Source organism: Carettochelys insculpta, chromosome 6 (assembly GCF_033958435.1).
Source record: "Carettochelys insculpta isolate YL-2023 chromosome 6, ASM3395843v1, whole genome shotgun sequence".
Lineage (NCBI taxonomy): Eukaryota > Metazoa > Chordata > Testudines > Carettochelyidae > Carettochelys > Carettochelys insculpta.
The window spans coordinates 124,117,849-124,189,021 of record NC_134142.1 but is presented as its reverse complement, the minus strand read 5'-3'; the positions used below and the strand labels follow the sequence as shown (position 1 = coordinate 124,189,021).

The following is a 71,173-nucleotide window of genomic DNA, read 5'->3' as shown; positions in this document are numbered from 1 at the left end:
CACCAGCCACACTAGCACCTACAGGGATATTTTTTTCTACCATGCTGAAGAAGAGAAAATTCAGCACTGGGCCTGCTATCATTCCTACTGGAGGTAGAATGTGACCTCAATGTCCTTGTGCATAAGCAACTGTGGATCAGCGCATGGGTTTACTCCTGTGGCGGTCACAGCCTTTCATGGCAATCTATTTCTGCTTCCGTATGCTCCACACCTCTGGTGTTACTGGGGTATTTTCTATCTGGGTGGCTGTGAAGCTACCCTGATTAATAATTAATAATTTGGTGTGTCACCACTGTCTACAACCTTGCATGCATTTCAATGTCTTCCTAAAGTGGCTTGCATCTGGTGCAATCACAAACAATCCTCCAGCATACAAGTTATGCCCTGAGTGCCTCTCTGTAACTGCAGCTGTCCAGCAATCCTTAGGTTCACATTCAGGCGCTCTCTACCCTTCGTTATACTGTAGGGTGACTCCACCACACTCCACACTCTTTGATTTCCCTCCAGAAATCTCTGCCCTGTGTTTCTAATCTTCTCACGGACAACACAAGTTATGTTGTGCATAATTTCTTTTAGAGCAGTATTATGCATGCAGCTGAGTTTCTCACATACTTCAGTATGAATATGTGGATTAGATAAAATAGGAAAATAACTTTATTGACTAGAGATATAGATTTTAAGTGTTTAAAAATTAGTGAGATATAGATGTAAGGCAGGGGTTACCTGAAAAATATATTTAAATGCAAGGTGTGCCTAATTTAACACAAGGTGTGAAATTAAAAAAAAAAATGTTTTGCTTTCCACATTCTTTCAGCAATCTTACTGACCAAAGTTCTTCGGTTAGTACACCTCCCCAGTCCAGGCATCTGCATAATTGTGTCTTTGCCCATGAAAGCTTATGCCCAAATAAATGTGTAAGTCTGTAAGGTGCCACAGAATGCCTCACTGAATGTTGCAGACACAGAAGAACAAGGTTATCCCTTTGATACTTGTTGGAATGCCAGGGTGTTTGTCATGTGATAGGCAGCAAGAGAGAGAATCTGGAGTCCTCTTATATGTCCTAAACATTATATATTTGCCCCACTGGGTGAGGACAAAGAGTTAATTCTGAAACTAGAAATGACTGATAAGGTAAAGCGGAAGTAATTATTATGTTTCAGCTCTTTTCTTCCTTTATGTCCAAACTTTTTCCTAAGACTGGCCGACAGTTTCCCTTAAAAAATGCTATTGATGGGGAAGTTGGACCATTAGTTCAGCTAAAATTTTTCATGGAATTATCTGTTCTGTGGGAAACAGCAGTTTTACAATAAAATACCAGCTGCCCTGGCCCCCACGTGATGGCTGTGTGTCTCTGGTAATGTTTCCAGGCAGTTCAGTGGGCTGAGCAACCATCCTGAATCGTAGAAGGTGCCATATAGTCAGAAAACCATGGAAGAGAGGGGTGGGACAGGGTTTCTGAGGACCCCCCTGGTATTTCGAGATTTTGGTTTCCATAAACAGCAAAACAAATCAATACTTTCTTGATTAGCTCTGCTCAGTCCCAGCTGGAACTGAGAAGAGCAGGGCGAAACATACACATAACTTCATCTACTGTAACTCCGATAGAAATTACATCATTTAGTAACACAGAGGGAAAGAGTGTGACAATTAATCCCCAGGATGTGATTTACACCAAGGGTGGCTTTGCCTCACTGACTGCATTAATTAGGTATTGTGTCCCTCTGAGCTCAGCTATTCCCAGTGGCTTCAGGGATCATGTCCCATAGATGACAAATATCAGTATAAAACTTTCCAAACGGCACTTTGTGTCAATAAGAAAAGACCATCACATCTCTCTGCTCAGCAGGTATGTACTGTTTTTCTTTTCCACACTAACATAAACTTGCAGACACCATAAAAACAACAAGAAGTCCTGTGGCACCCGATATACTAACAGATTTATTGGGGCTCAAGTTTTTGTGGGCAAAGACCACTTTTTCGGATGCATCTGACAAAGCAGGTTTTTGCCCATGAAAGCTTATGCTCCAATAAATCTGTTCGTCTATAAGATACCACAGGACTTCTTGTAATTTTTGCAGATACAGACTAACACAGCTACCCCTCTGATACTTACAGACACAATTGAAATCAACAGGTATTGAATTCAAGATCTCCAGTACTAAAAGCCTCTGTTGATCTCCTGCCTCTTGACATAACAAAATAACCTCTGTGGTTTGAAAAATAGGCAGTTACATAGTCACTGAAGCCAGTGACTCTAATGATTCAGAATTTTTCATACTAATATAAATGCTGTTTTGTATGACAAAAAGCTTAGCTAGTACAGCAAGCAACCTTTGTCCCATCTTGATATGCACAGCCAAATAGCTCACTTCTCCCAAAGAGGGTAGAAAGATAGACCCCCACACCTTTTTTAGCTAAAGTAGATTATTTTCAACCTGGCTCTCCCACTGCAGAGACACTGGCCACTGTTTGCTCTTCAGATTAGTGAACGGGAAGGGTTTTTTTGGGGGGCGTGGGGAGGCATGACTGACCTGCATGTCCTTGTGTGCATTGTATGGGACAACTGAAATGACCTTCCATGAACCTATGGTTCTGCTGACTAAGTCTGACTAACCCTGATCCAGGACTGATGATGATGATGACTGATGATTATTAGGAAAGAAAAATTAAGATCAGTTTCTTTATTTCATGTTAGGGAAAAGACAGGCTGACTGAGCCACCCACCTCCCCTCATCCCTGTAGCTGCCTGATCTCAGATGAAAGGAAATGGAAGAGGGAAATCACTCGGTGGTGACTGAGTTCATTCTCTCAGGACTGACAGATTATACAGAGCTGCAAGTCCCACTGTTTGGGGTGTGCCTTCTGATTTATGTTATCAACCTGGTGGGAAATGCAGGGATGTTCTTGTTAATCATGGTGGACCCTAGACTCCACACCCCCATGTACTTTTTCCTTAGGAATTTGTCTTTCTGTGATCTCTGCTATTCCTCAATAATTGCCCCTAAAATGCTACTGAATTTTTTAGTCAAGAGGAAAAGCATTTCTTACTCCGCCTGCGCTATGCAAATGTATCTCTTTATCACTTTTGGAGATGCTGAGTGTCTCTTGCTGGCTGTGATGGCATATGATCGTTATGTGGCCATCTGTAACCCTCTGCTTTATACAGTCACCATGTCCAGGCAGCTTTGTAACCAGCTGGTGGTTGTGGTGTATGCTGTGGGGTTGGTGGATGCCTTGATACAAACATGTTTTACATTTCAGCTTTCATTCTGCCGGTCCAACATCATCAATCATTTCTTCTGTGATCTTCCCCCTTTGTTAGCACTCTCCTGTTCTGACACCCACATCAATGAGATTGTGATGTTTGCCTTCATTGGATGTATTTTAGTGGGCAGTGTTGGGATTGTCCTCCTTTCCTACATCTATATCATCTCCACCATTCTGCAGATCCGCTCTGCTGAGGGTCGGCGCAGAGCTTTCTCCACTTGCACTTGTCACTTGATCGCAGTGGTCATGTTTCATGGTACCCAACTTTTCATGTATTTACGTCCAACCTCCAGCTATTCCATGGAAACGGACAAAATAGTCTCAGTGTTTTACACAGTGGTGATCCCCATGTTGAACCCCATCATCTACAGCCTGAGGAACAAAGAAGTGAAGGAAGCCCTGAGGAAAGCAATGAATAAACCTCTAATCAATTTATGAACTTCTTTCATTCCGTATTGATTAGTGATATAGAATGGAGGCAGATGCTTCAATTCCAAGCCATTGCAATACAATGTCACTGAGCCAATGATGGTATCGTTCATCATAATATTGTTATTATTGTTTGTGTTCCAATTAGGTCTGCAGACTCCAATTGAGATAAAGTTGTCATTAGGCTACTGTCTCAGCAAAATTGAAGGAGGCATCTATTTCACGTGTATGAGCATAAACACACATGTGATGTGCATGGAAAGCCTGGAGCTGTTTCTATTGGGAAAGAAGATGGGGCATTGAATCTATCTCCCTCTTCTTTGTAGTGGGGTTGGTTTCATTCCGCTATTGAAACTATGAAGTGTGTGATTTCTGTGGCTGACCCAAATGGAGTTTTGCACACCCTGATTATATTGTGCACCTCTTTATTGTGGAGGTTGTTCTCCTGATTTGTGACCGTGTCTGAGGGTTCAAAAGGTGATTTCCATTCCAATGGCCTTAATTCTAACTCCAAGGAGCAACAAGACAAGTATCAGCCAGGGTAACATTTCCAAGAGTATAAATGGTGTATGTGCATCATATGTGACAGTCTGCACTGATTTGAATAATAAATAGTATGGAAAGTGTTAATTTTCTGTATTGTATAATTTAAGCAGAAGGAAAAATCAAAGTCAGAAAATATTTATAGCGTGTGAGCAGGTTAACAATAAGCTTGTCTTAGTTCTTTTGTAAAGTGTTTTATACACTCACAGTAGAGATTGTGGAATAGTATGGCTCAGGGGAGTGTGACTGAGAAATTCAAAAAGCTGAGTTAATTGGTGGTTACGAAATTTTTAAAAAATCTCTTTAGTCCGATCTGAATCTGAAAGTTCCCTAAACGCTTGGAAAATTGAAATATTGATGCAGATTTCTTTGGATTGACGGAAACATTTAACTCACTCAGAAACTGAACATTTCCTTTCCTTCCTGAATATGTTTTCTGCTGATGAGCTGAGGAGGACAGGAGGAAAGAGTGACTGTCTTTCAGCCATGACCAAGAGCCTCCTGCTGCACCCAGAATCATCTGTTCTCACTGTCATAGAACTTGTGGTTCAAGAACAGGTCTTATCACCCACACGAGGATCCACGACACCCATGGAAGGTGATCATATTCAGCGATGAGTGATCACCATCATCACTTTACAATCTAACAGCAGAGACAATGAAGACCTAGACTGATAAAATGGATGTGAGTGGACAAGGTGTTTTATGGTGCTCCTTTCCTCGCATCCTTCACCCAAATGCTTACAACATGCATATGGGAGATGCAGATCAATTCCTCCTCTGTTTGAGGGGGAGAAGCAATTTGAAAGTGGGTCTCCCACATTACTAGATAGTGCCCTGGTGACTGGGATATGTACTGCCGCAAATCTTTCCCAGGTCTGGCGTATGCTAATGGTGTAAGTTGATCAAAGGCATGTTAGTTTGAGTTGACATAAATTAGTCTGGCTTACAGCAGTGTCCACACAATGATATGTTGACAGGAGAATTATGAAACCATTGAATTCCAAGGCTCTTTCTAGAGTTTGGTACTAAGGAGCTAAGAAAGATGGCACTCACCACTTCCAAACATTTTGATTTTAGCTTCGATAGGCATCATTAAGTACTTGATAAGATGCTCCGGTATTTGCTGATGCTAACAGTAATGGTTGATAGATACTTCATTCCCTGGCTCCCAAGTGATTCCCTTCAGAATAAATACAATTTTTTTAAATGAGTATTTGTGTTAGCATCTCTATTTGTACTGTTGACAATGATGGAAAATTAAAGTCATGGGAATTGTTTGAAATAAAAATATATGCCCATCTGTTCAATATGTAGTTACATCTTCTCACTTCAATTATTGGGAGGCAGAATTTTCAAAAGCATGCCCAAATTCAGGGAGCCTACGTGCTGTTTTGGAGTCTGGAAGAGCATCTTCTGGACTCCAAATCACATGATCTTATGTTAATGAGATGCCAGGAATTTACATACACACCTCATTAGCATATTTTGGGCTGTTTATTAGCATGGCGCTTTTGGAGAAAGTGGCACGTGTGGAAACAGCCAGTATGCCTACACAGCAAAGTTATTTCAGAATAACAGCTGCTGTTCTGAAATAACTTTGAAAGCATCTACACGATACAATATTATTTCAAATTTGGTAAACCTCATTGTATGAGGAATAGTGCCTATTTCAAAATAGCCATTTTGAAACAGGGGCTGTGTAGACAGAGAATAGAGCCTCTTTTGAGATGAACCATAGTGTATCCAGTTGCTTTATTTCAAAATAAGCTCTCTTGTGTGGAGACACTCAATATCAAAATACTTGAGTACTATTTTGAAATGAATTTTAGCTTCATCCACACTTGCATTCCTCTTTCAAAAGAGGAATTCTTCCTTTCAAAAGAGGAATGCAAATGAGGGAAATAGAACATGCAAATAAGGCACTGATTTACATATCTCATGCTTCATGAAACAAAATAGGAAGAAGAGTTCTTTCAACGGTGGGCTTTATTTTTGAAAGACTCCCATCTATACTACTTTTTCGCTTTCAAAAGAATCTTCAGAAAAAAGCTTATGCAAAAGAAGCACAAGATATGTAAATCAACACCTCATATGCATTTTGATTTCCCACATTTGCATTTTTCTTTTGAAAGACGAATGCAAGTGTAAACATAGCCTTCAAGAATAGCTTATTTCCAAATAATGCTGCTGTGCAGACAAAACTTTAGATAGCTATCCAGTCTTCATTTGAAGAGATCACGTGACGTTGTCTTGGTAGGATGCCCCACTTATGGTTGCAAACAGATTCACAACAGTGAGGTGTGTCCATGTTATGGTTGCCTCATTAAACATGCATATCCATATCTGCTCGACCATGGTGTAATGGAGAGAAGCCCTGAGCTTCAACAGTGGACAGAAGCCGAGGAACACAGTAAGTCTAATGAGGATCTCTCAGTGTGACACCACCACAAGGCAGGGGAGAATGCACATTCCCTTGTCACTGGACTGACAAGACTGCTAGTCAGGGACAAGTGCCTGCCACTAGGAAAATTTCCAGGCAGGGGATGATGTAGGAAAGGATCGTCTGTATTTCAGTAACTATCAGGTCCTGGAATCTATAGGAAGATTATTGGTATTTAATATGTATGGGCCCTGCTGGTGTTTTAAATGGATCATTTCACAAAATGTATACCTTGAGTACCTTGGTCTTTCCTAGGTTGATGGTCACACCAAAGAGGCGAGTGGCATCAACAAACTTGTTGATGATGGGCTGGAGATCAGATTCCTTGTGTGCCACAAGTACCCAGTCGTCCGCAAAAAGGGCTTCAAGGATGAGCCTCTCAAGCATCTTGGTTTTAGCATTCAGACGATGAAGGTCGAAAAGTGACCCATCAAGTCTGTATTTTATGTAGACTCCATGGTCCAGGTCCCTAACTGCGCGGTCGAGGACGCACGGGAAGAAGATGACTATTTATTATTTAAAGATGACTTGACGACTATTTACTGTATAAACACCCAAAAAAGCATAACACCCCTTCCTTGGTTTAAGACACACCTTTTTGCCTGGCTCACTTTGGAATGTGTGTTAATAGCACCACACAGTGGAATCATGTATCTTCACAGAGAATGTTGCCTCTCATATTTTATTGGGGTGATCCTGATCAGTAAATTACGAGTTTTCAAATGATACATTCCAAGTTATACTTCAAAAAGCCAACAGAATCAGTGCGAAAACAATTCTACTTCCACCACAAGACACACACAGCCCAATATAAGGCAAAGATATCGTATCAGCTCGTCAATCATCATCGCTACCTCTGCCTCAATATTAGAATGTGTCTGTCTCTGTGTGCCTCCCTCCACTCGTGTGTCTGTGCCGTTTGTTCAGGAACCCCTCCTGAACGTCAAGAGCTAGGGACACCACATTTGATAGGCAACTTCCTCTTATCCTAGTTTAAAGAAAAATCGGTTTTTGGTTGTTCTAAGAAAGTTGGACAGGTCTGGAGTCTGCTTGTTAACCATTGCATGAAAAGGGAAGAAGCTGGGGAGGAGGCAGAGCCGTACAGGAGAGTGGCCACTGGGAGCAGCAGGCATGAGTGAGAGCTATACTGAAGGGTTACCGCTGGGGCCAGTTATACCACCAAGAGAGCAGCCATCTGGGGCTGGGGCTCGCCATGCTGCCAGCCAGTGGACTCTGTAAGTGGCCTCCCTGCCCCAAACTCCTCTCTCTTAGCCCTTGGACACAGCAGCAGAGCAGGAAGGGGAGGGAGGGACAAAGCCCCTCCCAGATAGAGGGGGAGAGGCCTCTGCTGGCTGCCAAGAAGAAAGGGCCCTTCCCAGAAGGGAGGGGGGGAGAGAATGCTCTGCTTGATGGGAGGGAGATGACCCTTGAATCCCAGAGAAGCCACAGCCCACACCCCCAGATCCACTGGACCTCCCAGCAAACCCATCCCCGGATGGTCTGTGTGTGTCCCCCTCCTTCTCCAGACTTGGCCTGGAAAGCTCTGCCTAGTCAGCCCATCACCTCTAGCCCTGGACTGGAAATGAATTTTGGGTGTAGCTGTGTTATTTTGAATAAGCTATTCCAGAAAATCTCTTCCAGAGCAGTTTATTTTAAAAAGTGCTACTGTGTAGACATAGCCGCACATAGCTATCCAGTCTTTACTTAAAGAGATCACATGATGTTGTCGTGGTATGATACCCCCCCAAAAGGTTGAAAATATACTCAAATTCACAACTGTTGAAGATCTGTCCCCTTTAATTCAATGGATCTATGGTGATTTTCACTGTCAGGGAATCCCTTAAACCTAGCAGAGGATCTGATCTAATGAGTTGTGTTTATGTTATGGTTGCCTCATTCAGCATGTATATCCACATCTGCCTGACCATGGCATAGCGGAGAGACTCCCTGAGCTTCGTGAGTGGACAGAAGCTGAGGAATACCGTTAGTCTAAAGAGGCCCTGTCAGTGTGACATTACCACAAGGCAGGGGAGAAAGAACATTCCCTTTTCCCTAGACTGACAAGAACATAGGTCAGGGACAAGTGCCTGCCACTAGGAAAATCTCCAGGCAGGAGATGGTGCAGAAAAGAATCATCTATACTTTAGAAACTATCACATCCTGGGATCTACAGGAAGATCATTGATATTTAGTATGTATGGATCCTGCTGGTCTTTTAAGTAGACCATTTCACAAAATGTATAGCTGGGACATGTAGAATTCTGTACTGATGAGATCCCAGAATGGGAGGGCACAGGGATTTAATTGGTCCCTTTTGCATAAGGACTTTATAATACACCCCAACCTCAGATACTGCAACTCTGATATAAATTACGTCATTTAGTCACACACGTGGGACGAGGGGGGAAATTAGTACCCAGGGTGTGATTTATACCACGTGTGTCTTTCCTTCAGTGAGTGCATTAATTAGGTGTTTTGTCTGAGTTCTGGTATTCCCAGTTGCTTCAGCAATCATGGCTCAGAGATCGCAAACCTCAGTATAAAGGTTCCCAAATGCTCTAAACTGGCAGTTTCTGTCACTGGAGAAATACCACCACACCTTTTTCTCTCTTTTCAGCAGGTAAGTGCTGTTCTCCAGCATCACAGCCACACACACAAACACACACCCTGGTGATTGTCAGGTCATGAATTCAGGAGTTCCAGAACTTAAAGTCACACTCCAGCTCCTACCTCTTGAGGTAACAGAACAACCAAGTTGTGGGGGGAAAAAAAATAGGCAACTGCATTGTCACTGAAGTCAGTGTCTCTCATTACATGTCTGGATTTTCCTATAGACCAATGTAAATTACAGTTTCAGATGCTAGGAAGCTCAATGAGCATATTGAGCAAGATTTACACCAACCTGACACACTGAGCTACAGAGATCATCTTGCCAAATGTAATTAGCTAAGGAATAATCTCTTCTGTGTGAGATTGTTTTCACCCCAATTCTCTCCCATTAGAGTCACAAGTCACTCTCTGCAGTTTAAATTGGTGAACTCAAATATGTGTATATGGGGCATGATTAACTTGCATGTCCTTGCATTTACAGAATCAGAATTGTATGGAACAACTGAAACAGCCACGTCTAAACATCTGGCTATGTGGACTATGCCCTTTGCTGATCTGGTACTGTTGTCCATTAAGAAACCGATTACGATTTTCCTTCATTACAGAGAAGGGAAAGATTTTGCCTGGTTTATGCACCTGCCAGCATCATCGTAGCTGCCTGATCTCTGCTCAGAGGTGATGGAAGAGGGAAATCACTCAGTGGTGAATGAGTTCGTTCTCTCAGGACTGACAGATCGTATGGAGCTCCACGTCCCTCTTTTTGGGCTGTTCCTACTGATTTATGTTATCACCATAGTGTGGAATGGGGGGATGGTCTTATTAATCATGACCGATCTCCGACTCCACACACCCATGTACTTTTTCCTCAGCAAATTGTCGTTCTGTGATCTCTGCTATTCTACAATAATTGCCCCTAAAATGCTGCAGGATTTCTTAGCTGAGAAGAAAACAATTTCTTACATTGCCTGCTATGTTCAAATGTATTTTGTTATCTTTTTTCAAGATTTTGAGTGTCTCTTGCTGGCTGTGATGGCGTATGACCGTTATGTGGCCATTTGTAACCCTCTGGGTTATATGGTCACCATGTCCAGGCAGCGCTGTAACCAGTTGGTGGCAGGGGTGTACGCTGTGGGTTTGGTGGATTCAACAATAAACATATGTTTTTCACTTCAGCTGTCCTTCTGCAGCTCCAATGTCATCAATCATTTCTTCTGTGACACACCTCCACTGCTGGCGCTCTCCTGCTCTGACACCCACATCAATGAAATTGTGACATTTGCCTCCATATGCTACACTGTTGTGATTAGTGTTATGACCATCCTCATCTCCTATGTCTTTATCGTCTTTGCCATCCTGCAGATCCGTTCTTCTAAGGGTCGGCGCAAAGCCTTCTCCACCTGCACTTGTCATTTGACTGCGGTGGTCATGTTTCATGGCACTCTCCTTTTTATGTATTTACGACCCACCTCCAGCTATTCCATGGACACGGACAAAATAACCTCTGTGTTTTACACACTGGTGATCCCCGTGTTGAACCCCCTTATCTACAGTCTGAGAAACAGGGAGGTGAAGGATGCCCTGAGGAAGACAATCAATAAACTCCTCAGCAACTGTTGAATCTTTTAAACTGAGTACTAATTTAGCAATGAGGAGCAGAAACAGGTGAACTGAATTCTCAGGCAGATGCAATGTTATTTTGCAGAGCGTGTGGTAGAATACTTCGTTATTATTTTATTATTAAAACAGTTAACAATTTATTATTAAAATAGTGTTCATATTTCAGCAAAGCTTCCAGGCCCCAGCTGAAATCAGGGCTTCATTAGGGTATTGCCCCAAGACAACTTAAGGAGGCACCTCTTTCAAATGTGTGAGTATAAAAATATCTGTGATGTGCTTTGAATGCATGGAATGGTTTGTACTAGGAACCAAAGAAGGGGCCATGAAATCTATCTCCCTCCTATATATAGCAGGGTAGACTTTGTTATGAAGTTGTAAATACAAAATGTGTGATTTCCGTGGAGGAACCAAAGAGGATTTTGCACACCATCCTGCTACTCTCCAGCCCTTTATGTGTTCTCTGGGATTGTTGTTGAGGTGCCACCTGGTTTGGGTCATTGCAGTGGGAGAGACAGGAGATTTTATTCATAACAGATGTTATGTCAAATTAAGGGAACAACAAAACAAAGAAGAGAAAAACAAACATTTCTGAGAGAGCATGGCTATGTTCATCTGTGATGGTCTACACTGAACTGTATATTAAATCATGGGGAAAAAGTGGGTTTTCTCTACCACAGAAATGAAACAGAAGGACAAACTCATGTCACACACTCACCATTTATACCACATGTGTATGCTAGCTATGAAATCTTCTTCTTAGAGAAGTTGGAACATATTATAGACTCTGAAGAACAGGGATTGTGGAAATTGTATGGCTCAGGAGATTGAGAGTGAGCAATAGAAAGAGGTGGCCTAATGAGTGGTTGTTGACTGAATGAGTGCTTACAAATGAGTAAAAGAAATTTATTGCAATGTGATCCAAATCTAAAAGGTCCTTAAAAGTTTGGCAAATTGAAAATATCAACCACAATTTGCTTTGTATATTTCCTTTGTAAATTTCCTTGCTTTGTGGTTGAAGGAAATATTTAACAAAACTGGAAATGGAACATTTTATTTCCTTCCTGGGTTCTTTTCAGTGCAATGCAAAGACAACGAATGATATGACTGACAAAATGGGAAGGAACAGAAGATGCATTGGGGATGCTGTTTCCCTTGTGCTCTAGTGATTGAGTTACGTTTTGTGCTTGATCATTCTCAGGGTAATAATTTAAATAAATCTAATTTATGCTACATCAATTCAAAGTAGCTGTCTTACACAGGTGTTCATACTGTGCTATATCACTGGGAAAGTTATGTCTCTGAAGGGTGGAATTGTTATATTTCAAGGCCCTTTCTATATGTAAATACTACAGGCTAAAGGAGTCGAACCTTAAAACTTTAAGATTCGGTGATCTTGGATTCTGCAGGCAACACTAAAACATTTGATGACGCAAAGAGTAATGGTAGATAGATACATAATACCAGGTTCCCATAAAATTCCACTCATTGTAAATACATTTTTTTTTAAAAAACCTACCAATTGTACTGCAATGTTATTTTTCCTTTCCATGTTCAATGATGAAAAAAATCAAGATATTCCATTAAGTGTGTAGGAATTGTTTGAAATAAGAAAGTCTGCCTATTTGTACATTATTTAGGTCTCTCTCCAGAGGCAACATTTTCAAAAGCATTCATAATTTAGGGTTTCTATGGACATTAATAAAAACGTAGGATTTAAATTTTTTCTGTCTTCCTTTGCCTATCTATGAAGTGAAGTATCCATAGTTGCCTGCCTTTGTCCAGGGTTCATAAATGTTTGTAGGTCTTTCTATGGTCCTCATCAACACAGTACCTCTGAGCAGCTCAAAATTGTGATTGAATTTATCATCACAACTTTCATGTCAGGTAACATGGTGTTATCTCCATTTTACAAATGACCAGCTAAAGTGCAGAGGAATTAAAGTAGCACAGTAGGTCTTCAGTTCATCCAGTCACTAACCCATAAATTACAGAATGCTAGATTAAAGCTCTGCCTTCTAGATAATTGTTTCTTCTGAAGGCAATAGAGGAAAAGTGGTGGAAAACCTACGAGCAAGAGAGTGGCAACCCAGCTTCTTATTGTATATTGGAATGTAACCTTCAGATTCACCATCTATGTCTCACAAATGATCTGAGGGTTTCTCTTGTAGTCTCCAATACTGATTCTTTAAGTTAGCAGAGGAACTTGATGGATTCTGTTTTTGAAGATACACTGCAAATTACATGTGTGGCCATCTTATTGCCCCATCTACTGATCATTGTTTTCCTGGTGAATGTAAGTAACAGAACCTCATGGAAAGTTTTAGTACCCTATTGTATAAAATTATTGTGACATTCTAAGTTTAGAAAAGCAGGCAACAATCAGTTCCTGGAGGGGTGACAGAAGGAAAATTGAGGCCTCAGGCAGAGGCATTCATATGATATCTTGATTAGTTAAGAAGCAATTCTTGGGCAGGAAGAAGGGTGTGAGTGAGAAATATAGATTTTGAGAAACAAGTATCTGGGGTTTCCTGTCCACTCAGTCTTTGACTCTTGAACCTCAGCTGGAGATTAATGTTGTGAAAGGGAGAAGTCTATAAGTGGAGAAGGCAAATTGTCCAAAAGTAACCTTCCTCCCTTTCTCTCCACTCATGGCATTAATATCCTCGGAAGGAAAAGAAAAGCGACACTGGAGTGAGAGAGGGTTCTGGTTGAAAGGTGTTCAGCTGGTAGGACTACAAAACCAGCTCGTGAGAAGAATCTTTGCCTTGAATAAATTTAGCAAATTAAGTTAGATATTAGTTGCAATTTACCTTTTATTTCTTTGTAACTAAATCTGAGTTTTGTGCCTCATGTAATCACTTAACATTTTTCTTTGTCTAGTCAATAAATGTGTTTTTATGTTTATCAGAGTCAGTGTGGGTTTTTTTCAAAATATTTGGTTAACTCTAATTCAGAAATGGATGTGTGAGTGTCATTACTGAATATAAAATGACTGTATATGAACCGGCATTGTACAAGAGAGTACTAGACAACACAAGACACAAATTCCATTTAGCATGATAAGGCCCTGTGACCAAAAGGTCAGTGTTTTGAGCTGCCATATGAAAAGCAGTATGGATTATCTTAGAATCAAAAAAAAAAATCACAGGGTTAGAAGAGACCTCAGAAGGTGATTGAGTTCAAACTTCCACTGAAGGGAGGGTGAATCCCAAATAAATCATCCCAGACAGTGCTTATTTTCTTTTTTCATGAAGCTTCTAGAGGTAGAACCCAGAGTTTGACACCTGAGGTTTTTATATAGAACTGATGCCTTGACGAAAGCCTAAATCTTGTGTTAACCAAGATGAAAATAAAAGAAGATGTGGAGAAAAGTTTATACGATGACTGCAGAAGTGAATGTATGAAATAGTGCCAGTAGCAAAGAGCATTTATAATGTATAGATCTCCAAGCACATTACAGAGGAGTCACAAAATAAGCAGTCCTGTAGCACCTTAAAGTCTAACCATTTTATTTATTGGGTAACGAACTTTTGTGGGTAAGACCACTTCTTCAGATTTTGTGAAGGTACCAACTAACATGGCTACCCTGCTGAGATTATTACAGAGGAGTGTTGATTTCATACAGTTCCTTTGCAAAATAAAGTTCCTAAAATGCCCATGTTTAAGGGATTTGCTCAAAACTGCCCAGCCACAGAGTAGCAGTGTTGGCAGGACAACTGAAATCATATATACAATCATATATATACAAGTGTTCATTTCATGTTACACCAGATTTGTTGTGCAATGATGTGATTCTGAGCTAGGCTAAAGCAGTGGGACTCCAGATTAAGTGTTTTGAAATGTTTGGTATTCCTCTGGAGGCATACAGTGTAACTGAGAGAAGTGGTGCTCATGGCATCTAGGCCAATGTTGGGAAATTATGGAGAGATACTTTTTTAGAAGTGAGCAACAAACAAAGTGGAATACATTCCTATCATTATAGTATCACATTAAAAAGACCTTGTGGAAGATATAGCACTCCACAAATGCTGATGCACTGGTCCTCTGTGTTCCATTTCCACAGGAAAAGACATGGCAAACAGAATAATTGCATGTGCCATGCACAGCTGTTATCCTGGGACCAAAGATGCTCCAGGGAGCAAATCTGAAGGGCACTAAAGCTAAATTTAACCTCTGCTACCCCAAGAAGCAGCATCAATGGTATTCAGGCAAATGATGGCATTATTAGCAAATATAGAAAAGTTTGACTTTTAGTTTGATTTTAGGACTCTGTCCAGTTACTTCTCCCATCTTTCTGAACTCATTATAAGTGAAAAACCAACCAACCAATCAACCAATCAAACAAACAAAACAAAAGTACTACCAAGTTATGGGCAAAGTGATCAGTTTCAGAACACTTTGGCCTTTAATTTAAATGACACCAAGCCATTCCTGGTAAGGGAAGGAAGGAATTAACTTGAGAGGAGAAATTGTAACTTTTATGAACACATTTACCAATTAAAAACAAAAGGAAAGTGTTTTAACAAGAGAGGGAGAAGAGTGACAGGAAAGGGATAGAACAATAGCCTTACAAGGCAGGGGGAAAACTCCCCCATTGATTCAGGGAATGGGTATTCTAATGGGTATACTTCTAGATAATTGTTTCTTCTGAAGGCAATAGAGGAAAAGTGGTGGAAAACCTATGAGCAAGAGAGTGGCAACCCAGCTTCTTATTGTATGTTGGAATGTAACCTTCAGATTCACCATCTATGTCTCACAAATGATCTGAGGGTTTCTCTTGTAGTCTCCAAGTCTCCATACAACTTGGGTATGGAGCTGAACCAGTGCTGTAGTCTAGATATGATCTACACTGGTGTAGGGTTTTCTCAATCAATATTATTAATCCGCATTTCCAAGTGGCAGTAGCTAAGTGAATGGAAAGCTGTGTCTACACGTGCACGCTACTTCGAAGTAGCGGCACTAACTTCGAAATAGCGCCCGTCGCGGCTACACGCGTTGGGCGCTATTTCGAAGTTAACTTCGACGTTAGGCGGCGAGACGTCGAAGTCGCTAACCTCATGAGGGGATTGGAGTAGCGCCCTACTTCGACGTTCAACATCGAAGTAGGGACCGTGTAGACGATCCGCGTCCCGCAACGTCGAAATTGCCGGGTCCTCCATGGCGGCCATCAGCTGGGGGGTTGAGAGATACTCTCTCTCCAGCCCCTGCGGGGCTCTATGGTCACCGTGGGCAACAGCCCTTAGCCCAGGGCTTCTGGCTGCTTCTGCGGCAGCTGGGGATCTATGCTGCAGGCACAGCGTCTGCAACCAGTTGTCAGCTCTGTGTATCTTGTGTTGTTTAGTGCAACTGTGTCTGGGAGGGGCCCTTTAAGGGAGCGGCTTGCTGTTGAGTCCGCCCTGTGACCCTGTCTGCAGCTGTGCCTGGCATCCCTATTTCGATGTGTGCTACTTTGACGTGTAGACGTTCCCTCGCTGCGCCTATTTCGATGTTGGGCTGAGCAACGTCGAAGTTGAACATCGACGTTGCTGGCCCTGGAGGACGTGTAGACGTTATTCATCAAAATAGACTATTTCGATGTCGCAACATCGAAATAAACTGTTTCGATGTTGGCTGCACGTGTAGACGTAGCCGAAGAATTACACTGAAGGTTAGCCGAATCTAACTGCCCCACGCAAGAGTGTGAAAAGTTTCTCAGACTTGTGTGATGGAGCTTGTTTGATCTAATTTTTAACCATGAGATGAGATGCTACTGATGGAAAAGATTGCTTGAGCCAAATTTCTTCATAATGCCCTGATAGGGCAGTAGAATCTTCAGTTTCTTGAGAAATATTTCAGTTTCTTTGGTTCAGGCAAGTTGGAAATATTTCAGCAGTCCCACCTTCTCAAGAGAGATTGTTCTGATTGAGCTCACATTGGGGTGTCTGTGAATGGGCACTGTGTGTGTGTTTAGTGTGTAGCACACACTCGTGTGTGTTTGTATTTGGCATGTTGTGGGCATTCTGTGTGTGCATGTAGTGGGGGATACACTGAGGCTGAATGTTGAATTTAGATATGTGTCCCCCCCTTGTCCTGCCTGGATCTTGTATAGGTGTCCTCCATTCAGACCTCCATTGCAGGGCTTCTTGTCTTAAATCAGGCTTTGCCAATGCAGGAAGCAGCTTGTGAGTGGATGCTGTATCGGCCAAGTTCTGGGGCCTGAAGAAAGAAAGGTACTGTTGACACAACCAATGTTTCAGACAGAGGATCCAGGCTTCTTATACACGAACCTCTTTGTACCTGAGAAGACAACCTAATGCCCAGTGTTTAAATAAAGGACGTGTGGCTAGAGGCCATCTGGTCAGATAGTTTCAATCTTCATTGTCTCTGGTCCCCTGCCCAACAGGATACATGTTCAACTATGCCACAAATGCTTTTTTCTGCATATAAAAGCAAGGGTCTCTATTAAGCGGTAGCTATCAGAGTAATTGCCTGAGGCCCCATGCCACTTGAAGCCTGTGAAACTAAGTTGCTTAGGCTTCATCCCTCGGTAGGAGACTCTGGGCTTCAGCTCCAAGTGGTGGGGCTTCTGCTTTCAGCCCTGTGCCCCAGTAAGTCTAATGTAACCTCAGTTTGTCTGACTCCTGTTCTGGAATAAACACGCAGTCAGATTTGGAGGTTCAGGTCAGACAGAAGCGTTTATTACTATAGCAACAGGAGAGAATGCAGAGTGACAGAGGTTCAGTCCTCTGTTGATGCAAACCCTCCTCCTGCCCTAAATACAAGGGCTTATATAGAAAAATTACCTCTGTGATCAAATGGTGAAATGCTGACAGAAGCCATATAGACAGGAAACTCAGGCAGGCACTTTATTCCAAATAAAGTATACAGTTGATAAGAGGAGCTGAGAGATAGCAAAGGGGAACTAGCAGGTCTTTGGTAACTAGGCAAAGGTTGATAAGAGTCCAGCTGCCAGACTTGCGTTTTTTTACACGCATTCAGCTAAGTCTACTAATATCTCACTTATGACGTGGTCTGTGCTAAGCTAAACAAAACAGCCTTGGCCAAATTTTTAGGCTTAACAAGGCCTTTCTCCACACTCCCTTAAACCTGCTTGTGGCCCTCCAGAGAGCTCTGGATCCTTGGTCGAGAACCGTGGTACTTCAGGTGTGATGGCTGTGCTGTGATGGGCTTTGGACAATAAAGGGCATCCACTCTCAGTTTTTCAGTCACAATGCACCACTGTTCGTCCAGTTCTCTCTCCATTCCTTTTGTATCAGGGGGGACCATGTGTGCCCCATTCTCCAGCATATGTAATGGAGTTACGAGTATGACTCCTAGTGGTAACAGGGGCATAGTGTTTCCTGGGCGATCTGGATACAGAGCATGCTTCTTCTTGATTGTGTCTACTAGAACTCAGGGAAGAACCACTTTATGAGCATTTGTTACACCCCTCCCCCATGGATTATACAAAAAAGTGCAGATGATTTTCCTTTTTATGCATCACATATTCAGGGCTTCCAAAATTTTTCACCATATAGGACAAGGGGGCTCCAACATGCCCCCTTCAACAGTGAATACCAGGCATGGGGGGTATTTATTGCTACATGCTGAAGGAGAGAAAAGTCATCACTGGGACTGCTATGTCTCTCCTTTGAGTTAGGTTATGCCCACAATCTCCTTGTGTATATGCCACAATGGATCAAAGCTTGAGTCCATCCCTGTGGTGACCTTGCCCTTTTATGTTAATCTAGCATTGTAGTCAGCACTGCACCTATGCTATTACTAGAATATCTTCCAGCTGAGTGATTGCGACTTACCAGGTAGACATGACAACAGAGGAGGAGATGAGTATAATGCATATTCCTCTTCCTTAGATTGACTAGCCTGCTGGGTAGTGACAAGGGGTTGCTTTTAGGACAAAATCTAAGGGACTCTTTAATGACTTAAGGGGTCTGTGTGATGTCACAAGACACACCTCTTATACACACCCCTTCTGGTTGGATGTGTCCATAGTTATTTTGCTGTCTCAACCTTGGTATCATGCCAAAGCCCAGGACATCCTCTGTGCAGGCAATGATAGTGTCTTCTGACCTAAATTTCCAGCCAGCCACTAAGCTACAGGGATTCCTTTTACTGCTGTCTAACTGTAGGCCACTTCCTCAGTGGCATATCCACAATGCTGGGCCCCAGAACAGCGACCATAAGAAGAATAGCTACACTTCAATGAATCTCTTTAACTAAACTTCTTTCACTTTCCTGAAACATTCGTCCCATGACCCCTAAAGTACTAGCCTGCACTGATATTTCACCTTTACCTCAGGGCAAATGGACTTTCAGGTCAAGTTCCCAACAAGGAGCAAGTTCTCATTCCCCAGTCCTTGCTAGAATCGAGCTGTCCATGGTTCTGAAAGTCAATTTAGCTAGTCAGGAGTTCAATGGAGGTACAACTGATTTGTACCAGCTAGGTATCTGGACCATTCACTTCTATGAGTTAAAATGCAGAATTTAGGAGCTGGCTTACTGACTTCATTTCAGTTAATCAGGCTTTCTGTAGATTCATGATTTCTAGTCTGAACTTCTGATAACTCAGGGGATGAAACCACACCTACCACTACTACCTAGAACATCCCTTTTTGATAGCTATCCAGTCTTGATTTAAAGATGTTACATGATGTTGTCTTGGTATGATGCCCCACTTGGGGTGGCAAATACACTTTGATACACAGCCGTTGATGTTTCGGACCCTTTACTTCAATGGATCTATGCTGATTTACAGTGGCAGGGAATCTCACCAATTACTTGAATGCACATACATTCCTTTACCTCAGCAGGGATTCTGGTTTATTGGGTAGTGTCCATTTTATGATTACCTTACCATGTTATGAGTGTCCAATCCACCAGACTAAGGCCCAGTGCAAACAAGACCTGAACATTATCCGTGGGCTCAGGAATATAGCAAATCTAAGGAGGCCCTGTCTGTCCAGGTGATATCATTTAGAAATCAGAGAGGAATACACATTGCTTCTTCCCTAGATTGACAAGCTTGTTTTCAGTGACAAGAACTTCCACTGGTAAAATCTCCATGCAGGAGATTGTGCAGTAAGGGCTTATCTGCATTTCAGAAACTATCAAGTCCTGGGACCTTTAGGATTGATTTATCCATTTTAGGAGTTGCGGGCGTTATAGCCAGTTTTTTTACATGAGATCGCTGGCCACGGAGGATCCTACACTGGTGAAATCGCAGGACAGCCAGACACGAGCATTGAATCATTCCCTCTTTTGTGAGTACTTTATTATTTTTCATTTTTGAGTTGCTGATTGGTATGACAGAAAATGAATTTAAGTCTCAGGCTACTTTTGGTATATCTGAATGTAAAAAGCAAGAGCTTCATCTCCTCTGTAAACACATGAACAATTATTTTCCCATTTATTTAATAGTGATTCCATTAAGAAGTGCCATTTTTGCAGTTCTCTATAAAGTGTGGACCCAAGTGGACACATCAATGGAACGAACAGCAACACACATTATTAGCTGAGCTGAGATGCCTTCTCTGAAGATTTAATTATTTAGGTTATTTAATTGGGCCCCTGGAGCATATTTCTTAGGTTTCCTCTTAATTTGAAGGACCCCATGATATTTCAAATAACTCAGTTTCCACAATCAAGAAAACAAATCAACCGTTTGTTGTTCAGCCCTGCTCAATACCAGTTTGAACTGACCAAAGCAGGATGAAATATACCCCAGATCTCATACATTGCAACTTGGATAGGATTAACTTCATTTTTATAACAAGGAGGGAGTGGGCCAATTAACCGCCAGGCATGAGGGTGGCTTTGGTTCACGGAGCACATTCATTAGGTATTGTGTTTCTCTAAGCTCAGTAATTCCCAGTTGCTTTACGGATCAAGTCCCTTAGATCATAGATCTCAGTATAAAACTTCCCAAATGCTCCAAACTGTCTGTTTCTGTTGATGGGAAAACATTATCACATGACTCTCTCCACAGTAGGTACGTGTTATTGTCCTACATCACATTATTGTCCTACTCACATACTTGGTCTTCAACATATACAGAATTCAAGACCTCCAGCACTAAAAGTTGCAGCCCTGTTCCTAACACTTGAGCTAAAAGAACTACATATTTGATTGGAAAAACAGGTAATTAAGAAGTCATGGAATCCAGTCTATTTCTTTAGGTCTCTGGGTTTTAATACAAACTTACTTAAATGCCTTTATCAGATGCCCAATAGTACCCTTTACATGGTGAGCAAGCTTTATCCTAAATTTATATTTCAAGGCAGAGAGCTCACATCAGCCAAAGTAGGTGGGGAGATTGACACTCATTTATGCTTGCTCTTTTTTGATCAACAGAACAATTTAAAAAAACTGAGGAGTTTTTCATCCTGATTCTCTCAGAGCAGAATCACAATCACTGTTTGCTGTTTGGATTAGTAAACAAAAGTGTTCATGTGAGGGGAGTGATTAACCTATGAGTTCTTATATATGTACACTTTGTGCTGTTTATGGACCCACAGGAATGACCGGCTGTGAACATGTGGCTCTGTGGACTATGACCCTCCCTGATGAAGGACTGTTATACATTGAGAAACTGATCTCCACGTTTTCTTCTCTTTCTTTGTTCCAGAGAAGGGATAGTTTGACAAAGCCATCCACCTGTCCACATCACTGTAGCTGCCTGATCTCAGCTCAGAGGACATGGAAAATCAAAATCACTCAGTGGTGACTGAATTCATTTTCTCAGGACTGACAGATCGTCCGGAACTGCAGGTTCCCCTGTTTGGGGTGTTTCTACTGATTTATATTCTCACCCTTGTGGGAAATGGGGGGCTGATCTTCTTAATCATGATTGACCCCCAACTTCACACCCCCATGTACTTTTTCCTCAGGAATTTATCTTTCTGTGATCTCTGCTATTCATCGATAATTGCTCCTAGGATGCTGCAGGATTTCTTAGTTGAGAGGAAAAGCATTTCTTACGCTGCTTGCTATGTGCAAATGTATTTCTTTGTCTCTTTTGCAGATATTGAGTGTCTCTTACTGGCTGTGATGGCCTATGACCGTTACGTGGCCATCTGTAACCCCCTGCTTTATATGGTCACAATGTCCAGGCAGCGCTGTAATCTGCTGGTGGCTGGGGTATATATTGTGGGGTTAGTGGATGCATTGATACACACATGTTGTACATTTCAACTGTCATTCTGTGGTTCTAATGTCATCAATCGTTTCTTCTGTGACATTCCCCCACTTCTTGCGCTCTCCTGTACTGACACCCACATCAATGAGATGGTGATGTTTGCTTTCATTGGCTCTATTGTAGTGAGCAGTGTAGTGATTGTCCTCCTCTCCTACGTCTATATCATTTCCACTGTCCTGCAGATCCGCTCTGCCGAGGGCCGGCGCAGAGCCTTCTCCACCTGCAGTTTCCATATGACTGCGGTGGTTATGTTTTATGGCTCTCAACTCTTCGTATGTTTACATCCCACCTTCAGCTCTTTGGAGTCAGACAAAATAGCTGCAGTGTTTTACACAGTGATTCTTCCTATGTTGAATCCCCTCATATACAGCCTGAGGAACACGGAGGTGAAGGACTCCCTCAGGAAAGCAGTGAATAAATTCCAAGCCAATTCTTGAATCTCTTTAAGTCAGTACTGCTTTACTGATTGGGAGTGGAAACAGTCAAACTCAATCCCCAGCCTACAGCTGTGTATTTTTGCACTGCCCATGGTATTTCTTTATTACGCTCTTAGTATCATTAATTTTCCTATTCCAACAAAACCTGTGGGTTCCAACGGAGATCAGGGATTCACGGGGCTATTGCTGCAGCAAAATTTAAGGAATTGTCCATTTCTTCAGGGTGAGACTAAAAATATATTTAATGTGCTATGAAACGCTGGAGCGGTTTGTATTGGGAAATACGAGGGAAGAAATCCATCTATCACTACTTTGTAGTGGGGTTGTTTTTGTTATACAGTAGTAAGTAGGAAGTGTACAATTTTTGTGGTGGAATCAAAGAGTGTTTTGTAAATGGTCCTCCAGCCCTTTATGTTATCGGTGTTGTTGTTGTAGAGACTGTCACATGGTCTGTGTCCAGGTGTGAGGGGAGGAAATGTGACTTTCATCACAATAGTCTTTATTTAAGGTAAAGGGAGAACAAAATAAGTAAAAGGGACATGTGCCCAAGAGGCGGCATGGTTTGTGTGCATCTTCTATGACAGTCTGAGTTAAAATTGAATTATAAATAACCCAGAGGTTGAGCTTTCTCTACCATATAAAGTAGGGTCTCAACATTCGTGAACCTGAGGTTCACAAATTCAATTATTTGTGAGTGGCCACTTCCCTGGGGCTCCAGGGCATGGAGCACTGGCAGCTGCTACTTCCCAATGCTCCAGAATAGGGAGGATGAGTGGCTGCCACTTCCCAGGGCTCTGGATCAGAGCGCCGGCAGCCGCTGCTTCCCAAGGGCCCCAGGCAGGAGTGCTGGCAGCCACCGCTTCCCCAGGCTCCAGGCAGGAGCTCCTGCAGCTGCTGCTTCCCCTGGGCTCAGGGCAGGAGCCCCAGCAGCCAGGATCCAGGCAGGAGAGGCTGCCGTATCTGCAAAATTCAACATTTGCGAGGGTTCTCAGCACAGAACCCTTGCAAACGGTGAGACCCTACTGTAAATTAAATGCAAAGAAAAAGTCATATTCGATACTAAATATTTATACCTTGCTGGCAGATTAGCTACTTGTTCTTCCTCTTTGTTCCAAAGGAAAGTGTTTTAGAGTCTGAAAAATGGGGATTCTGGAAATTGTATGGCTCAGGGTTCTGGGAGTGAGAATGGGAAGAGCTGGGTGAGTAAGCTTTTGAGTTTCTGGATGCTTACAAAAATGAAAAGGAAATTTAGTTTGACCTACTCTAAGGCTGAATATTCCCTAAACGTTTGGCAAAATGAAATTAAAAAAGAGCATAACCTTTGGAACCTTTATTTTCCTTTCTGGGTCCCTTTCAATGCAAAAGCAAAGGCCGAGAGTGTCAACATGGATGGGAGTGGAAGAGGTGGTGATGTTGCACCGTCCCTTGTACACTTTAACCCAGTGACTTGAGCACTCACATGGGATGTGGCAGACACAGTCATCCCCTCCCCTGCCCCCTGTTTTATGGGGAGAAGCAATTTGAAAGACGGACTTGCACATTGTCATACTGTGCCCTGGTGACTGGGCTATGCCCTAGCCTCGATCTTTCTCAAGGCTGGTCTATGTTAATAATGCAAGATGACCTACGAAAAACTAGTTTAAGTTGATATAACTAAGATAGACTACGCTATGTTGACAAGAGTTGTGAAACTAAAATATGGAGCTTTTGTGTTATAAGGCCCTTGCTATAGCTTGGTACGAAAGGGCTGAGAGAGTGGCCCCTCACATCTCCAAGACTTGGGATGTGTCCACACTTGCATTCCTCTTTCGAAAGAGGTATGCAAATGAGATAAATCAAAAATGCAAATGATGCATAAATTTGCATATTTGGCACCTCATTTGCATATTCTAATTTAGAAAGAGCATCTTTCGAAAGAGGAAAGCAAGTGTAGATGCTGCTCTTTCAAAAGTAAATCCCATCTTCGAAAGAATCCTTCTTCCCATTAAATAAAGGGAAGAAGGATTCTTTCAAAGATGCGTTTATTTTGGAAAGAGCAGCATCTACACTGGCTTTCCTCTTTTGAAATTAGAGTATGCAAATGATGTGTCAAATATGCAAATTTACACCTCATTTGCATTTTCGATTTACCTCATTTGCACACCTCTTTCGAAAGAGGAATGTAAGTGTAGATGCACCCTTGAGCCATGTCTACACTAGCCCCAAACTTCAAAATGGCCACGCAAATGGCCATTTCAAAATTTACTAATAAAGTGCTGAAATGCATATTCAGCACTTCATTAGCATGCGGGCGGCTGCGGCGCTTTGCAATTGACGCAGCTCACCGCCACTGGGCTTGTCCAGAGGGGGCTCCTTTTTGAAAGGACCCCGCCTACTTCGAAGTCCACTTATTCCCATGAGCAGATGGGAATAAGGGGACTTCGAAGTAGGCGGGGTCCTTTCGAAAAGGAGCCCCATTGGGATGAGCTGCGCGGCGGCAAGCCGCATCAATTTCGAAGCGCCGCGGCCGCCCGCATGCTAATGAAGCGCTGAATATGCATTTCAGTGCTTCATTAGTAAACTTCGAAATGGCCATTTGCATGGCCATTTCGAAGTTTGGGGCTAATATAGACGTAGCCTTGGTGATTTTATAGCCAACATTAAAGAACTGATAAGATGCTCTACTATTTACTGGTGCTAACAGGAAAGGAAGATATATATATTACTCCTAAGTTCTCTTGTAATTCCATTCACTGTAAGTAAAAATTTTTAAACAGCAATCTTATTAGCAATTTTATTGTTACTTTCTATGGTTAATGACGAAAAATTCAAGATATTCCTATGATAATTTAGCAATTGTTTGAAATAAGAACTTTATACGCTGTGTACAAGATGTAGTTGTCTCTCCTTAGCATTTTCAAAAGCATTCACTAATTTAGGGTAGCTATAGCCCACTATGAAAATATGGATCTGAAATTCTTTCTGCCTCCCTTTGTCCATCTGTGAATGGGAGTAACCCGAGCTGGCCACCTTATAATAAGGTTCATAACTGTTTGTACGTCTTTCTATTACCCTCATTAATGAAGTACCTCTGTGCTCCACACAATCCTGATGGTATTTATCATCATAACTTCGATGCTGGGTAGCACAGTATTATTTCCATTTTACTGATGACCAACAGAGCATAAAGAAAGTGAATGTCATGCTTCAAGGCCACAAAAGGTGTCTGATGTTGAGTGGTGGCCAAGTTCTTCATTCTATTCAGTAATGGCACATTCTTCAGATTCTTTCATGGTCTCCAGTGCTGACTTTTCAACTATTCAAGGGAACTTGGTAGAGTACCTCTTTGAACATACACTGCAAATTGCATTCATGACCATCAGCTGATTTCATATTTTACTGGTACATAAAACCTGAGTCTTCCTGATACAGGCTCAGAAGTGCAGTTGCTACTACATCACTACACCACCTAAATCAAGGTGGATCCAGACTGCTGGCATTAAACATTAAAAAGGTCATAGAGCAGTTTTTAAACTAAGAGGTGGGGGAAAGCCGATTGGTGCGGGGGAGCACCTGGATCGGACGGAGACTTCTCTTACACGAGGCTCCATAGATAGGGATTCCCTAGAAGTTAGTCAGATAGGGAACGTGGGAAATAATATATGGGCAAGATCAGATGTGAAACAATCGTGCATAAAAAAATCCAATGCGTCTGTGAAAGGCGGACATATAAATAGTGGTAGTTTTCTAACATGCTTTTACACTAATGCTAGGAGTCTGTCTAATAAGATGGGTGAACTGGAGTACCTCATATCAAAGGAGGAAGTTGACATAATAGGCATCTCAGAAACATGGTGGAATGAGGAAAATCAGTGGGACACTATCATACCGGGATATAAATTATATCGGAAAGACAGAACAGGTCGTGCGGGTGGCGGAGTGGTACTATATGTGAAGGATAATATAGAATCAAATGAAGTAAAAATCCTAAAGGAATCAAAATGTTCCATAGAATCATTATGGATAACAATTCATTCCTCTAATATGAATATGGCATTAGGAATATATTACCGACCACCTAACCAGGACAGTGATAGTGATGCTGAAATGATGAGGGAGATTAGAGAGGCTATCAAAATAAAAAACACAGTAATAACAGGAGATTTCAATTATCCCCATATTGATTGGGTGCATGTCACCTCAGGACGGGATTCAGAGATTAAATTTCTTGATGCCTTAAATGACTGCTTCTTGGAGCAGCTAGTACAGGAACCCACAGGGGGAGAGTCGATTCTCGATCTAGTCTTGACTGGAACGCAGGATCTGGTCCAAGAGGTAACTGTTACTGGACCGCTTGGAAATAGTGACCACAATATAATAACTTTTAATATTCCTGTGTTGGGAAGAACACCGCAGCGGTCAAACACTCTGGCATTTAATTTCAAAAAGGGGAATTACACTAAAATGAGGAAGCTAGTTAAACAGAAACTAAAAGGTAGAGTAATTAAACTAAAATCCCTGGAAGCTGCATGGAAACTGTTTAAAGACACCATACTAGAGGCCCAACTTAAATGTATACCCCATATAAAAAAACACAGTAAGAGACCTAACAAAGAACCACCATGGCTAAACAGCCATGTTAAAAAGGCAGTGAGAGAGAAAAGGGCAGCTTTTAAAAAGTGGAAGTCAAATCCTAGTGAGGAAAATAGAAAGGAACATAAACACTCCCAAATTAACTGTCATAATGTAGTAAGAAAAGCCAAAAAAGAGTTTGAGGAACAGCTAGCCAAAAATTCAAAAAACAATAGTAAAATGTTTTTTAAATACATTAGAAGCAGGAAGCCTGCTAAAAAAGCAGTGGGGCCCTTGGATGATAAAGATATAAAAGGAGCGATCAAGGAAGACAGTGCCATTGCGGAGCGATTAAATGATTTCTTTGCTTCAGTCTTCACGGCTGAAGATGTTACAGAGGTTCCTAAATCTGAGCCAGCCTTTTTAGGCGACAAATCTGAGGAACTCACTCAGATTGAAGTGACATTAGAGGAGGTTTTGGAATTAATTGATAAGCTGAATAGTAACAAGTCTCCAGGACCAGACGGCATTCACCCAAGGGTTCTGAAAGAACTCAAATGTGAAATTGCGGAGTTATTAACAGTGGTTTGTAACCTATCCTTTAAATCCACTTTGGTACCAAATGACTGGAAGACGGCCAATATAACACCAATATTTAAAAAAGGCTCTAGAGGAGATCCTGGCAATTATAGACCGATAAGTTTAACATCAGTACCAGGCAAATTAGTAGAAACACTAGTAAAGAGTAAAATTGCAAGGCACATAGAAGAGCACGAATTGTTGGGCAAAAGTCAGCATATTTTCTGCAGAGGGAAGTCGTGTCTGTCTAATCTATTAGAATTCTTTGAAGGGGTTAATAAACATGCGGACAAGGGGCACCCAGTGGACATAATATACCTAGATTTCCAGAAAGCCTTTGACACGGTCCCACACCAAAGGCTTTTATGTAAATTAGGTGGTCATGGGATAGGAGGAAAGGTCCCTTCATGGATCGGGAATTGGTTAAAAGACAGAAAACAAAGGGTTGGAATAAATGGTAAATTTTCACAATGGAGGGGGGTAACTAGTGGTGTTCCCCAGGGCTCAGTCCTGGGACCGATCCTATTCAACTTGTTCATCAATGATCTAGAAAATGAGGTAAGCAGTGAGGTGGCAAAGTTTGCAGATGACACCAAGTTGTTCAGGACAGTCAAAAGCAAAAGGGATTGTGAAGAACTACAAAAAGATCTCAGCAAACTGAGTGATTGGGCAGCAAAATGGCAAATGAAATTTAATGTGGGTAAGTGTAAGGTAATGCATGTTGGAAAAAATAACCCAAATTACACGTACTACATGATGGGGTCAAATTTAGCTACGACAGATCAGGAAAGGGATCTTGGAGTTATAGTGGATAGTTCTCTGAAGACATCCACGCAGTGTGCAGCGGCAGTTAGTAAGGCAAATAGGATGTTAGGAATTATTAAAAAAGGGATCGATAATAAGACAAAAGATATCATACTTCCCCTATATAAAACTATGGTACGCCCACATCTTGAGTACTGCGTGCAGATGTGGTCTCCTCACCTCAAAAAAGATATATTGGCATTAGAAAAGGTTCAGAAAAGGGCGACTAAGATGATTAGGGGCTTGGAAAGGGTCCCATATGGGGAGAGGCTAGAGAGACTGGGACTTTTCAGTTTGGAAAAAAGGCGATTGAGGGGCGATATGATAGAGGTATATAAAATCATGAATGGTGTAGAGAAAGTGAATATAGAAAAATTATTTACCTTTTCCCATAATACAAGAACTAGGGGACACCAAATGAAATTGATGGGTAGTAGGTTCAAAACTAATAAAAGGAAATTTTTCTTCACACAGCGCACAGTCAACCTGTGGAACTCCTTGCCCGAGGAGGCTGTGAAGGCCAGGACTCTATTAGGGTTTAAAAAAGAGCTTGATAAATTTTTGCAGGTTAGGTCCATAAATGGCTATTAGCCAGGGATAAAGTATGGTGCCCTAGCCTTCATAACAAGGGCAGGAGATGGATGGCAGGAGATAAATCACTTGATCATTGTCTTCTGTTCTCCTTCTCTGGGGCACCTGGCATTGGCCACCGTCGGCAGATGGGATGCTGGGCTTGATGGACCTTTGGTCTGACACAGTATGGCCATTCTTATGTTCTTATGTTCTTATGTACAGACTCCATTACCTTCTGTCCAGTTGCTGCTGCTTAAATTAAAGACAGCAACCACAAGGGAATAGGATGGCAAAAATATTTACACACAGTGACAGTCTGTACCTTATGCGCTCTGCGCCCCTTTTGCAAGAGAATGAAAACTTTTGTGAAAAACATCGCTGGAGGGGTGTCATATGGAAGCTCATATTCTGTTGACCATCATTGTCCCAGTAAAATGTGTCTGGCAATATTGTATATAAAGTTATAAGTATCTACTGTATAACATTATTGAGATGTTCTCACTCTAGAAAACCAGGCACAAGCCATTTCCTCAGAAAAAAACAGCAACTCGAGGCCTCAGCCAGGTGTCAGCCAAGTCAAATGGCCACTGGTCAAGAGGCCATTCTTGGGCAGTAACAAGGTTGTGAGTGAGAAATCAGCACATTGACAAATGGCTAGGGTTTTCTGTACTCTTAGTCTTTGTTTCTTGAACCTCAGCTGGAGATGGTTCTTATGAAAAAGAAATGACTAATAGAGAGAGCAAATGCACCCAATGCACTCTTCTTTTCTCTCTGCTCACAAGATCACTACCGTCTGAAGGAAAAGGAAAGGAGCATCGACTGGATGCCTTTCATCCAGAATGCATCTCCATTCCAATCGGATAGTAAAAGCAGGTGGAAAGAGAAATCTTTGCTTTGAATTCTTTTACCATGTTGAGTGAGTTAGAAATTGCATTTTATCATTTTCTTCTTTGTAACCAAATTTGACTTTTATGCCTGATGACTTTTAATCACTTAAAATCTTTCTGTAGTCAATGCATATGTGATTTTGTTTTATCAAAGCCTGTGTGGTTGGGTGGAAATATTTGCAACCTGAGGACAGGATTTGTGGCTATAATTTTGTATTAATAAAATGACAGCTTTCATTTGAGTTTGTATTGTCCAGGAGGGTGCTAGACATTACAAGACACACACTCCACTCAGCATCACTAGTGCCTGTGGCACAGAAACTAGTGCTCTGGGGTGCTCATGTTGAGAAGCAGCATGTGATTGTCTTGTTCATGAAGCTGTGCCAAGTAGAGCCCATAGCCTTAGCTGTAAGCAAGTCCACTGATGGAGGCCCAGGAAGCAAAAGGGGGCAGTTGTGCCAGGGCTCGGTATTTCAAAGAGGCCTGGATCTCCAGTGGCCACCACTGCTACTTTGGCAGCAGCAGTGGCTAGAGATCCAGCCCCCTTTGAAGTGCTGCAGCTGCACTGCTCCAGCACTCCACAGAGCTGTGACAAGGGGATGGTAGCACTATAGTTTGGGGTGGCACTAAGGGCTCACTGCCTCAGGGCTCACCCCTTCTGTCCATGGTCCCATCCCTTCTACGATCAGGGAGCCAGACCCCCTTCCCACCTTGCCCTGGGGCCCACAGAGGCAGTTGGCCATGCTGGGTGTGAGATTTTTGCTTAACTCTGATGCCTAATCCGAAGCTTGAAAGTGGGATTAATCCCACTGAAGAGGAAAAGAAACAGAAAAATTGCCGAGGAACTGAAAGAGTAAATAGTTGCAGTAGCATACAGCGTTTACAATCTTGAGTGCTCAGAGGACTTTACAGAGGAGTTTTAATTTCATATAATGGAATTCCAAAACAGGGCTCCTGAGATAAAAGGTGTTTAAAGGACCTGCCCAAAACTACCCAGTTGTACACTGTTGCAAGCAGAACTCAAATTGTATGTACAAGGGTCTGGCACACGTTACACCAGAGCTCGGTGTTGGAAGGTCTAATCCTGAGCTAGGCTAGAGAAAAAGGACTCCAGATTAATTTGACTGAAATTATTGGCATTATGCTGAGTTATGCCATGGTTACTGAGATATAAGTCTGACCTATGGTAAGAAGGCCAATGTTTCAAGAGACTTTGGGACAGGTGACCAATAATGGAAGTTGAATACAGTCCCCGTATTTTAGTATCACATTTAAAAGACCGCATGGAGGATGCAGCACTCTGCTCCAGCTGATGCTCTAGCTTCTGTGCTCCATTTCCCAAGAAAAGACCTGGCCACAACATTAATTGCATCTCCTGTGATTACCTGTGCTGTGCTCACCTGTTTTCCTGGGAGCAAAGGTGCAATGAGGACGCAATTCTAAAAGTCATAAAACCTAAATTTAACTTCTGCTACCCCAGAAAGCAGCTCTAGGGACATGCAGGGCACCATTGTGTGACACACGACTGGCCAAATCGTCTGAGGCAGAGCTCTGTCATGGTGGCCCTGCCCAGAAAGGATAATGAGAGCTGGCTGAGCAAGCCCAAGCCTGAGGACCGGCAGCTGTGAGCTCCCTGAGCAGACAGTTATATAACTAAGAGGAAGGGGAGTGCATGAATGGAAGACAGAGAAAAGGGAGGAGCCAGGGAGTGGAAGTCTCTGCTCCTCTGTAGCTGTAGGGTTTAGTTGTATAGCTCAGCAGCCCCAGAGTGTGGAAGGGAGAGGAGCTATCTTGGGTACCTTGAGGGGTTACTGTGTCAAAGAATTGTAATACAGAAGGTGGTGGGACTTGTTACACAGAATAAAAGCACAGGAGCCTGCAACCAGCATGGACTCTATGTAGCTGGTGGACAGAACCGTGGCCGGGGCTAGGGTCCTGAGACGTCCCACAAAACTGGCCTAGTTAGTAAACAAGCTCTCAGTATGGGTTGAGGGTTCTGACCAGGGCTGTCCCCATATTTCTCAACTCATTATAAACTAAGAGACAAAACAATCAAAGAGATACTACCAGGTCATGGGCAAATGGATCAGTTTTAGAACATGTTGGTCTTTGATTGAAATGGCAGTGAGCCTTCATGGGAAGGGGAGGAAGGAATCTCCTGAGAGGAGAACTTTTAACTTTCCTGAATGTATTGAGAAATCAAAAGAAGGAGAGAGCTTTTGCAAGGGAGTAGAAGGGTGATAGAAAGGGAGGGAAAAGTCACGTTAACGGTCAGTGGAAAAGCTCCCCCATTGGTTCAGAGAATGTTGATACTAATGTCATTTCAGTGACTGAGCCTGGTGCTGCAGTCACACAAAGGGTAGCTACTCCCCACATAGATGCAAGGAGGTTTTCCATGGGCACAGTTAATCCATAGCTCTGAGAGGCAGTAGCCTGTCAATGGAGGAATGACTCTGAGCATTGGTATGACCTAACTGTCTCGTACAGGGTTTGAGATTACTAATGAGGCACAGATAGGAATAAGGGGATTTCGAAGTTGGTGGGGTCCTTTCAAAAAGGACCCCTGTCTGGACGAGCCGCGCGGCAGTGAAACATGGCAATTTCGAAGTGCTGAGGCCGCCTGCATGCTAATGAGGCACTGAATATGCAAATGGTCACTTTGAAGAGTTATGCTAGTGTAGACATGGCCTTACTGTCAAAAAATGATGTGTGTAGACACTCAGCTTCCTGCTACTTTGAAATAGTGGGGTCTGCCGCGGCAGCAATTAGCTGGTAGGTGGAGATGTGCTGCTCAACCCCTGCAGGGCTCTATGGTCTGTGAGCACAGTGGCTTTTAAAGCTGCACAGACCCGGGAGCCCCATGGTTGGAAGCTGAGAGTGTGCAGGCGTCAGCCAGCATATGAGGTGCTTCTGCATGCCTCAGCATGAACCCCAGAAGCCCATGGAGTGGGGTGGCAAATGGGCAACAAGGCGAGTGCTCCCAGGGCTCCCACTCTGATGGTCGCCAGGGCTCCCAAGCCTCCATCCAGGGGGGCAAGAAGTGTGGCCCCTCCTGGACCAAGGCCGAGCTCCACAACCTGCTGGGGCTCTGGGGCAAGGAGGAGGTGCTCCGCATAATGGGGAGCAAATGCTGAAAAGCAGCCACCTTCAACCAGCTGTCCAAGGGCCTGACCACCCGGGGTCACCCTGCCTGCACTCCTGACCATGTGAGGAGCAAGGTTAAGGAGTTGCGGCAGGATTACACCCGGGCTTGGGACTTGACCAGCCGATCAGGGGCTGCCCCCACCACTTGATCCTATTACTGGGAGCTCAGGGCCATTCTGGGCCCCTGAACATCTCCTACCCGCTCCACCGTCCTCGAGACCATGGCCAAGGAGCCCCAACTGGTTGTTGAGCAGGAGCCAGGACCAGAGGCCAGCTGCGCATCAACAGGGCCACAATGGGAACTGAGAACAGAGATGGAGTGGTCAAGAGAGGGGAAGGAGCTTGTCATAGACCTCCCCTTCCGCACATCCAGCAGGCATCTGCCCAATGGGCTTCCCCTGACCTCAACAGTGGACCGTCACATATGTACCCCACAGGGCACACACCCTTGGGTCATGGGGTGGGGGCACCGTACATGATGGGGGCCCACCACACCCTTGGCGGACCCAGGCCTGCTAGGGCCCAGCCAGACCAAAGCCCTTGGATGGCAGCATGGCTTCTAGCGCCAGTCAGCACCTGCTGCTATGTCATTCAGTGACAACAAATTAAAGACATTCCTTTAAGAATGTAGGAATGGTATGAAGTATAAAAGATTTGCCAGGCTATACAACATGTGTTCATCTCACACCAACTATCTAGAAACAGAATTTTCAAGAGCATTCACAAATTCAGGGTGGCTCTGGACAAGTATGAAAAACGTGGGTGTTAAATTATTTTTCCTTCCCTTTGTTCATCTTTGAATGGTAGTAACCTTACCTGCTTGCTTCATAACTGATTTCCTAAAAATTTGTAGGTCCTGATGTGGACCTGATCAATGTAGTACCTCCGAGCACCTCAAAATGTTTATTGCATTGATCATCATAATTTCCTTATAAGCCCACAGTATTGTCTACGGCATACAGGTGAAGAGCTGAGGCACAGAGAAAGTAAATGTCTTCCTTCAGGGTGGCACAAAAGTCTGGAGTTGGGCCAGGAACTAAGTACCAAATTACAGAGTTCTGGTGCTACAACCAGACATGCTTGCCTTCTCAGAGCAGTAGAGGAGAGGTGTTGTAAAACCTATATGTAAGAGAGTGGCAACACAGGTCCTCATTCTGTACATAAAGCTCATAATCCGCTGACCATAATTGTCCTGCTGAAATGTGTGCACAGGTACTGGATGTAAAATTATAAGATTCTACTCGACAAAATTATTGAGCCTTTGTGAGTTAGAAAAGCAGGGACAAAGCAGTTCCTCTGAGACAAAAGACAAATTGATGCCTCGGCCAGATGTCAATCAAATGAAATGATATCTCACCAGGGTAAGTGGCCATTCTTGGGCAGGAAGTCAGGAATCTACATTTTGAGAAACAGATGGAGTTTTCTGTCCCCTCAGACTTGGTCTCCTGAAACTCAGCTGGAGATAATTGTTGCCAAAGAGAAAGGCAGAGGCAAATGGCCAATTGTACTCTTCCTTCCAGTCACTCTTTCCATGGCTCCAACACCGTCTGGTGGAAAAAGAGGGGGAGGGTTCTGGTTGAAAGGCATCTAGCCAGTAAGACTGAACGGAAAGGGTGAGAGAAATCTTTGCTTTCAAATATTTCTGTAGTCAATAAATGTTTATTGTTGGTTTAAGGAAGGTAGTTTGTTTTTGCACTAACATATTTGGAAATCTGTACTTGAGAGCAGGATTTGCACCTTTCATTTTCTGTCAATAAAGTTCCAGATTTTATAGGAATTTCATTGCCCATGAGAGTGTCGGATTGTACAAAGACATCCATTACATCAGAATTAGTAGATCTTGTTACCCAGAGGTTAGTGCTCTGTGCTGTCACATTCAGCGTATCACTTTCATGTACATAAAAATTCAATTTTAAATATTTTTTCATGCAAACATTTTTTCCTAGAAATTAGCAGCTTCCAAACAAAATATCAACTCCCCTCTTCCCTACACTATGACTGTGACAGTCCAGAGATTTCACAGGGTGCTCTGCAAGAGGAGAGGGGCTGTAGTTCAGACAAGAAGTTGTGGAAGATAATGGTGGGCTAGGATATCATAGGGACCCTGTGTATTTCCAATATCTTGGTTTCCACAAACAAAAAAATCAATGAATCCTTTGCTGTTAAGCTCTGCTCAGTACCAGCTTTCACTGCACACAGCAGGATGAAATATATTTCTAGGCTTGTACTCGATAACTCTGATAGAAATTGCATAATTTAATAACACGGAAGGAATGAGTGGGACAATTAATCCCCAGGGTGTGGTTTATACCTTGCGTGGTTTTGATTCACTCAGGAATTTAATTAGGGCTTGTGCCTCTCTGAGACCAGGTATTCCCAGATGCTTCAAGGATCATTTCCCATAGATACCAAAGCTCAGTATAAAACACTTAAAACTGGCATGTTCTGTTTCTGGGCAAACGCTGCCACTTGTCTGTCTCCTCCGCGGGAGGATGTGATGTGTTCTGTGATGTGAAGTGTTCTTCATCACAGTCAAACACATGCAGACAGTACGGTCATTAGCAAGTATTGAATTCAAGATCTCCAGCATTAAAAGCCTCATTCCAGCTCCTACCCATTGAGCTAAAAGAATAACCTCCTTGTTTGGAAATAATGGGCAATTCCATAGTCACTGAAGCCTCAGCCCTTTGTAATGTGACTAGGTTTTCATACAGAGCGATGAAAATTACATTTTCAGATACCAGAAAACTTAAACAGCACAGTGGGTGAGCTTTACAGCCACATGAGGTGCCATGTCAGAGAACACCCCTCACCCAAAAAGGGGAGAGTGACACTCCTTTACTCTCACCCCTTCTCAAACTAGGAATAGCATCCTCCGACTGAACTGGATTTCATCCTAATTCTCTCCCTGCCGAGTTGCAAGTTACCATTTGCCACTCAAATTAGAGAACAAAGCATGTCTGTGCATGGGGTATGATTAACCTGTGTGTCCTTGGATCTGAACAGTTTGTGCTTTGAATGAAACAACTGGAATGACCAGCTGTGAACATCTGGCTCTGTGGACAAAGCCCTTCCCTTATCCAGAGCTGGTGCCTGTTAAGAAACTGATGTCCATTTTTCCTCACTGACTTTATTACAGAGAAAGGACCCTTTACCATAAACGTTAAACAGAAGGAGAAACTCATACCTTATCCCAAGCCACCCACCTGCCCACGTATCTGCGCAGAGGAGATGGAAAAGGGAAATCATTCAGTGGTGACTGAGTTCATTCTCTCAGGATTGACAGATCGTCTGGAGCTGCAGGTTCCCCTGTTTGTGTTGTTCCTAGTGATTTATGTTATCACCCTGGTAGGGAACGGGGGGATGATCATATTAATCACAATTAACCCGAGACTCCACACCCCTATGTACTTTTTCCTCTGTATTTTGTCTTTCTGTGATCTTTGCTGTTCATCAACAATTGTCCCTAAGATGCTGCTGGATTTTTTAGGTGAGAGGAACAGCATTTCTTACATTTCTTGTGCTGTGCAAATGTACTGCTTTATCTCTTGTGCAGATATTGAGTGTCTCTTGCTGGCTGCCATGGCCTATGACCGTTATGTGGCCATTTGTAACCCCCTGCTCTATACAGTCACCATGTCCAGGCAGCGTTGTACCCAGCTGGTGGCTGGGGTGTATGCTGTGGGGTTGGTGGATGCAATGATCCACACATGTTTGACATTCCGACTGTCATTCTGCAGCTCCAATGTCATCAATTATTTCTTCTGTGACATTCCCCCACTTCTGGTGCTCGCCTGCTTTGAAACTCATCTCAATGAGATGGTGATGTTCACCTTCATAGGGTTTATTATAGTGAGCAGTGTTACAATTGTCCTCCTCTCCTACATCTGTATCATCTACACCATCCTGCAGATCCACTCCACTGAAGGGCGGCACAAAGCCTTCTTCACCTGCACTTTCCACTTAACTGCAGCTGTCATCTTTTTTGGCACACAGCTCTTTGTGTGTTTGCATCCCACCCTCACCTATATAGACACAGACAAAATAGCCTCTGTGTTTTACACAGTGGTGATCCCCATGCTGAACCCCCTCATCTACAGCCTGAGGAACACAGAAGTTAAAGATGTCCTGAGGAATGTGAAAAATAATCTCCTCACAGATTCTTGAACCTGTTTAAGTCAATTCTGGCTTAGAGATGGAAGGCGGAAACAGGTAAATTCTCAGCCCACTGAAATGTTATTTTGCATAGCCAAAGGCAACATTGTTCATTAGTATTAATTATTATTTAATTTATTTGTATTACAACAAGTCCTACACACCCCCACTGAAATCAGCTCTTCATTAGGGTGTTGTCCCATTCAAATATAAGGCGTCACCTGTTTTGCATAAGTGAATATAAACTGTATGTGCTGTCAAAGCAAGAGCTGTTTGTGTTAGTAGGAGTTAGGGGCCATCTAATCTATATCTAGGGAGGCTGGTTTGGTTATGCAGTTGGAAGTATGAAGCGCGTGACTTGTAAGGGTGAACCAAAAGGAATAGTCCATCTACCCCTGCTACTGTGCAACCCATTTTGGGTTCTGTATAATTGTTGCAGACATTGTCCATGCACAAGGAGGGGGAAAAGGAGATATAAAGAATTAAAAAATAAATTCAGTTCAATTCAACCAGATCCAAATATAAATTCCCTAATAATTGGCAAATTTAAAACGTTGAACAACATCTCCATCAAGGTCAAAAGAAACCATTTATATGACCTGCAAAGGAACATTTTCTTTGCTTCCTAAGTTCTTCTGAGCGTAAAAAGCAGAGACAATAGCGGCCTACACTGACACAATGGATGAGAATGGAAAAGTCAGTGGTGGTTCTGCTGCCATTAAAAATTTAAATCCAGTAATTAGAGAACTCGTGAGATTTCAGAAACCCAAGTCAATTCTCTTTCTGTCTGGTGGGGAGAAGCACTGTGAGAGAACATCTTCCACACTGCCAGTCCATGTGTTCCCTTCCATGTGTTCCCTCCCAGCTCTTTGTAAGCACTGGTACGCGCCGATCTTGTATGTTGATCTAAGTTACATTGTATGAGTTGATGTCACTTCATCTAATTTACAGGTGTCTTCATATTACCTCTTTGTTGGTGGGAGAGATATGCAGCTGGACTATGGAGCCTTTGAATTTCATGGCCCTTTCTAAAACTTTGGACTTAAGGAGTGGACACTCAGAAGTCCCCATGTTGGTGATTTTAGCTTCTATAGCCAACATCAAATAATTGACAAGATGAGCCAGTATTTGTTGTTGCTAACTGTAGAAGCAGAGAGATACTTCACTCCGAAGCTCCCATATAATTCTACAAAAGTACAAATTTTCTAAAAACACCTGCCAAATTCAGTTAGCAAATTTATGTTTCCTTTATATTTTCAATGATAAAAAAGTTATTTTAAACAGTGTTAGAATTACATGAATTACAAAAATGTCCTGTTCTGTACCATGTGCAGTTGCCTCTTTTTGTTCCAACTATCCAGAGGCAGGATTTTCAAAAGCATTCAGTAATTCAGAGTGCCTATGGCCAAGTGTGAAAGTATAGATCTTAAATTATTTCTGCATCCCTTTGCCCCTCTCTCAACAGGAGTAACCCTACTTGCCTGCCTTATTATGTGATTAATAAATGTTTGTACATCTTTCTATGGTCTTTATCTACATACTACCTCTGAACACCTTGCAATCTTGGCTATATTTATCATCACAACTTCGATGTTTGGTAGTACAGTGTTATCTGCATTTTAGAGAGTAAGCGCTGAGACACAAAGAATGTCTTGCTTCAGACTCACACAAGAGTTTTGCAGGTGAACCAGAAACTGAGCCCCAAATTACAGAGTGCAGGACTAAGACTATAACTACTAGATAACCATTTCTTCCCACAGGAATAGAGAAATAGTGGTGAACAGCCTGTATGTAAAATAATGGTGACCCAGCTGCTTATTGTATAAGGTAATGCAGCCTTCTTCAGTTTCACGGTAGAAGTTTCACAAATGATCTGAGGGTGCTTCCAGCAGTCTCTAATACTGACTTTTAAACTGTTCCAGAGAACCTGATGGATTTCCTTTTTGAAGGTACAATGTCAAGTATATACACTGCCCATCAGATTTCCCCATATTTTACCAACACAAAGAGCTGAGATCGGCCTTCCTGATAGTCTCAATATTAGGCTGTTACATAAGTCTCCTTACCTTCAGTCTAGTTGCAATGTCTGAAAGACAGCAACCATAAGCCACTCAGGTGGAAAATAAATTAGTTACACGTAACAGTCTGTGCTTTTTACAAGACAAAATATTTTGCACGGAGCATGCCTTGTGAGGTATCATCTGAAAGCTCATAATCCGCTGATCATCGTCGTCCAAGGAAATGTGTGTGACAACACCTTATGTAAAGTTATATGATTCTAATGTATAAGGTCATTGAGAGATTTGGAGTGTGACACGTTTCCCAGCCCTGGGCAGTGGTGCTTGGTTGATCTAATTTTTAAGCATAAACCAGACCTCCAAGAAGGTACCAGTTGGGAAGTCACATCTTATCTCCTTGCCAGGCTTAGCAGAATCCCTTCCAGTTCTTTTTGTTTGGGCTTTCTGCAAATATTCCATCTGTCTCAGCTACCTGGGAGAAATTGTTTTGCAATGACATTGAGCTCCATGAGAGGTGATTGTGGCCCATTGTTTAATCCTTTCTTAGAACAGCTCGACAGATTTTATTGGTTTTGGTGTGTGTGCTTGGTGTTGACGGACACTGTGGTGGTGAGCTAGGTGTGCATGGCGCACTGTATGTTTGTGCAGAGAGTACATGTGTGTGTTTAATGGGCACTGTGTGCGTCCAGATGTTGTGGATGCAGTAGCACAGCATGTGTATATATGTGTGTGCTGGGTATGTAGTGTGTGTGCATCTGGTGGGAGTCCAGTGCAGCTGAATGTTGAGCATAGAGAGGTGTGTGTTCTTTGCCCTGACCGGTGCTTGGACAGCCCCTTCCTCTTCCCTTCCGTCCACTACAGGGCTCCTTGCGAGACTGTAGCAATGCACAGCTCAAGCAAACCCTTAGGGATCACCTACTCCGGTTCCCTGCACCCACAGCCACACTGAGTGTTATTTAGACCGTCCTTGACAAGTGTTTGTCTAACCTGATCTTAAACATCCCCATAGGCAAAACAAAAAGCAGTCAAGTAGCACTTCAAAGACTAGCAAAATGGTTTATTAGGTGAGCTTTTGTGGGACAGACCCACTTCTTCAGACCATAGCCAGACCAGAACAGACTCAATATTTAAGGCACAGAGAACCAAAAACAGTAAGCAAGGAGGACAAATCAAAAAAGATAATCAAGGTGAGCAAATCTGAGAGTGGAGGGGTGGGGGGGAAGATCAAGAATTAGATTGAGCCAAGTATGCAGACGAGCCCCTATAGTGACTCAGAAAGTTCCCATCACGATTTAAACCATGTGTTAATGTGCCGAATTTGAATATAAATGTCAGATCGTCCACTTCTCTTTCTAAAACGGTGTGTTTTAGAAACGTTTTAAAATGTTTTAAAACGCACCGTTTTAGAAAGAGAAGTGGACGAGCTGACATTTATATTCAAATTTGGCACATTAACACATGGTTTAAATCGTGATGGGAACTTTCTGAGTCACTACAGGGGCTCATCTGCATACTTGGCTCAATCTAATTCTTGATCTTCCCCGCCACCCCTCCACTCTCTGATTTGCTCACCTTGATTATCTTTTTCTGATTTGTCCTCCTTGCTTACTGTTTTTGGTTCTCTGTGCCTTAAATATTGAGTCTGTTCTGATCTGGCTCTGGGCTGAAGAAGTGGGTCTGTCCCACAAAAGCTCACCTAATAAGCTATTTTGCTAGTCTTTAAAGTGCTACTTGACTGCTTTTTGTTTTGATAGTGTGTAGACTAGCACGGCTTCCTCTCTGTTACTATCCCCATAGGCAGAGATTCCACAAACTCACCGGGCACATTATTCCAGTACTGACCCATCCCAGTGGTTAGGGAGTTTTTCTTAATGTTCAGACCAAAGTCAAAATCAGGAGGGAGCAGGCATTCTTGGAGATATTTTGCAGCAGCGTCTGCAGAGAACAATTCCCTTTTTCACTTTCACAACCCATTGAAAGGGCCTTCAGTTAGGAAATGTCTGGTCTTATTTGGCGCTTTCCTTTTTGCTCTTCCACAAGGTGTAACCCTAGATACTTTACAAGTTGGAATAACACACGCCGGTGAACAAGAAGAATGAGAAATGACTGAAAGGAACAGAGGTATGCTGGCCAGAGAAATGAGCTTTTTTATATGTAGGGAGGTATATTTATGAGCAAATGGTGTTAACGTTTGATGTTGGAACACCTTTGTTAGTATGAAAACAATGGCTCCTTTTGAAGTTCTGATTGTCTCACTGACAAATGAAGAAATGTCCGTGAGTAAAGCAAGGGTTTGAAACATTAAAGAGTGATCCATTTTAACTCATTTTAAATATTTCTTTAGATTCCCTTAGTTCAATTTTGACAAAACATGGAATGCTCAAGTCATATTTTTAAGGCAGATCTGGAGATTTGGCCACGGCTTACATGAAATTGCTGTCATCCGTTACTGGTTTGCCCCCTGTTCCAAGAAAAAGAGTTATAGGCAGATCAGTTTCTATATGGAAAGCTATTTCTTAATTCTCAGGAATCTGACTGAAATAAATTCACTGCTGCTGTTTGATGGTTGTCATGTGCTTTCTTCACACGGTGGCCATGCACCAAAGAAATGACTGCCTAACTTTCCTTTGGTGTTCAGGGAAGCATAACCTTATGTACATTCTTTATAAAACTCATCCAAATATTGCACAAAAGAATAATGCTGACTTGTATTATCAACTTCTCCCACTAATGCAATCAAATCCTTGAGGCTTCAAAGGTTTGCCCTGCATTGGACAAGATGGCTCAAATATGCTTTGTGGTACTGCGTAATACCATCCAACTCAGCGTGCCAGTGAGGTATATATCTTTGTGCATCTGCAGCCATGGACCAGTGCATGACCCCATCCCTAAGGTGCCCTCTCTCTTCCACATCAGTCTAACACTGCACTCAGAACCGTGGCTGGAATATATTCTAGGTGGATATCTGTGATGTACCAGAGACAAACCCGCACTAAGCAGCAGCTGTGCCATCACTGCCTGCAACCTTGCAAACTCTTGCTGAAATGGTTTCCCTCTGGGGCACTCCCAACTAACTTTCCTGCACGCAGGTCATCCCCTGAGCATCTGTGCATAATTGCAGGCTGCCAGCTACACTTGTGTTAGCCTCAGGCTCTCACTAGCTTTGGTTGTACTGCAAGGTGACCCTAACATGCTCGCCAGTCTTAGTCTGTCCTCCCTGATCTCTTCCTGGCTTGTCCATGTTACATTGCCCACCAGTTCATTCATAATAAGTATGCGACTGAATTTGCCAGACACTTCAATCTAAACATACTGCATTTACTAAACTATTAAACCAAATTGATTCACTACAATGTGATAGATTGCTAAGTGAGTATGGATAACGAAGCATAGAAGTCAGGCATGGTTACAGGAAAAAGGAAGCAAAAGTGAAGCTTGTGCCTAGCTTAAGAAATGATGTGAAATGCAAATCAAAGCTTTTTTCACCATATGTTTCAATGCTTAGGCTACGGCTACACTTTAGCCATAAATCAAAACAACTTGTGCAATTTGCACAATGCATGGTTTTGTTAAAAACAGATCATGTCAAACCAATCTGATAGCTTTCTTTGATAGAATAACGAGTCTTGTGGATAAGGGAGAAGCGGTGGATGTGGTATACCTAGACTTCAGTAAAGCATTTGACACAGTCTCACATAATATGCTTATCAATAAACTATGCAAACACAACTTAAATGGGGCTACTATAAGGTGGGTGAACAACTGGCTGGATAACTGTACCCAGAGAGTATCAGTGTCACACATACAGAATAGGAAAGGACTGCCTAAGAATGAGTACAGCAGAAAGGGATCTGGGGGTTATAGTGGACCACAAGCTAAATATGAGTCAACAGTGTGATGCTGTTGCGAAAAAGGCAAACATGATTCTAGGATGCATTAACACTGACCCCCCCCCAAGGGAGCACCGACCGACCCCCCACCCTCCCCCGATACTGGCCTCCCAGCCTGGGTGTGATTCCAGGGGTCTCTCCCACAGGTGGCCCTTCCCAACCTGTGGTATGTGGGCCCCGGGCGCCGTCGGGCACCGACCAGCCACCACCCCTGCACGGCTTACGGCGCTGTCCACTGAGGGCGGGTGCTGGGCATGGCTGATGTGCCACCGCGGGGTGCCGCATCCCATGTGGGGGCTGGCCTGTGTACGGCCCGAGACCACCGGTCCCATGTGCGGGTGACTAGCCATTGCATTGCCCCCACCCTTGGAGTAGGTGTGCGCCCCTCCCTTTACGTATCAGAGGGTCCCTCAGCGAAGTTCGGAGATGTCCGACCCTCGGTCGCCCGGCTGGAGGAGCAGGAGGGGATGAGAATAGTCAGCTCCCCCTCCTCGCTTGACCACTCGGTCGTCCCCTTGACCTCCGGGGTCCCCGATCTGGGCTGCTCCTCCGCCTCCGCTGGCCGCAGCTCCTCCCTGGAGGTGTCCAGGAGGGCCGGGGAGGGGGAACTCTCCTGGGGCCCCAGGATGCTCCGGAGCTCCCGGTAGAAGGGGCAGGTCACTGGACCTGCCGCAGAGCGTCCGGCCTGGTCCCTGGCCCAGGCATATCCCTGCTGTAGTTCTTTTACTTTGGAGCGTACCTGGTCTTGGGTACGCTCCGGGTGGCGGAGGCCTGTTGCCAGGTGGCCAAAGGCTGTGGCATTGCGCGGCTTGACGCCCATGTGGCGCAGCACCTCCTCATCCTGCCAGACGCCGAGGAGGTCCCGGAGCTCCCTCCCCGTCCAGGAGGGGGCTCATTTTTTTTCTCCCCCTGGGAGCCCTGGGAGGCTGGAGAGGGCTCGGGTGGGGGGCTGTGGGGCTTGCAGGGGGTCTGGCTGCTGGCCTTGGCTGGAGCGTGCAGCTGGAGCTCGTGTGCACGCTGCTCCCAGCACGCTCTCAGCTTCCTGCCACGGGTTTTCTGTGTGCGTGCAGCTTTAAAGCAGCCGAACGCAGGGACCATAGAGTTCCACTGCTGCCGGCTGGAGCGGCCCCACGCTCCTGCTGATCGGTGCCATGGCGGACCTGTATTTCGAAAGAGTGGGCTGTGGAGTGCCTACATGTGTATTCTTTCGATTTATTATTTCGAAAGGGAGAGATCTTCCTGATACGGGATCGGGGTTCGGATTTCGATTTCCGAGACCCGTACTTTCGATTTTCTTTCGAAAGACGGGTTTATACTTGTAGACGCTCCTCCCGCTCTTTCGATAAAGGGCCTCTTTTTTTGAAGTTTTTTGCACGTGTAGACGCAGCTTTAGTGAATTGCTCAATATTTGCCAACAAGGCTATCACAAATCTCAAAATATCACACAAACAGATTCTGACTCCTGCTCTTCTCAACTAACTGCTAGGCCACACACATTTCTATTATAATATTTTACATGTAACATATTGTTTTTAAAATGTCACCTTTCAGCATAAGAGCAATGATGTGATTTGAAGACCGGGAATGGCTGAGAAGATATTAAACACATCTGTAAACAGTACGTTTCAGTTCTGTGTAACTTTCTGTTCCTTTAACTCCAACCTTGTGGCCAAAGGCAATTCATCAAGAGGAGAGATCATCATATATCATACAGGATGCAGTCCAGTATGGGTGCTTCATCCCTGGGAAAGACTGACAGTATTGTGTGGGATCCCTGTGGTATTTCTGCATCACTATATCAAGTTTTCAGTTAAAAGATTGTGGTATCTACAGACAAAAAACAAATGAACACTTGTTTGATTGGCTTAACTCAGTACCAGCTTGAACTGAAAACAGTTTAATGAAATTAATCCTAACATTATATTCCATATCTCTGAAGATGTTGCATCATTTAATGCCACAGGAGAAAAGATGGGGCCAAATTAATCCCCAGAGCATGATTCACATTTCAATTCACTGAGCCCCTTAATTGGATGTTATTTTGCTCTGAGCTCAGTATTCACAGCTGCATCAGAGGTCAGGTTCCATAGATAACAGATCTTAGTATAAAACTTCCTAAATGCTCCAAACTGGAAGCTTCTGTCAGTTATGAGATGCCACAACATCTTTCTTCTGAGCGGGTATGTGGTCTTGTCCTGAATCCCAGCAACATACCCAGGGAGATTCTTTGGCAATCAGCAAGTTTTGAATTCAAGACCTTGAGCACTGAAAGCCTCAGCCCCAGCTCCTACCTCTTGAGCTAAAGGCACAACCTCTTTGATTGGAAAAATAGGCAATTACCTAGTCGCTGACCCAAGTGTATTCCATTATGTCTTTAGGTTTTCATTCAGAGCAATGGAAATGCCACTGTTAAATGCCAAAATCTTATTGAGCAGGGCGAACAAATTTTGCTCTGGACCACAAAGCAAGTAGAAAGATTAAAACTCCTATGCTCTCACTGCTTCTTGATCTAAGGAATAATCTCTTTGTGACATAGTTTTCACCTTAATTCTGTCAGAGCAGAGTCACAAGTCAGTGTTTGCTGCTCAGATTAGTGAACATGGGGGTTTGTCTGTGGGTTTTGATTAAACTGAATGTCCTTGTATTTATATAGGGTGTACAGTGTATGGCACAACTTGAATGACCACCTGTGAAGATCTTTCTCCAAGCACTAAGCCTTTCCGTAGTCTGGTGTTAGGGTCCCTTCACATATTAATTTCTGTTGTTCTTCACTTACTTCATTACAGCAAATGGATAAATTGTCTAAGTCATACACTTGCCCACATCACTGTATCTGCCTGATCTCTGCTCAGAGGTGATGGAAATGGGAAATCACTCTGTGGTGACTGAGTTCATTCTCTCAGGACTGACTGATCGATCAGAGCTGCAGGTCCCTCTCTTTGGGGTGTTCCTATTGATTTATGTTATCACCCTGGTGGGGAATGGGGGGATGATCTTGTTAATCACAAGTGACTCCCAACTCCACACCCCCATGTACTTTTTCCTCAGAAATTTGTCCTTCTGTGATCTCTGCTATTCCTCGGTATTTGCTCCTAAGATGCTGCAGAATTTCCTAGCTGAGAAGAAGAGCATTTCTTACACAGCGTGTGCCATGCAAATATATTTCTTCATCTGTTTTGCAGATATTGAGTCTCTCTTGCTGGCTGTGATGGCATATGACCGTTATGTGGCCATCTGTAACCCATTGTTTTATAAGGTTGCCATGTTTAGGCAGCATTGTAACCAGCTAGTGGCTGGATGCTATGCTGTGGGGTTGGCAGATGCATTGATACAAGCATGTTGTATGCTTCAGCTGTCATTCTGCAGCTCCAACATCATTAATCATTTCTACTGTGACATCCCCCCATTGCTGGAGCTCTCCTGTTCTGACACTCACATCAGTGAAATTGCCATGTTTGCCTCCTTGTGCTATATTGTATTGAGCAGCTTTGTGATCATCCTCCTCTCCTATGTCTATATCATCTCCACCATCCTGGGGATCCGGTCCACCAAGGGCCGGAGCAAAGCCTTCTTCACCTGCACTTACCACTTGATTTCAGTGGTTATATTTTATGGCACTCAGCTTTTCATGTATTCGCGTCCCACCTCCAGCTATTCCATGGAAATGGACAAATTAGCTTCAGTGTTTTACACGCTGCTGATCCCTATGTTGAATCCCCTCATCTACAGCCTGAGGAACTCAGAGGTGAAGGATGCCCTGAGGAAAGCAATCAATAAACGCCTAAGCAATCCCTGAATCTTTTTCACTGAGTTCTAATTTAGTGATGGGGAGCAGAAACAGGTGAATTCAATTCCAAGCCCAATGGAAGGTATTTTTTGACCCTGTAGTAATATTTTTCTTTATTAGATTGCTATTCTCATGTATTTGTTTGAATTCCAACAATGCCAGCTGACCCCAGTTGAAGTCCAAGCTTCATTAAGTTATTGACCCTGCAAAACTCAAGGAGATACCTGTTTTATAAGTGTGAGTATATAAATATATGTAATGTGTTTTGAAAGCATGGAGTTCCTTATATTGGGAACAAAGAGGCCAGCATCAAGCCTATCTCCCTCTTTTTTATGTGTCGTTTGGTTTCATGATTCTATTCAAAGCATGACATGTATGATTTCTATGGCTGAACCAAAGGGCGTTTGAGTCATCCTCCTGCTACTGTGCAGCTCTTTAAGTGGTCTGTCAGGTTGGTATAAAGATTGTCATTTAGTTTTTGTTCGCGCACAAAGAGGACAAATGAAATTTCCGTGACAGTGGCCTTTATTTTATATTACAACCTATAAAAGCAAAGGTAACATTCTGAATAGAGAGCCTGGTGTGTGTGCCTCCTGTGTGACAGTCTGCAATGAACTGAATACAAAATAACACAGAAAGGTTGAGTTTTCTATGCAGCATAAATTAAACAAAAAGATAAATTCATATCAGACACTAGATATTTATTCCTCATCAGCAGTTTCACTAGGGGTATTGCACTTAGTTGTTGGAAAGATTTATAGAGTGTGAAGAACAGGGATTCTTATGACTCATGGGAATGTGAGAGAAAAGCGGTTAGAGCTGGACCAATACCCAGTTGTGGAGTCTGCAGGTTCTTAAAAAATATTCAGTTCCACACAATACATATCTGAAAATAGACTAAACATTTGGCCTGTGGAACATTATTGGAATTTGGAACTACTGAGAGAATTAATGGTGCCCAGCCCTGAGAAAGTTCCATGATGGAAAATATTCTCTGAGGGATGTGGGGTACAGAAGTTGATGGGAAAGTATTCTCCCATTGACTCGGCGTACCTTCAGCAGGCAGGGTAACTAAAGATAGCTTCACTTATCTCTGCAGTATCACTTAATCGAGTCGTCTAAAAGTGGTCCCTGTCTCTCCTCTTTGCGCATTTGCATTTTCCGTAACCCATGGGTAGAATCACAGTCCCAGAAAAAGTGAGGGATTCTAGAGATCATAGGGCTGACCTATCGGGTAAGAAGCTCAACATCATGTCTATGTTCTAATGGTTATTTAATTAGTTCCCCAGAGTAGAACAACTGTGAAGGTGGAGATTGAGAGCAAACCAAAGTGACACAGCAGATTGCTCAGGAACTGGGATTCTTTCTGAAAAAAAAAACCAAAAAATAAACCAGGAAACCCAAGCACTTATCTTTACCCAGCACTAGACTGAAGCAGGAATTGAACCTGGCAACCCACCTCACAGGTGAAAAGCCTAATCACAGGGTAGAGATTATGAAGAGAGAACACATCTCTGCTTCCTACATTTGACTATTTTCTCTCTGGCACCTCAGTACTTCCCCAGGCAAACACGCACGGTTTGGCTAGAAATTTATTTGTAACAAAGTTGTGAATAGTTTCAGTTGACCCAAAACTTCATTGGTTCTGAGAACAAATTACTAATCCAGAAGAAATTCATTCATTTCAAGACAGCTTTGTGTCTTCGTCACTACACCAAATGTTGACAAAAAATGGATTAAGGAGTCTTTGAATTTCAAGGTCCTTTGTATATCTTGGTACAAATACATTAAGGGAGAAAACTCCCTGAAAATTCCCACGCATGGTGATCTCGGCATTTATAGGAAATATTAAAGAATTGATAACGTGTGCTAGTATTTGCCGCGTATTATAGTAAAAGTGGTTAGGTATTTCATTCCTGGGCTGCCATATAATTTGATTCAATGTAAATACAAAGTGAAATAAATAACCAATATTTTTAGCAAAAACAAAAAGTACATTTCTATTCTACCTAACTCCCTTAATTACAGTTTTTTACCAAGATTTGCTGAAAACATTTCTTGAGAAGTTTTTTGTGGCAAATGAAAATCCAATTTTAACTATTTTTTCGTGTAATTATTTTTTCCATAGAAATTAGCAGATTGCCATTAAAATACCACCTCCCCACATTATAGCCACCTCTACACGAGCCGGCTACTTCAAAGTGGCCGTGCCAACTTCGAAATAGTGCCTGCCACGTCTACACGTGAACGTCGAAGTAGGGCACGTGCAGACGATCCGCATCCCACAACATCGAAATAGCGGGGTCCGCCATGGCAGCCATCAGCTGAGGGGTTGAGAGATGCTCTCTCCAGCCCCTGAGCTCTATGGTCGCCGCGTGCAGCAGCCCCTTAAAGCTCCCCACCCCCTGCGTTCCTGTGCAGGAAGCTGAGAGCATGTGCAGGCAGCAGCGTTGCCACGCGGTCAGCCTGCACGTCCCTCAGCGGCCCCAACCCATCACCCTGCACTGATGGCAGCCAGCCAGCCCCCCCAGGTGCCCCCAGGGCACCCCCCCCCCAAGTGGAGCCAGGGCTCCCAGCCTGGCAGCCAGCCAGAGAAAAGGCAGCAGGGCCCCTCCTGGATGGAGGCCGAGATCCGGGACCTGCTGGGGCTCTGGGGTGAGGAGGAGGTGCTCCAGGTAATGCGGAGTAAGAGGCAGAACGTGGATGGCCTGGCTGCCCGGAGTCACCCTGCCCGCACTCCTGACCATGTCAGGAGTAAGGTGAAGGAGCTGCAGCAGGGTTACGCCCAAGTCCGGGATGCGGCCATCTGATCTGGGGCCGCCCCTACCACTTGCCCCTTTTACAGGGAGCTCAGGGTCATCCTGGGTCCCCGGTACACCTCCTCCCCCCGGCCACTCTTGACACCTCAGCCGACAAGCCCCAGCAGGCCCCGGAGACGGAGTCCGCCCTGGAGGCAAGCCCTGCACCCCAGGAACCCCCCCAGGAGCCCACCCGTGGGATGCCGGAGGAGGAGGAGGGGGACTCCTTCAGCGACGGGGGGCTCTGCATTGCCCTCCCGTCTCAGAGCTCCAGGAGGGCGTCCACCCAGTCGGTGTCCCCCGACCGTGGGAGCGGACCATCAGGTATGTACCCCTCAGGTGCACACCCCCGCGGTGAAGGGGCGGGGACAAGAGAGATGACCAGGGCCCTCCACATGCCCAGATGACCATGGCCCCAAGGACAGCAGTGGCATGTCCATCAAAAGAGTGCATCAGCCCCTGCCCCCCAGCAGGACAGAGCCATGCCCCATTCCTGGGGATGGGGGGAAGTGGAACCTAGGGTCCCTGGGCGGGGGGACACCCATCAGCAGCAGCAGCATCTCCCAGGGACGGGGATGGGGAACCAGCAGCAGAGGGGTGGGGGGACAAGGGCCACGGGTTAGGGCCCACACTAACAGCTGTCTCCACTCTTTTTCCCCCCTGTGTTCTGCAGCTGCACCATCGGAGGGCCCGGAGAGCGCCGGCGAGGTGTCCATGGTCCTGGAGAGCCCACCGGGGCCATCCCAGCAGGCCAGCCCCTTGGCGGAGCACCGACCAGCCCCAGGACGAGGCCAACGGCGGAGCCACCTGTGGACAGCCACGGACCCCCAGCTGCTCGCGACCCTCCAGCATCAGCTGGAGGTGTCGGAGCGGTGCCTGCGGGTGGAGGATTGGTGGCTGGAGCTCCAAGAGGAAGCGCTGGCCTGGCACCAGGAGGCTTGTGGGGCCTTCATGTGGACCTTCGAGCGCATAGCGGAACACCTGGCCCACCCCCCCGCCCGCCACTCTGCCCACCGCGCCTCCCGCCGCTCCGCCCGCCATCCCTCCACCGTCCGCCACCCTGGGTCCTGCCACCGAGGGGGACCTGGGGCCTTCAGACACCGGCTGGCCGTATTTGCCGGTTCTTCCGGCCCCCACCCAGCCTCGCCCAGGGCTCTGCCCGAGGCAAGGGTCGCACCCTCCAACCCTGGGCGCTGGACATTAGGGGTGCAGGGCCGAGGATGTGCCCCCCCCCGCTTAGTACATATCCCCCATTTGTATATAGTTTGTGTTGGACCCCTGTTCTGTTCTGCTAGCTGCCCCCCCATGTAAATAGTTCCCCCCTTTTTTTCTATATATATATATATGTTATTAATAAGAGGTTGCACTGTTTGGTTTGAAACAACATTTCCATTTATTTCCAACAAAAGTGTGTGGGGGGGGTGCTCTCGGGTGCTCTGTGGTGTGGGTGTGGGGGCAGGGAGTGTCGTGGAGGATGGGGGGGCGTTCAGTGAGTGGCTTGCCCACAGCTGGCCCTGCCAGCGTTCACCCCACAGCCTGGTCAAAATGGGCCACCAGGGCCTCCCGGACCCGGATCCCCTCAGGGTCGACCTGGCAACTGGGGGCAGCGGGTGGCTGGACGTCGGCCCTGCCAGCCTCCACAGCCCAGCCCTGGAAGAAGGCCTGTCCGTTGCTCTCCAACAGGTTGTGGAGTGCACTGCACATGCCCACAACCTGGGGGATGTTGGTGGGGCCTGCATCCAGGCGGGTGAGGAGACACCTCCAGCGCACATTGAGGCGGCCAAAAGTGCGCTCAACCACCTGGCGCGCATGGTTCAAGTGCGTGTTGAACCGCTCCTGGCTGGCTGTGAGATGGCCCGTGTAAGGGTGCATGAGCCAGGGCCGGAGGGGGTACGCCGCATCTGCGACGACGCAGAGGGGCATGGTGGTGTCCCCCACAGGGATCTCCCACTGGGGGATGTAGGTCCCTGCCTCCAGCCGGTGGCACAGGCCCAAATTTCTGAATACCCGGGCGTCGTGGGTGCTGCCAGGCCAGCCGACATAAATGTCCAGGAAGCAGACCTGGCTGTCCACCAAGGTCTGGAGGACCACGGAGTGGTATCCCTTCCTATTGAGGAAGCGTCCTCCGCTGTGCTCCGGGGCACGGATGGGGATATGGGTCCCATCCAGAGCCCCAAAGCAATTTGGGAAGCACAGGCTGGCAAACCCCGCAATGGCAGCATCCGGGTCCCCGAGCCGCACGAGCCTGTGGAGAAGCAGGGCATTGATTGCGTGGACGACCTGCAGGAGAAGGACATGAGAGAGCACCAGTGAGGGGTGTGCTGGGTGTGTCTGGCCCTCCACCCCAGGCCCCCCCCAGGGCTCCCCCAGGGCTCCCCCCCAGGGCTTCCCCCCCCGGGTCCTCTTACCTCCATGAGGACAGCCCCGACGGTGGCCTTGCCCACGCCAAACTGCTGCCCTACAGATCCGTAGCTGTCTGGAGTGGCCAGCTTCCAGACAGCGATGCCAACCCGTTTCTCGACCGTGAGGGCATGTTGCATGGCGGTGTCCTGGTGCCGAAAGGCAGGGGTGAGCCACTGGCAGAGCTCCAGGAATGTCTGCTGGCTCATGCGGAAATTCTGGAGCCAGCGGTCGTTGTCCCACTCACTGAGCACCAGCCGCTCCCACCAGTCCATGCTCGTGAGGTAGCTCCACAGCCGGCAGCGTGTGCGGCTGGTGGGGGGGGACTGGGAGGGCAGCAAGGTCTGGGGCTGCTTCCTCATCCCCTGGGGGCAGCTCCTCTTCCACAAATAAAAGGTGATCAGCTGCCTCCTGCATAGCACTGAGCAGGCCAAGCACTGCTCCTGCAGGGGCGGGTGTGTGGACCTCTGGCTGCTGCTGCTGCTGCTACTAGGGGTCCATACTGCTTCCACGGGGTGTGCGTGCCTATGGCTCTCCAGACCACGTGCTGTGCAGGCTGCGTGTGTCTGGGAGGGGCCCTTTAAGGGAGTGGCTAGCTGTTGCCCCGGAAGTGCTAGTCCGCCCTGTGACCCTGTCTGCAGCTGTTCCTGGCACCCTTATTTCAATGTGGGCTGCTTTGGCATGTAGACACTCCCCTGCAGTGCCTACTTCAATGTAGTGCTGTCCAACGTCAACGTTCAATGTCGACGGCACCAGCCCTGGAGGACTTGTAGACACTATTCATCGAAATAGCTTATTTCGATTTCACTACATCGAAATAAGCTACTTCGATGTAGCATCCCCGTGTAGACGTAGCTTATGACTGTGAGACTTCTATGATGTCTCAAGGACAGGGGATACAGTTCAGGCTGAGATATGGAAGAGACTTGTGGAATGGAATATCTGTGGGATGCTGGTTTTTTTTTTTTCAAGATCTTGGTTTCCACAAACAAGAAGAACAATCTATGCTTTGTTGTTCAGCTCTGCTCAGTACCAGCTTGCACTGAACACAGCAGGATGATATGCACCCCTAAGCTTGTACTCAATAACTCTGATAGAAATTGCATCATTTCATAACACAGGAGGAAAGAGTGGGAAAATTAATCCCTAGGGTGTGATTTATACCAGGGGTGGTTTTGGTTCACTCATCATCTTAATTAGGTGTTTAGAAGCTCTGAGCTCAGGTAGTCCCAGACGCTTCAGGGACCATGTCCTATATAACACAAACCTCAATATCAAATTTCCCAAATGATCAAAACTGCCATTTTCTGGCAACGGGGAAGCGCCATCACGTCCCTCTCCTCAGCAGGTACGTGCTATTCTCCTGCACCACAGCCACACACATGCAGACACCATGTTGATCAGCAAGCCTGAATGCAGGACCTCAGTACTAAAAGCCTCATTCCAGTTCCTACTGTAACAGGGTCAGGTCAGCAGGCCCCCGGTGGAAGGGTGAAAAGCATCCCAAGACCCATCCTGGGCTAAGGGTAAAACCAGAGTTAATTAAGCTCCCAGGCAGAGTCAATAGGGTGTGGTGCAGGCAATCAATTAACAAGGACCAGCTGAGCTGACTGCTGGGAGGCATAAAAGCACCTGAGGCAAACAGAGCTTGGAGGAGAATGAGAGAGGTGTAGTGGAGGAGTGTGTGAGAGACATGGAGAGGGAGATAAGAAGCAGCCAGAAGCAGATCAGGAGCTGGAGAATGCCTACAACAGAGCTGGGGAGGAGGAGTGGTGGGCTCCCCTCTCTCAGATGGAACGACAGCTCTGGTAGCGAGAGAGAAGGGAAGGAGACCAGCACCTGACCAGAACAGTGGGGGCTGCCACAGCATGGACCCTGTCGCTCGAGGGGCAGAGGCAAGGGGCCTTAACCAAGATGAAAGGGGCACCTTGCCACACTACCCATTGAGCTAAGAGAATGACCTCCCTGCTTGGAAAGAGTGGGCAACTCAGTGGTCACTGAAGCCACAACCCTTCATAATGTGACTAGGTTTTCACACAAAGTAAAGAAAATACATTTTCAGATGTCAAAAAAACCTAGTTTGCACAGTGAGTCAGGTTTCCAGCCACACAACCTGCCAAGCCACAGAACACCCCTCACCTGAAGAGGGAAGAGAGATTGATGCACCTTTACTCTCACCCCTTCTCAAACTAAGAAAAGACGCATCCCGCTGATTTGGTTTTCTTCCTGATTCTCTCACAGCAGAGCCAACACTGCCATTTGCCACTCTGATTAGAGAACAGGACTGTGTTTGGACCCCCCCAGTATAGAGAGGATGTGGATGTGTTGGAGCAGGTTCAGCGGAGGGCAACGAAAATAACTAAGGGTCTGGAACACATGACTTGTGGGGAGAGGCTGAGGGATTTGGGATAATGTAGTTTGCAGAAGAGAAGACTGAGGGGTGATTTCATAGCAGCCTTCAATCCTGGAGGGGAGCTCTAAAGAGGAGGGAGAGAAACTGTTCTCAGTGGCGACAGACAGCAGAACAAGGAGCAATGGTCTGAAGTTACAGAAGGAGAGAGTAGGTTGGGTATTAGGAAAAACTACTTCCCCAGGAGGGTGGTGAAGCACTGGAATGTGTTGCCTAGAGAGGTGGTGGAATCTCCATCCCTAGAGATTTTTAAGTCCTGGCTTGACATAGACATGGCTGGGATGACTTAATTGGGGTTGATCCTGCTTGAAGCAGGAGACTGGACTCGATGACCTCCTGAGGTCCTTTTCAGCTTTGTGATTCTATGATTGACCTGCGTTTCCTTGGATTTGAACAGTACATTGTAAAGAACAACAGGAATACCCAACTCTGAACTTCTGGCTCAGTGGATGAAGCCCTTCCCTGATCCAGGACTGGTACCTATTAAGAGATGGATCTACATTTTTCCTCACTGGATTTGTTATAGAGGAAATATTGGATACCCGAGTGTATACCTGCCCATATCACTGTAGCTGCCTGATCTCTGCTCAGAGGAGATGGAAGAGGGAAATCACTCGATGGTGACTGACTTCATTCTCTCAGGACTGACAGATCATCCAGAGCTGCAGGTCCCCCTCTTTGGATTGTTCCTACTGATATATATTATCACCCTGGTGGGGAATGGGGGAATGATCTTATTAATCACAATTAATTCAAGACTCCACACCCCCATGTACTTTTTCCTCAGGAATTTGTCTTTCTGTGATCTCTGCTATTCATCTGCAATTGTCCCTAAGATGCTCCTCAATTTTTTAAGTGAAAGGAACAACATTTCTTATATCTCTTGTGCCTTGCAAATGTATTTCTTTATCTCTTGTGCAGATATTGAGTGTCTCTTGCTGGCTGTGATGGCCTATGACCGTTATGTGGCCATCTGCAATCCACTGCTCTATGGGGTCACCATGTCCAGGTGGCGTTATAAGCAGCTGGCGGCTGGATGCTATGCTGTGGGGTTGGTAGATGCACTGATACACACTTGTTGTACATTTCAGCTCTCATTCTGTAGCTCCAATGTCATCAATCACTTCTTTTGTGACATTCCCCCACTGCTGGCCCTCTCCTGCTTTGACACCCAAATCAATGAGATTGTGATGTTTGCCTTCACTGGCTTTATTATACTCAGCAGTGTTGTGATTGTCCTCCTGTCCTACATCTATATTATCTGCACTATCCTGCAGATCCACTCTGCCAAAGGTCAGCACAAAGCCTTCTCCACCTGCACTTTCCACTTAACGGCGGTGGTCATATTTTTTGGCACACAGCTCTTTGTATGTTTGCATCCCACCTTCAGCTATATGGACACAGACAAAATAGCCTCTGTTTTTTACACGGTGGTGATCCCCATGTTGAACCCCCTCATCTACAGCATGAGAAATAGGGAGGTGAAGGACGCAATGAGGAACGTGATGAATAAAATCCTGATCATTTCTTGAATGGGTTTATGTGAGTACTGGTTTTGTGATGGAAGGTGGGAAGAGGTGACCTCAAATCCCAGCCCACTTAGAGGTTTTTTGGATAGCCAATGGCAGTATTGTTCATTATTATTATTAATGTATTTGTATTACAACAAGTCCTATGGGCTTCCACTAAAATCAGATCTTTATTAGGGTGTTTTCCCAGGGAAATTCAAGGAGACACCTCTTTCACATGTGTAAACATAAAAAATATATGTACTCTGTAAGCATGGAGCTGTTTGTGTTGGTGAGGAAGAGGGGAGCATCAAATGTACCTTTAGCGAGTTTGGTTTTGTTATGCAGTTGAAAGTAGGAAGTGGGTGACTTCTAATGGTGAACCAAAAGGAGTTTTGCACCTGCTTCTGCTATTCTGAGACCCATTTTGGGCTCTGTGGGATTGTTGTAGAGATTGTCATCTGTTTATGCCCATGCATGACTAAAGCAAAGAGGTGATTTCCATCACAATGGCCTTTATTTTAAGTTTGGGGAACTGTAAACAAGAAATTAGATGTTTAATATTTCCTAGACCACATGGTATGTGTTTTCCTCCTCCGTGATAGTCTGCCCTGAACTGAATAAGAAATAGCACTGAAAGTATGTGCTCTCTTTACCATATACATTAAAGAGAAAACAAGCGGTCCTGTAGCACCTTAAATACTAACAAATTTATTTATTAGGCAAAGAACTTTCACAGGTAAAACCAACTAAAATCTGAAGAACTGGGTTCTACCCGTGAAAGCTCTTTGCCTAATAAATACATTTCTTAGTCTTTAAGGTGCTACAGGACAGCTGGTTTTTATGAAGTTACAGACTAACACGGATACCCCTCTGAGATTACTGAGTAGAAGGAAAACTTACGATAGACTCTCAAATTCGGGATTTGGGGATTGGGTCTGGCTCAGGGAACTGTAAGCAAGAACGGGCTAGAGCTGCGCCAGTAACCGACTGTTGAATTAATGGGTGGGTATAAGAATTGAAAAATAAATTCAATTCATTTAGATCGGACTATAAAATTTCCCTAAATATTTGGCAGATTCAAAATGTTGAACATCTCCTTTGAGGTCAACGGGAGCCATTTATGTGACCATCAATGGAATATTCTCTCTCCTTCCCAAGTTCTTTTCAATGTAAAAGCAAAGGCAATGGCAGCCTACAATGATGACCGACAATGGCAGCCTACAATGATGACCGACAATGGCAGCCTACAATGACAAAACAGATGAGAGTGGAAGAGGCAGTGGTGGTGTTGCTTCCATTGAAAATTTAAACCCAGCAATTAGAGCACTCATGTGGGAGGTGAGAAACACAGGTCAGTTCCCCTTCTGGCTGGTGAGGGGAAGCAATTTGGGAGTAGATCCCCCACACTGACCAACAGTGCCCTGGTAACTGGGATGTGTTTGCTCCTGGATCTTTGCCAGGCTGGACTACACTAACCCATATGTTGATCTAAATTACATAGTACTGAGTTGATATAGCTTAATCTAATTTACTGGAGTTTTCGTACTATTCTCTCTTGATGGAAAAGGTATGTAACTGAATTATGGCAACTTTGAATTTTAAGGCTCTTTATATCTTTTTACTAAATAAGTGGACCCTCAGAAATCCAACTCTTGGTGGTTACGTCTACCCTAGAAGGATCTTTTGACAGTAATGTCTATCGACAGAGTGCATCTACACATGAAAGTGGCTGAGCAAAGCGATCCGCTCTGTCCACAGAGTGTGTCCACACAGCTAGGCCTCTCTGTTGACTGGTGGGGACCTGGATGGCCACTGAAAAAAGTCAGAGTGGCCAGCAAGCCCTTCCAGATCAGCTAGCCCCATGCACCCTTAAAAGGCTCCCCCACAACAGCTGCTTCCTGCAGGCCCAAGCCTGTGCAAGGACGGAGGGATGACACAGGCAGGAGCAGTGACAGCATGATGCCCGTGGCTGTCCCGTGCCCTGAGCCCCAAGGCATGGACCCAGACCACAGAGGAACTGGAGTGGCTCCTGCTCATCCTGGCCGTAGCAGTCACCTACCTGTTCCAGTGTTCTGTGCACTTCCCCACACTATAGGGGGCTCTGAGCCTGGTGCAGTGGTGATGCCTCCCCTTGACCCCTCCCCGATCATTGGGCTGGTCTGGTGGTACACGACAAGCAGTGACTCATGGGACCAGGTCATCCCAGGCAATTGGGATGGCTAGCCCGGGGTCCAGAACTTTTGGATGTGCAAAGCCACATTCCTTGAGCTCCACACCTGGCTCTCCGCCACCCTATGCCAGAAGGACATCCAGATGTGACATGCCATCCCCACTGAAAAACGTGTGGCCATGGCCCTTTGGACGCTTGCCACCCTGGAGTGTTACCTCTTGGCTGGGAAACAGTTTGGGGTGGGCAGGTGAGGCACCCTGGATCTCCAGGCCTCACCCAGGGCAGCAGGGTAGGACTTGACTTGGGAAGACCCCCTAGGTAGTGGTGGAGGAAAGGGGTTGGGGGGATGAGATGGGGGTGTCCCGTGGGGGACAGAAGGGCCCTGGGGGGACAGGGAGCCATGGGCCAGTCTCCTAAGCCCCTCACATGTGTGCTCTGTCTCTGACCCTTGACAGTTCTCAGGGCCATCAATGATACTCTGCTGCAAAGGGTCATCCAGCTCAGGGATGCGGATGTGGTTGTTGCTGGGTTCATGACTCTTGGATTTCCAAACTGCATTGGCATGCTTGATGGCGTGCATATCCCCATCCATGCCCTGGACGACAGTGTGGCTCAGTTCATGAATGACAAAGGGTACCACTTGGTCATCATGCAGGCCCCAGAGGGCCACTGGGGATGCTTCACCAATGTGTACGTTGGCTGGCTGGGCAGGGCCCATGATGCACAAGTTTTTAGGAATTTGAGCCTCTTCCGGAGGATGCAGGAGGGCACCTATGTGCCCCGGTTGGAGATGCCTGTGGGGGACACCACCATGCCACGCTGCTTCCTGGTGGACACAGCATACCCACTCCTGCTCTTGCTTATGTTGCCATACACCAGCCACCTGGATGCCTCCTGGAAAACATTTAATGACCCCTTCAACCAGGCCCAGCTGTTAATCAAGTGCACCTTTGGACATTTGAAGGGTTACTTCAGATACCTGCTCATGCTCCCAAACATAGGGGTGTTGAACGTCCCACAGGTGGAGGGCGCTTGCTGTGCTCTCCACAATAGAGCGGGGAGTAAAAACAAGGACTTCCTCCAGGGCTGGCTGGCTGATGCCACGCCTGCGTACAGGGATCTGGGCACAGCAACCAACTGCCAGACCCACCTTGACAGGGTGCAAATATAGGAAGCCCTCCAGGACCCTCTTTAGGGAACCCCCTCCTGAATTCCTGGGCCCCTGACACCCATCCTCTCCTGACCACAGCCCCACAAACCCATCCAGCCCTCACTCCCCCCACCAATGACAAGGGGTGTGGGGGGCGGTTATAGAACACAATGTTTAGTGCACATAACTTCTCTCATACTTGCAACATAAAACACACCCCTTGAATGTAACCTGTGTAGAAGCCTCCACCAAGGGTAACTATTTACATGTGGAGGGATGCGGAGCGGGGATTAGCCCTTGGAGGGGGTAGAAGGCTGGAACCCACAGGGTCCATGTGATCCCTTCCTGCCCAGGATCCAGGGACCATGTCGGGGCTGGGAAGATGCTGGGAGGACAGGGGTTGTAGGGATGTGGGGGGCTTCAGTGAACTTGGTGGTGGCAGTGGGAGCAGGGGGACTCAGATGGCTGGGGAGGTCTGGGGGGATTGTGGGGACTGGCTGGGAGGAGGGGCCTGGCTGGTGATGGCAGATATTATGCAGCCCGCCAGGCTGGGGGAGGGCCAGTGGGGTGGGGGGCAGGGGGGCAGAGGAGGAGGTGGGGGGAAAGGGGGCAGGGCCTGCAGGGATGGTGGGGGCAGCAGGGAGCAAGGGGCTGGTCATGGATGCCTGGGCTGCCCAGGCATGTTAGTTGCCTGTCAATGCAGCCCAGTGACCCTTGAGCTCAGCCCAGCACCTTTCCCTCCATTCCCACTCCCCTGTATCCCTCTCCTACTCACAGGCCCTCCAGGCCTCCTCACCCCACACCTGCACTCCAGCAAGTCATTTTCCCAGCATACAGCAGACGTATACGCCCAAAAGGACTCATCCTCCCCCATGCGGTAGGTCATCTCCTTGCGTGGCAGCTCCCAGGCTAGTGGTGTGGGCAGCCCCTACGTGGTTCTTTGGGGATGCCAGGCAGTGGTCCAGGCACGGGGCTGGCGGGGCCTGGCAGGCTGTGGGATGGGCTGGCATGGGGTGGCTGTAGAGAGGAAGGGGAACACGGTGAGTCCCTCCCACCTCATGACCCCCAGGGGCAAACCCCACCATCCACTCTGAGGGGCAGCCCCTGCTCCCGGGATACTTCTGCCCTGATACAATGCCACCATCAGCCTGTTGCAAAAGACTCCATTACTTTCAGTCGAGTTGCAACTTCTTAAATTAAAGACAGCAGCCGCAAGCAACTGGGAAAGGAAATAAATGAGTTACACTTTGTATTGTGTTGTGAGAGTGTGACTTGGGAGGTGATGGTGCTTAGCCACTTAGTGTGTGTCAATCCACATCTGTGAAAGTTCTAGAGGGAGCATACGATTCGGCAGAGACAATGGCTGGTTGCCTAAAAGGGACTTCGACAGTTGACTTGCGTATGTGACAGACTCCAGCTTGGAATATGCCCATCATCATCATCATCATCATCAATAACCGTGGGCTCAGCACCCATTGGTGTCTGATGCCTCTCTCACTATTTCCTTCCATCTTTCCCTATCCAGTGCAGAGGGGGTTAGTTTCTGTAGACTGGCTCCGCACCAATGTACTACATCATCTATCCATTCTCTGTGCCCATGGAATTCCCTAAACAGAGGAAAGGTATAAAGGAACCCTGTGCTTCCTCCATTTCTCTTCAGCTTGTTACATCTGTGTCATAAGACTTAATTAGAAAATGCCTGTAGCACACTAATGAAAACAGAAAATGTTACTGAAGACCCAGATCGGAACAAAATTATTTCCAATTTGAATATTTCACCTGATATAAAAGTCATGGTTCAGGGTAACATCACACAAGTAACTAGATTTTGGGGAAATAGAACTAGCTCTGTGATTCCTCTTCGATTTGGTTTGGTAGATTATTTTGATCTCCTTGCCCTTAGCTATAACAACATAAATTCTATTCTTTTGCTTAATAAATACTCTTTTTGAAACTTTTTCTGGGATGTGGGAATCAGATTATAGTCTAAACTTTATGTAAGACTCATAAAATTGCTTTCAGGAAAAGAAATACCACTATATCCATCCTCTTAACAGAGAGGCCAATGGAGTCTGGTTTAATAGCCCAAGATCTGATAGCAAGGCAATAGCAAATATGGAAATACAACCCAGAGAGAGTCTGACTCCTACTTTTCTCACCTAACCGCTAGGCTCACACAATTCTATTACAATATTTGCATACACATATTGTTTTTTTTTTAAATTCCACCTGTCAGCATAAGAACAATGAGGTGATTTGAAAATGAGGAAAGACGGGGAAGATATTATTAATAGCTGTAAACAATTAGTATGTTTCAGTTCTATGTAACTTTCTGTTCCTTTAACTGCAATCTTGTGGCCAAGAGAAGTTCTGCAAGAAGACAGACCATAATGTACCATGTGGCATGCAGTCCAGTATGGGTGCTTGGCCCCTGGATGAGAGTGCAAGTAGGGTATGTGAGGGATCCCCATCGTATTTCTGCATCATTATATCAAGTGTTCAGTTAAAATCTTTTGATATCGCCAAACAAAAAAAAAATAAATCAACACTTGCTTAACTGGCTCAATTCAGTACCAGCTTGAATTGAAAACAGCTGGATGAAATGATTCCTAACATACTCCATATCTGTAAAGACATTGCATCATTTAATGTCACAGGAGGAAAAATGGGGCCAAATTAATCCCTGGAGCACAATCTACATTTCAATTCAATGAGAACATTAATTAGGTGTTGTTTCACTCTGAGCCCAGTATTCACAGTTGCTCCAGAGATCATCCACTCCCATGGATCACAGATAGTATAAAACTTCCCAAAAGTTCCATATCGGCAGTTTCTGTCAATGGGGACGTGCCACGACATTTCTTTCCTCAACAGGTATGTGATCTTGTCCTGAATACCAATGAAAGGCACATGGAGATGCCTTGGCAATCAAGAGGCTTTTGAATTCAAGGCCTTGAGCACTAAAAGCCTCAGCCCCAGCTCCTACCTCTTGAACTAAAGGCACAAACTCTTGGCTGGAAACATAGGCAATTTCCTAGTCACTGAACCAAGTGTGTTCCATTGTGTTTTTGGGGTTACATACAGACTAACATAAATCCCACTTTCAGATGCCAAAATCTTAATTAGCTAAATAAGCAAATTTTACACTAAACCGAGACGCTGAGCCACAGACAGAAAACAACACTTATTGTCTCTCGCCACTCCTTGTGACATGGTTTTCACCCCAATTCTGTCACGGCAGAGTCACAAGTCACTGTTCGTGGGCCGGGTTAATGAATTGGGTGTTCATGTGTTGGGTGTGATTAAGCTACAAGTACTTGTAATTGTATGGTGTGTGAATTGCTTGGCACAACTCAAACGGTCACTTCTGAACTTCTTTCCCTGAGCACTAACACTTTCCACAATCCGCTACTAGTGTCTATTAAGATACAGATCTCTGTTTTTCTTCACTTACTTCATTACAGCAAATGGATAAGTTGCCTGAGCCATCCAACTGTCCACATAACTGTAGCTGCCTGTTCTCTACTCAGAGGGGATGGAAGAGGGAAATCACTCGGTGGTGACTGAGTTCATTCTCTCAGGGCTGACAGATCGTCCAGAGCTGCAGGTCCCCCTCTTTCTGGTGTTCCTATTGATTTATGTTATCACCCTGGTGGGGAATGGGGGGATGATCTTGTTAATCACAATTGACCCCCAACTCCACACCCCCATGTACTTTTTCCTCAGAAATTTGTCCTTTTGTGATCTCTGCTATTCCTCGGTATTTGCTCCTAAGATGCTGCAGAATTTCTTGGTTGAGAGGAAGAGCATTTCTTACACTGCCTGTGCTGTGCAAATATATTTATTTGTTGCTCTTATAGATATAGAGTGCCTCTTGCTGGCTCTCATGGCATATGACCGTTATGTGGCCATCTGTAACCCACTGTTCTATGGGGTCAGCATGTCCAGGTGGCGTTGTAACCTGCTGGTGGCTGGTGTCTCTTCTATGGGGTTGGTGGATGCACTGATACAAATATGTTGTATGTTTCGGCTGTCATTCTGCAGTTCCAACATCATCAATCATTTCTGCTGTGACATTCCCCCACTGCTGGAGCTCTCCTGCTCTGACACCCATATCAGTGAGATTGTCATGTTTGCCTCCTTGTGCTATATTGTATTGAGCAGCTTTGTGGTCATCCTCCTCTCCTATATCTGTATCATCTCCACCATCCTGGGGATCCGGACCACTGAGGGCCGGCACAAAGCCTTCTCCACCTGTACTTACCATATGGTTGTTGTGGCTATGTTCTATGGCACTCAGTTCTTCATGTATTTACGTCCCAGCTCCAGCTATTCCATGACAACGGACAAAATAACTTCGGTCTTTTACACAGTGGTGATCCCCATGCTGAATCCCCTCATCTACAGCCTGAGAAACAAGGAGGTAAAGGACGCCATGAGGAAAGCAATCAATAAACTCCTAAGCAATCCATGAATCTATTCCCAGCTTTTTCGAATGTATTATAGTTGAACCTGTGGGGGTATTGTTCATTATTACGTTGGTATTATGATGTATTTTTTTATATTCCAGCCACGCCTGTTGACCCCACTTGAAGTCAAGGCTTCATTAAGTTACTGATCCTGCAAAATTCAAGGAAGTGCCTGTTTTATATGTGTGAATATATAAATGTAAGGGGTATGCTTTGAAAGCATGGAGTTCCTTATATTGGGAAGAAAGAGGGCAGCAGCAAATATATCTTCCTCTCTTGCATATTTGGTTTCGTTTCATGATTCTACTCAAATTATGAAGTGTTTGTGTGATTTCTATGGCTGAACCAAAGGGAGTTTGGCTCATCCTCCTGCTACTCTGCAGCCCTTGACATGCTCTGTATGGTTGTTGTAGAGTTTGTCACCTATTTTATGTCAATGCATTTAAGTAAGAGAAATGAGATTTCAGTCATAATGGCCTTTCAGCCACAATGGCCTCTGTTTAAACTGGAGGGACAGCAAAATATGTAAGAGTAACAGTTATGTTTTGAAGAGAACATGGTATGCATGCATCCTCTGTGGCTATCTGCACTGAATCGAATACCAAATGGCAAAGGAAGGTTGAGTTTTCCTAATGACATAAATTACACAGAAAGATAACATATCAATTTATATCAAACACTAGGTTTTTATTCCTCTCAAACAGGTTCACTATGCACATTTCATTTTCTGCTAATAAAATGCCCAATTTTATGGGAACTGAGTGTTGAACAGTTTCAAAGCCAAACATTCCATTCAACATCACCAGGCCTTGTGACCCAGTAGTCAGTGATTTGTTCTGTCATGTTGAAAAGCAGCATGGATTTGCCTGTTCGTGAACCTGCCAGAGGTAAATAGATCTGCCTTAGGATAGTAAGAGAGAGAAAGCCGTGCTAGTCTATATACTATCAAAACAAAAAAAGCAGTTCAGTAGCACTTTAAAGACGAACAAAGTAATTGATTAGGTGATGAGCTTTTGTGGGACAGACCCACTTCTTCAGACACAGCCAGACCAGAACAGACTCCATATTTAAGGCACAGAGAACCAAAAATAGTAATCAAGGCTGACAAATCAGATAAATTAACACATTAACACGTGGTTTGGATCGGGATGTGAATTTTCTCGGTCATTATGGGGCTCTTTTGCATACTTGGCTTAATCTAATTCTTGACTCCCCACCCCCGGTTCTGCCCCTCTACTCTCTGATTTGCTCACTTTGATAATATTTTTCTTATTTGTCATGTTTGATTACTATTTTTGGTTCTCTGTGCCTTAAATATTGAGTCTGTTCTGGTCTGCTTATGTTCTGAAGAAGTGGGTCTGTCCCACGAAAGCTCATCACCTCATAAATTATTTTGCGTGTCTTTAAAGTGCTGCTGGACTGCTTTTTTGTTTTAATAACTGCCTTAGGTGTGAGCTCTTTGCATAGCCAAAGTGTCTGGACCAAAGCCAAAAATATGGATTAATCCAGGTGATAAGGAAAAGAAATGGTAGAGTAGAAATGTTTCTACAATGGCTGCAGATCTGAAATTGTGAATGACAACAGCAGCACACAACACTTACAATCTATACACAGGGTGAGCAAAGTGTGGGGGGTGGGCAGCCTTTGGTGGGGCATGAAATTTCATAAGGGGGTGCAGCATAACCTGGATCTCAGGCTCAATCATCTCATTAAAAATGCTGCAATATGTTACTGCTTTTGTGTCTGTGCGTTTACATTTATATATTGATTAATAAAATTTTTACATTCTACAGATTTATTTTTACATGTACTGAAAGGTTTTTTTTTCCTTATGACCATAACTGAAATGTCTGTCAGTGTGGATTACATTAGACACGTTGCAAGGCCACGCTACCTGCAGAGGCAAAAAGTGCAGCCTGACATAAAAAGTTTGCTCACCTCTGATTACATGATTGAGAGCACCTTACTGTTACCTGTTAATTTAATGTAGTCCAGTGTGCTAATAGGGTGCCTGAGGTATGAGGTGTTTAAAGGGTGTCCCCAGGTTTCCCAGTTGGAGTTTTGATAAGTAGCAGTTTTGAAAACAGATCCCATATGTTATGTTCAAGGGCCTGGTGCACAGTCCCTTGGATATGTTGTGGATCAGTCTGATTCTGAGCTCAGCTACAGCAGTGGAACTCCACTTTATGTGCTGAACTTTTTGGCGTTCCTCTGGAGTTCTACCAGGTTAACCCAGGGTATCTAGACCAACAATGGGAAATTACTTCAAGGGACATTCTTACAGGTGACCAAACAAAAAACAGAATGCATTCATTTCATTCTAGGATCATACAAAAAAGAGCTCATGGGAGATGCACCGACCCACACCAGCTGATGCTCTATGTCCCATTTCCTAAGAAAAGACATGGCAATAACACTAATTGCATGGGCCTTGTACAGCTGTTCTCCTGGGAGCAAAGATGCTCTAGGGAGCAAATCTTACAGCAATGAAAGCCAAGTTTAAAACCTGCTACCTAAAGAAGCAGCTCCAAAGACTTGAAGGGTAACATTGGCATGGTTACCAAACAGGGTTCAGCTCCGAGCTTTGGGTTCTGACCTGGTAGTACTTCCATGTTTCTCGGCTCATTGTAGGTGAAAATAAAGAGGTGCCACAAAGGCATGAGCACGCAGGTCAGGTTGAGAACATTTTGGCCTTTAATTGAAATGAGAGTGAGCTATGGTAGAATCACAGATGTAGAAGCAACCTCTGGAGACCATCAAGTCCAGTGTCCTGCACTCATGGAAGGACCAAGCACAACCTAGACTATCCCTGGCAGGTGTCTGTCAAAGCTGCTGTTAAAAATCTCCGGAGATGGAGATACCACAACCTCACTAGGTTATTTATTGCGGTGCTTAGCCACCTTGGAAGTTAGGAAGTTTTTCCAATTTTCCAGTCTAAAACTTCCTTGCTCCAATGTAAGACCATTGCTTCTTATCCTACCCTCAGAGGTTAAGCAGAATAACTTGTCTCCCTTCTCCATGGAACAACTTTTTAGGGGCACTTGAAAGTTGTTCTCGTGTCCCCTCTCAGTCTTCTATTTTCCAAAGCAAACAAACCCAGATTGTTTATTCACCCCTCATAGGTCATGTTTTCTAGACCAGTGGTTCCCAACCTTTATGGTACCGTGGCACACTTCAATGGAAACAATTCCGCAGCATACCCACTTTTTTCAGCTCAATCAATTCCTCATAAATGCCACATTTACTTCTATTTACTATGGTTACAGCATTAGTACAGAAGTTTGCAACATAGTAGAGCATACAACAAGGTAAACAAAGATCAAATGGATTAATGTTTCAAATCCACCTCGGAATACGCCAGCCTGGACAGTGAGCACAGGCACATTTTCAAAACCTGTTCAATTCCATGTTAGGGATGTTGAGTAAATGAGTGACCACTGAAAGTAGGCTCCCCTCCCCACCAGTCCATTGAAGTCAGGACATGGCATTTAAATTTCTTCCCAACTCCAGAAGGTTCACACTATCCTTCCCTCCCTTCCCCTTGCCACATCAGGGAGTGAGACAGGCTATGCACCAACTTGTATGGGCTGGGAAGCAGCATTTTAGCTGCCTGCTGGCATGAACAGTGTCCTGGAGGATCAACATTTCCTCTCACAGTAGCTCTGTGAAGAGCACAGTAGGGGTAAATTCACAAAATTGTATGGCACACTTGGACAGTTCTCACGGCACACCAGTGTGCCATGGCACACTGGCCAAAAAACACTGCTCTAGACCTTTAACATTTTTTGTTGCTTTTCTCCATTTTGTCCACATTCTGCAAGCAGGAATGACTGAAAACAACAGGTATGTTTCAACTCAATCTAAATCCTTTAATTAATAAATTGCTGCTTAATAATTTTTAAAAAGTTTTCATGGGAAATTAAAATCCAATTTTAACTACTTTTCATGCAATTAATTTTTCCATGGGAATTAGCATTTCCTATCAAAATACCAGCTCCCCTCCTCTCTACACTATAGCTGAGTCTACAAGCGAGCAGCCTTTCGAAAGGGCAAAAATTGACATTCGGCAGTCAAAACAGCAACTGTTGAAAGTGACCACACCCCAACAGTGGATCGACGGGTCGATCCGCCCTTTCGAAGGGCCGCCCTGGTCTTTCAGAAGGGAGCATCCACACAGGTCCAAGCTCCTCTTTGAAAGAAGGGAGTCAGAAAATGCCATGGATGGGGTCCCATGGCCGACAAGCCCTTCCGGTGCTGCAGCCAGACACTCCCTTAAAGAGCCCCTACTTCCACCGTGCATGAGCTGAGTGCTGCCCAGCTGTCCGCAGCTGGGGACAGCGCACTCATGCTCCAGGATAGGGCACAGCAGCAGCTTCTTAATGAGGACATCCTCATCCTGGAGACCCTGCTGTCAGTGCTTGGCATCATTGCTGCAGCTGCACCTGATCTACTCGGGTGGTTGGGTGGTTCCCTGGGTCCATGGGCCCCCCCCTGCCCAAGGGACCACCAGGTTCCCCCCAGGTGCTCTGGAGCATCTGGACCCACCCCAGTAGGACCGACTTGTGGGAGTGCCTGGTGCTGGGGGAGTGGGACGACAAAAGGTGGCTGTGGAACATCCTCATGTCAAGGCAGACCTTCCAGGAGATCTGCCAATGGCTTGCCCCAGCACTCCAGCACCAGGACACCTGCATGTGGCCCGTTCTCACCCTGGAGAAATGGGTCATGATCACTGCCTAGAAACTGGCCACCGCAGACTCCTACCGCTCCATGGGACAACAGCTCAGGGAGGGCAAGGCCACCGTCAGGGCCGTACTTATGGAGGCAAGGCAGTCCTGGGTCATGGGAGGGGCCGGATGAGGGGAACCCCTGGCTGCAGGGGGCAGGATGGGAGAGGGCAGGCCGAGGCTGGGGGTGAGGGGCATGGCCCGCCACATCTGCACTAGAGCACATGTCCCCCTCCCCAACCATGTGGGTCATGAGAGAGAGCCATCAGTGTCATGCTGCTGTACCGGTTCGTCCGCCTGGGGGATCTGTATACCACTGTAGCAAACTTCCAGGACCTGGGCTTCTCAAACTCCTTTGGCACTTTGGATGGCACATACATCCCTATCTGTGCCCTGCCACACAGCGCCAGCCAGTACATCAACAGGAAGTTCTACCATTCGGTGGTGCTCCAGGCCCTGGTGGATGCTAGGGACTGGTTCATGGACACCTACATGGGCTGGGCTAGCTGCACCCATGATGCCTGGGAAATCCTAGTGGCGGGAGAGGGGAACGTAGCCATACTGCTCTGCATGGTGGCAGACACGGTGTACCCCCTCCAGCTGTGGTTCCTATGGCCATACATGGGACACCTCGACCCTACCCAGGATGCGTTCAACCAGCACCTCAACCACGCCCACAACATCATGGAGTGGGCCTTTGGGCACCTTAAAGGATGGTGGAGATGCCTCCACATGCGTCTGGAGGTCGGGGTCCACAACTTGCCCCAGGTGGTGGGTGCCTGTTGCATCCTCCACAATGTTGTGGAGGGAAAGGGGGATGCCTATGTCCGGGGGGAGCAATGAGGCCAGCACCAGCTTCGAACAGATAGACACTGCCTCCATCCACCAAGCCCACCAGGACAGTGTCCGCATTAGGGACACCCTCAGGCAGGCCTTTGTGAATGGCCATCTGTGACCTGCACCCACATCCACACCCCATGCACATCCACCACCTGCCATCCACGCCACCACCTGCAGCCAGGGGCCTCTCACATGGGTGGGCCTTCCCAGCCCACAGTGCGTGGTCCCTTGGTACTGTCCAGCACTGACTGGCTGCCACCCTGCATGCAGCTCATGGCACTGTCCACTGGGGGCAGGTGCTGGACATTGCTGGTGGGCCACTGGCAGGTGTATGGCCCTGAACCACTGGTCCTGTGTGTGGCCAGCTGGCCAATGCATCGCCCTCACCCTATGGAGCAGGTACATGCCCCGCCATGCATGTACCAGAGGGTCCCTTGGCAACATCCGGGGATGCACAGCTCTCAGTTGCCCAGCTGGACAAGCAGGAGGGAATACAGATGGCGAGGGCCCCCTCCTCACTCAACCACTTGGTGGTACCCTCGCCCTCCTAGGTCCCCAGTCCGAGCTGCTCCTCTGCCTCCAGCTGCGGCTTGTCTGCTGATGTGTCCAGCAGCGTCGAGAGTGGGGAGCTGTTATGGGGCCCCACAGCTCCTGGAAGTACAGGCAGGTGGCTGGGGCTGCCACGGAGCAGCCAGCCTGGTCCCAGGCCTGGGCATAGCCTTGCCACAGCTCCTTCCCCTTGGAGCGTACCTCTTCCACATTACGCTCCAGGTGGCCCCTTGTGAAGAGGCCCTGGGTCAGGCAGGCGAATGCTGCGGCTTTACGCTGCTTCACTCCCATCTCATGGAGGACCTCCTCCTAGAGGGTTCCGCAGCCCCTGCTCTGTCCAGGAGGGGGACTTTCCCCCCCCAGCCCCAGGGGGTCCTGTGAGGTCTTGGGGGCGGGGCAGCAGCTCCCGCAGGGGCTGTGTGCTGGCCATTGTCCCATCGCTCAGCGCGTGCAGCTGGAACTTGTGCTGGGGCTGATCTAGCATGCTCTCAGCTTCCCGCCACACGGTTCCTGGGTGTGTGCCGCTTTAAGGCAGCCGGAGGCAGGGATCATGGAGCCCCACTGCTGCTGGCTGGTGTGGCCTTGCGTTCCAGCTGACTGGTGCCCTGGTGGACATCTCTCTCGAGAAAGCGGATGTGGAGAGTCTACATGTGCACTCTTTTGATTTAGTGTTTTTGAAAGGGGACAATCTTCCTGATACGGGACCGGCGCTCGTATTTCGATGTCTGTGCCCTGTTCTTTCGATTTCCTTTCCAAAGATGGTGTCGCACGTGTAGCTGCTTCTCCCGTTCTTTTGAAAGAGGGACATGTATTTTGAGGTTTCATGCATGGGTAGATGCTGTAAAACTTGGGGGATGTTACAGGGCAGTTCATCAAGAGGAGAGGAGATGCAGCTCAGACTGGGAGCTACGGAAGAGAATGGTCGGATGGGGTATCTAAAGGACCCTGGGTATTTCCAAAATCTTAGTATCCACAAACAACAAAACCAATCAACTTGTTGTTGTTCAGCTCTGCTTAGTACCAGCTTGCACGGAACACAGCAGGATGAAATATACCCCTAGACTTGTATTCAGTAACTCTGATGGGAATTGCATCATTTAATAACACAGGAGATAAGAGTGGAACAATTAATCTCCAGGGTGTGAAGTTTACATCAAGGTTGTCTTTGGTTCACTCAGCATCTTAATTAGGTGTTGTGACGCTCTGATACCAGGTAGTCCCAGA

At 45.3% G+C, this 71,173-nt stretch overlaps 7 protein-coding genes across 7 annotated transcripts; all 7 read left to right on the top strand.

Annotated features, from left to right (window-relative positions):
* The first annotated feature begins 2,748 nt into the window (after positions 1-2,748).
* Positions 2,749-3,705, top strand: LOC142014972 (olfactory receptor 5AR1-like). Its single transcript, XM_074998302.1, has one exon. The coding sequence runs from the start codon at positions 2,767-2,769 to the stop codon at positions 3,703-3,705; it is 939 nt and encodes a 312-aa protein (XP_074854403.1). The 5' UTR covers positions 2,749-2,766.
* A 6,265-nt stretch (positions 3,706-9,970) lies between these two features.
* LOC142014090 (olfactory receptor 5AR1-like) lies at positions 9,971-10,909 on the top strand. Its single transcript, XM_074996116.1, has one exon. It carries the CDS (start codon positions 9,971-9,973, stop codon positions 10,907-10,909), a length of 939 nt encoding a protein of 312 aa, XP_074852217.1.
* A 10,695-nt stretch (positions 10,910-21,604) lies between these two features.
* Positions 21,605-22,540, top strand: LOC142014089 (olfactory receptor 5AR1-like). Its single transcript, XM_074996115.1, has one exon. The coding sequence runs from the start codon at positions 21,605-21,607 to the stop codon at positions 22,538-22,540; it is 936 nt and encodes a 311-aa protein (XP_074852216.1).
* A 13,769-nt stretch (positions 22,541-36,309) lies between these two features.
* On the top strand, positions 36,310-37,245 carry LOC142014088 (olfactory receptor 8U9-like). The gene has a single exon (XM_074996114.1). It carries the CDS (start codon positions 36,310-36,312, stop codon positions 37,243-37,245), a length of 936 nt encoding a protein of 311 aa, XP_074852215.1.
* Positions 37,246-45,998: 8,753 nt separating this feature from the next.
* LOC142015192 (olfactory receptor 5AR1-like) lies at positions 45,999-46,937 on the top strand. Its single transcript, XM_074998608.1, has one exon. It carries the CDS (start codon positions 45,999-46,001, stop codon positions 46,935-46,937), a length of 939 nt encoding a protein of 312 aa, XP_074854709.1.
* Positions 46,938-55,132: 8,195 nt separating this feature from the next.
* LOC142014087 (olfactory receptor 5AR1-like) lies at positions 55,133-56,068 on the top strand. The gene has a single exon (XM_074996113.1). The coding sequence runs from the start codon at positions 55,133-55,135 to the stop codon at positions 56,066-56,068; it is 936 nt and encodes a 311-aa protein (XP_074852214.1).
* Positions 56,069-60,964: 4,896 nt separating this feature from the next.
* On the top strand, positions 60,965-63,841 carry LOC142015191 (olfactory receptor 5AR1-like). The gene is made up of 2 exons (XM_074998607.1): positions 60,965-60,989; positions 62,898-63,841. Exons 1-2 carry the CDS (start codon positions 60,965-60,967, stop codon positions 63,839-63,841), a joined length of 969 nt encoding a protein of 322 aa, XP_074854708.1.
* The last annotated feature ends 7,332 nt before the right edge of the window (positions 63,842-71,173 follow it).

Coding starts and splice junctions, on each gene's coding strand:
- LOC142014972 (XM_074998302.1), top strand. CDS start 2,767: ATGGAAGAGGGAAATCACTCGGTGGTGACTGAGTTCATTCTCTCAGGA.
- LOC142014089 (XM_074996115.1), top strand. CDS start 21,605: ATGGAAAATCAAAATCACTCAGTGGTGACTGAATTCATTTTCTCAGGA.
- LOC142015192 (XM_074998608.1), top strand. CDS start 45,999: ATGGAAATGGGAAATCACTCTGTGGTGACTGAGTTCATTCTCTCAGGA.
- LOC142014087 (XM_074996113.1), top strand. CDS start 55,133: ATGGAAGAGGGAAATCACTCGATGGTGACTGACTTCATTCTCTCAGGA.
- LOC142015191 (XM_074998607.1), top strand. CDS start 60,965: ATGGAATTCCCTAAACAGAGGAAAG. Junction 60,990..62,897: donor ATTCCCTAAACAGAGGAAAG/GTATAAAGGAAC, acceptor TTCTCTACTCAG/AGGGGATGGAAGAGGGAAAT.
- LOC142014090 (XM_074996116.1), top strand. CDS start 9,971: ATGGAAGAGGGAAATCACTCAGTGGTGAATGAGTTCGTTCTCTCAGGA.
- LOC142014088 (XM_074996114.1), top strand. CDS start 36,310: ATGGAAAAGGGAAATCATTCAGTGGTGACTGAGTTCATTCTCTCAGGA.